The sequence below is a fragment of the Tinamus guttatus genome, unplaced genomic scaffold, assembly GCF_059628265.1.
Source record: "Tinamus guttatus ecotype Peru unplaced genomic scaffold, ASM5962826v1 Tinamus_guttatus_pri_ptg000226l, whole genome shotgun sequence".
Classification (NCBI taxonomy): Eukaryota; Metazoa; Chordata; class Aves; order Tinamiformes; family Tinamidae; genus Tinamus; species Tinamus guttatus.
This window is the reverse complement of record NW_028288760.1, coordinates 3,823,581-3,881,592: the sequence shown is the minus strand read 5'-3', so window position 1 is coordinate 3,881,592 and position 58,012 is coordinate 3,823,581. Positions and strand designations below refer to the sequence as shown.

The following is a 58,012-nucleotide window of genomic DNA, read 5'->3' as shown; positions in this document are numbered from 1 at the left end:
ACAAAACTACACCACAGCAGTGTAGCATTTGCCTGAAGCTGTCTTCATGTCTCTACGGCAGACAGAATGTCTAGGCAAAACGCATACTAAGAAGCTAATTTTTAACAACTCATTTCTTTGCTCAGCTCTGTAATTAAGAGGTACCTTGTCTCTCCTCCCACGAAGAGCAAAAAGCTCTTTGGAAAAAGCTACAAAAGGAGGAGTGACATGTCTGGCTCTTGGGTCACTGTTTTCAACATTATTTTAAATTCTAATTCTGAACACAATTCACCTTCACTCTGTACTTGCTGTTATTACATGAGGCCACAGCACAAGGCCAGGAATCAAACTATCTTTTTTTTTTTTTTTTTAATATTCCTGTTTATCTCTAAAACAATCAAAGAGCAGTACCAGCTTCCCTAACTCTATCAAGTTAACGTTCAAAAGAACAGCACTCACCATGCTAAAATCTCAAAGGATTTTAGGAAGCAAACCCACAAAACTCATGATTAGCTCAACAGCTTTATAATATACATGTATTTTTCCTGCTTACCTGCTCTCAATATTTGGCACCTGACTTACAAACTGTGATGAAGACTTTCCTTGTTAAATATTGCCAAGAATAATTTAAAACAACAGAAAGCAGATTATATATATACACAATATATAACGAAACCTTCCATTTTACACTGATGCCTGAATGCCACCTTGGTACGTGTGCAACTGCTCAGGCAAGGCACCAGAAACTGCAGCTGGTTTCACTCCATTTCCAAGGAGACACCTGGTTTGCCCGACTTGGGACACCCACAGCTCCGCATAAAGCCACAAGGTGAACGGAAAAAAAATCAAAGCATTTCTGCTGTGAATTTCCCTGACCTTTTAAAACAGAAGTTACCTTGAAATCAAGGTTCTTTGACTTTTTCTCTTTTCACAATTTAAATATCATAAATTAATTGTTTTATAAATACACAGTCCTAGCAAAAGCCCGGCGAGTGCTGCAGTACACTGCTGTAGTTACAGGCAGTTACACCAGGTGTTTTAGTGTGAGCAGCATGAGAAATCTGAGAGCAAAAACCCATGCCACATGGACAGGCGTGTGGAGAAGGAGCTGCGGTTTGGCATTTTCTGAGCATATATACAGAGCCTGCATTTTATTGCAACTTTGCGAAAAAAAATGTATGAGGAAGATCGATCCCTAGCAATCTTCTTCTAATATATCACATGATTAGGCTGCCTTATCATATGTTTCATCTGTACATCCTCTCTAAAGGAAACAACTACAGTCTTTCTACTCCATGCAAAATATATTCTCAAAAGGAATAAGAAATATTTTTTACACTTAAAATGAAGCAAGAAAGTCACTGGAATGAATATTGCACAAGAAAATAAAGACTTAGAACAACCAAAAAGAGTAATTAATCTTTTTTTTTAAAGTATCAACAGCATCATTAACTTTTCTGTTTATTTTAAAATATTCCAACAGCCACAAATGTTCCCCCTTAACAGCCAGATAAGAACAAGGTATTTAACTGAAGATAGCACTGCCTCAAACTTCAAACCCTTGCTCTTTCCAGAGCATTCAAGCACAGATCTCGGGAAGTGGCTGGGTTGTTACCCAGGACACACAACCCCGGAGTCACACAAAAGCTGAGCTGGTGCAGTCTGCGCTAACAAACCTTAACAGACTCACAGTTATGATGTGAACATTTAGAATTTTATTTTAAATCATAATTCAAACCACTGACTCGGAGAACAAAAGTCTAGTTTCAGGCTCCTGCATCAAGCAAATTCCCCAACCCCAAAACCACGCCGCAGGCCCTGGGAATCAGAGGTTTATAAAGGAAACGCTGACGCTGCCCTGGCCGGACCATCACAACAATGTCACTGGAACGAGTCCCCGCTCCCAGGGCCCGGCACCCGCAGCACGACACGGCCGCGCGGGACACGGGCTGCTGCAGCCGAAAGCCGAAGCACCCGGGGCTGCGGCTGGAAGCGCTCCCACAGCTCCTACTGCTCTCGCACACTCGAAGGGAAAACGCGCAGTTTTGCTTTGGGGACGATCAGCACTTTGAGGATAAACTGCGAAATCCCGGCGCTGCGGAACGGAGCCAGGGAGCTGCGCTGGACCCCGGCTACCAACCCCTGCCTGCCCGGGGCCCGGGAGGACGCGGCTCCGCCGACCCCTCCGCGCGCTCGCTGGCCGTGCGGGCGAGCACAAGCCCGGCCGCTCCGGACGACAAGCGGAGACTCCCAACACAATTCAGAGCCGCTCAGGCATGGGGAAGCCCGCGGGGTCCGGCAGGTTCTAGCAGAGCAACCCAAACTCCAGGAAAGCGCCCGAAACTCCCGCAGGGCAGCTCTGCCCGCGCCTCCGCGCTCTCCCTCCTCCTCCGCGACGACCCCTCCGCGCGCGCGAGAAATCGCGGCCGCCGCCGCTTGGAGCGTCTTTCCCCGCTGCCCGCCCCCTCGTCCCAGGACCCCGTTGTGGGGAGGGAAGCCCGGGCCTGCCCAGGGAAGAGGCGCGGGGCCGGGAGCGGCGGTGGGCACGGCCCTGCCGAGGCGCCGGGCTCGACCCGGCCCGGCCCAGCGCTCGCGGCCCGCCGTGACGCCCGAGGACCCTCCCGTCCCGCCGGCCGCCCCAGGCCCAGCCCGGTCCGACCTACCCCGGCCGCCTCCTCCCGGTGCCGGTGTCGGCCCGGCCGCCGCTGCCGCCGCCGCCGCCACCACGTGACCGTGCGGCGGAGAGGCGGTGCCGGGAGGCACTTCCGGGGCCGGGCGGAGGGAGCGCTTCCGGAGGCGCAGCGATGCGCTTCCGAGTCGGCGGCCGCCGTAGGTGCCGCGCAGGGGGCGGTGGCGGCGGCGACGGCGACGGCGGCCGGGGGAGCGGCGGCCGGAAGGGGAGCGGTGGGGCGGGCCTTCCGCTTCCGGCGGCCGCCGCCTGCGCCGCGGGCCGGGGGCGGCGGCGGGAGGCGCGGCCGGGGCTGGACCGGGGCTCACGGGGCCTCTGCGCCCTCCCGAGGGCGGCGGCCGGAGCGGCGGGGGACGCGGCCCGGCGCGCCAGGTACCCGCCGCGGAGAGGCCACGGGCGGTTGGGGCTCCTCGGCTGTCGGTTCCCGGGGCAGAGGCTCCACGTGGCAGGAGCGGGTGGACGGGCAGTGCCGCCGCCCCCCGCGCCCCGAATACCGGCGGCAGCGGCGCGAGCAGCGCTGGGAGACCCCGTGCGCACGGGGCGCCCCGGCGGTGCCTCGCCGCGTCCCCGCGCTTCCCCGGGCGCGGGGCGGGGAGCAGCGCCGGGACGGGCGGCTCCGCGGCTGCTCCCGAGCCCCCCGCGCGCCGGGCCGGCGCTTTCCTGAGTGACAGTCAGGTCTCGGTGTTCCGTCCCATCCCCAAGGGGCAGCAACCCCGATGATCCACGGAGAGATCCAAAACACTCTTCTTTCAACCCTTTTTTGAGTGTTTTCATTCACTTATGCTCAGTAGGGCTCCGTTTCTCATTGGGTACACTTAGCTAGGATTTCATGCCCAAGAGAGCAATATTTGCTTTTATCTGTAAACCTCAAAGCTTCCTTTTGAGCTTTATGTGGTGCTTTTTATACTTGCGAGGTGTAAGTTTTGCTTTGTGTTGTTTTGTTTCTTATCTCTCTAAATCTTGCATCTTTTAGTCTGTCTCCTGTGATTTCTTCACTTCCTGCAGTCCCTGTTCTCTGCCGGGATTGCATGAACACTGTTTCATCAAGCATCAGTGAAGTCTTATAAACTCCTGCAAGAACTGTTAAAAAAAGAAAAGATACTTCGTATTCAGACTAAAACAAATTCAGAAAAAGTACTGCCCAGTGAAGAGTAAGCTTGATTACTTCAGTTGAAACTTCCTATGGATTTCAGTATTTTAACTAGGATGAAACAATATATGTTACGTTTCACTTCATATCATACTTTAGACTCTGCTAAATTGCATATAAAAAGCTAAAAACGTTCTCATCTGTTTTTTGTTTCCTTGCTGCTTTTCCTTAGGTGTGCCAAAATGTCAGAAAGATCAGATATTCTTCACTTCAAATTTGACAATTATGGGGATTCGATGTTACAGAAAATGAACAAACTAAGGGAAGAAAACAAATTTTGTGATGTCGTGGTCCACATAGATGACATTGAAGTTTATGGGCATAAAATTGTATTTGCTGCTGGCTCTCCCTTCTTAAGAGATCAATTCTTATTAAACGACTCTAGAGAGGTAAAAATCTCCATCCTGCAGAGTTCGGAAGTGGGGAGGCAGTTGCTTTTGTCCTGTTACAGCGGCATTCTGGAGTTTCCTGAAATGGAGCTGGTAAACTACCTGACTGCTGCAAGCTTCCTGCAGATGAGCCATATTGTGGAGCGCTGCACGCAGGCGCTCTGGAAGTTTATAAAGCCGAAGCAGCCGCTGGAGAGCAAGGAGGAGTGTGAACAGCAAAGCGACTCTTCAGAGTTGAAGGAGCATCAAGATGACGACTCTCTGCAACAAGATTCGCCTTGTATTCAGCCTTCAGAAGACAGTATGGATATGGAGGACAGCGATATTCAGATTATCAAGGTGGAGTCTATTGGGGAGGTAACAGACGTTAGGAATAAGAAGGATCAGAACAGATTTATTTCTTCTGAACAAACTGCAATGCATTCATCAGAGCCTCAACACTTTCTAATCAACTCCACTGTTGAAAACAGAACAAGCGAAATGGAGCAAAACCACCTTCACAACTACGCCCTTTCATATGCTGGGAGTGATAACATCATTCTGGCCTCTAAAGATATGTTTGGGCCTAACAACCGAGGTATAGACAAAGGTCTGCAATGGCACCATCAGTGTCCAAAGTGCACAAGAGTATTTCGGCATTTGGAAAACTATGCTAATCATTTAAAAATGCATAAACTATTTATGTGTCTTCTCTGTGGCAAGACATTCACCCAGAAAGGCAACCTCCACCGGCATATGAGAGTACACGCAGGCATCAAACCTTTCCAATGTAAGATCTGTGGGAAAACATTCTCTCAGAAATGTTCTTTACAGGACCATCTCAACCTGCACAGTGGGGACAAGCCCCATAAATGTAACTACTGTGACATGGTCTTTGCTCATAAACCTGTTCTGAGGAAACATCTTAAACAGCTGCATGGTAAAAATAGCTTTGACAATGCCAATGAAAGAAACGTTCAAGATATAACAGTGGACTTCGATTCATTCACATGTAGCACTGCTACAGACAGTAAGGTCTGTCAGCAAGCTGATGCAAGCCAGGTACTGGATGCAGGGAAACTGCCTCAGGCTGTGCTAAGTTTAAGAAATGATAGTACCTGCGTCAACTAAGCAATTTATAAACGTCCTCTGTAGGGCTCATGAGAGAGAGGAGCAAACAGTTCGTCTGGGCTCTCACCTATGCTAGTGGTGTGCCCTGCAAGGCTACGTTTGGATGGAGGGTTGTATTGCAAATCCTGGCAGGTCTTCAGCCGTCGCTCGTAGTCTTACTTGATACCTTCTGTGAATAACAATCTTCCTTCAGGTTTCTGTCTGTGTCTCTACTGTGGATTACGGGGTTAATTGCTTCATTTCTCTCTGATTAGGAGACTCAAGACTAACACCTTTTGAAAGACTGTTCCTGTGGGCTGCAAGTAAACCATCTGCTGTACAGTTAGAGGCCTCTCTGTGTCTGGGCAGATGGAGGAAAGAGCAAAGAGGACAAGTCTGTGAGATAACCCAGTTTTTTTGTTTTGTTTTTAAGCACTGGATAACTGAAAGCACTCCATATAGTTAAATACTAATTTGTTCTAAACTTACCTGTTAAAAGTTACCTTTCTCAGTCTTACTCCTAGACCCCTACAGGTAAAATGAAGTATTTTTGTGTCAGTTTTTTGCCCTTTCTAAACTATTTCAAGACTCCTGTTATCACTGAACACTATCTTAAAAGCTCTCAGGGTTTTTAACCTATATATGCATTATAGAAAAATAAAGCCCTGAATGCTTTAGCAGGGTTAGTCAATCATTGCATAGAAGTGTTTAAAATGAGAATAAATTGCAGCTCTGGAATGCACGAGGCTGGTTGCCTAGAGTGCAGGTATGACCTCCTTATGCTGTCATACCTAAGATTATCAAAGGGCACTTACCACTGTATGTCCTCAGACAAGTTAAAAATCTCAAAGCTAGAAATTACTGTCTATCTTCCATAAACTTTGCTTCATATAAGCAAACAAGAGTTGTTACTTTCATAATTGGTTTTATGGCAAAGTTGGAGTAGAAAAATACTGCTTTTTAACACTGTGAAAAGAATCTGTTTTAAAAACTGCAAGGTATAACTCCATGTTTTTTTTTTTCTTTCTTTTTTTTCCCTCTCTTTTCTTGTGTATTCATCCTTGATAGCTAATATGGGCCACATATCAGTAAACTTGGAAAACAAAAATGCTTTCCATGAAAACATTACTGTAAAGATGTTTGATTTCCTGGACATTCAAATAATGCTTTTTTTTTTTTTTTCCTCCTCCTTCTCCTCTCAAGTGACCTACAGAGAGATCATGACCATTAGTGTTTTACAAAGCCTAGGATGAGGTATAGGTAGCACAATTTCTATAGGTTAATATATCTGCTATTGACTGTACTCAGCAATACCTCTTATATACGGCCTTAAACATCAAACGTAGCGGGAATGGCATGGTAATTGGGAGTCTGAGATTATACTGTATTACTTCTTAAAAGTGCCGTGGAATTATCCGCATCCCAATCAAGCTAAAAGAAACTAATTTCTCATCTGAAGATCACCATTCCCAGTAAAAGAGCACTCTTACTATATTGAAGTGTAGCATAGACTAATAATCAAATGGCTGATCCTCAGTAGAGAATTGCTGTTCATGTTTGGAATAAGCATCTCTTCCAATGCAGCTCTTTTCTACAAGATTTGCCATGAGGCTGAGATTATGCTTCCTACTAAGTGTAGTACTGTTTGTGTGTGGGGGGAGGGGCGGGGGGAGAGGGAAGGGTTAAGGCTGCTATTGTATTGTTATAATGCTAAACAGGTATGACCAAAGGTGTGTTACAGCAAAAAATGTTTTGTATGTTGCTATCAAAAGTTGGTCTTGATCTTCAGATATGTGTATATAGAAACCACAAGTTCCTTATTGCAGACGTTACACTGATGGACTGTAAAAAGTGTTAATCTTGCGAAACATTTTCAGAAATCCATATACCCTCAAGTAGCAAAAGCAAGGTGATTCTGTGAATCGAGTTTTCGCAATTCAGTTTTATACTACTGTACTTGACTGTTACATGGACTGTTAGATGGATAGCTATGAAGTAAGCAATGGAAATGGAGTCAGGGCATTACACCTTTCAAGTTGTAGCAAATATTCTTAGGTCTAAAAATGTAACTTTTTTTTGTATTATTGTTATTATTCAGGTTCCTGGGGCAGAAAATAGTTTGCATGGGAAGAAAAAATGTTTTTCCTCTTAAGTAATCTGCTTTCAGAATTGTTTTGAGCTAAGTAAGACCGTGGTAGTTACACCTTACACTTGCATTCTGATTTCAGGCAGAATCTTCTGTGTAGTTCAAACATTTTGATAATGTACTATTAAATATATGGAAACACATTATAGCTCTAACATCAAAAAGAAGATAAACATGGAGAATAAGAGCTTGCAGAACCAGGTCAACATGCTGTAAGGGACTAGTGAATGCATTAACGGTATTATAAATATGGACATGATAAAGAAAAAGGTCTTCTGCCAGAGAAATGAATAAAACTATGTAAATGCTAGAAAAAGTGGCAACAAAATGGACAATATTGAGAGCTTTGTCTATCTGGGAAGTTCTTCATGGAATTATGAAACTGCGAAGAGAATACAGGATATTGAAGTAGCTATGGGTGAACTGAAGCTGATGTGAAGAGACAAGGGGTTCTCCTACAAAACAGAGAAATGGTTTGGTTAAAATATATAGGTTTGAAACAACTTGGTGCTGTGGTAATGTCAACTTCTGAGAAGGCTGAGACTGCTGGCCTTTCAGGTGAAAGGTGACTTGTAGTCATTGGTGAGACATGGCAGAAATAAGCAGGAAAAAGGAAACATGCAGAAGACTGCTTCTTCAGTGACAATGGATGTGTCTGTTAGATGAAGAGTGACTTCTTACCGCTGCCTGGGCTTCTGGCCTGGCGAAAGCTTGCAGAGCGCGGGAGATGGCTACGTGACTCGAGAAGCATTGGAGTCTAAGAGGCAGTACATGATGGCACAGTACAAAGTACACTGGTGGTACTGTATGTAAAATCCGTTTCCATTTTTAGGGCAAACGAGTAAAGAATATAGAAGAGGTATTAGGAGAAAAAAAAACATCTGGCTAATACCTCTTGCCTGAATTATGGATTAAAATGGAGTGAGGATTATTATAAATCGAATATCCAGAGGCAGCTTGATTATAGAATAAGATGAACTTAATTGTCCATGTATGTAAAATTCTGTCTTTGTTGCAATGTTCTGATTAGTGAAAGACTAGATCCAGTGGTTGTTGCTACTGATGCTACATACTCAGATGAGGACTAAGGCAGTTTCATAATCTGTGTGTCAATGTGTAGAATACTATTTGCTGGTAAGTGGATAGTCTCACCGTTTAATGTGCTGTAAAACTTCCTGCATATCCTTAAAATAGCTGAAGTCTATTACAAAAATACTTTTAAGTCCTTGAATATATTTTAGGGTTTTTTTTTAATTATTATTTTGGCATTCTATTTATTTATTTGATATAGGAGAATTCTTAGAACACTTAGATTTGCCAGAGGTTTTGGTTTACTGCCTTTCTGGGTGGTTGGTAGCTCCTGTAGCATATATTCCCAGAGAAAAAAATGCAGCTACACAGCCTCCTATATAGATCAGGGAAGAGTCTTTCCTTAATTTATTTTTCTTTTAGAAGAAATGTTTTTGCAATTATAGTAACTGATGTAATGGAAATGTCAGTCTTTCTCCCTTAGTTTTTCAGCAAAACTTAGATAGCTGCCACTGTAATAATGTAAAAATGGACCTGCGTGGGGTTGGTTTTGGTTCTGAGGTCATGGGGAGAAGGACAGGTGAGGCGGGAGAATTAAAATGCGAGGCAAGCGGAGGGTTAAAATCTAAACTCGTGTTAAATCTTGACTTAAGAAAAAAAAAATGGAGGGGGGGGTAAGAAACAGTTGGCTCTTGGTGAAGGTGGAAGAAGGTTTGTTTTATTTTTCCCCGCCGTGGGGACTGTGCGAGTGCAGACGAGCATTAGCTACCTCTTGGGTGCCGAGGCCGGAGTCCTTCCGCGGGCACCTTCACCAAAGCAGGCGGGCGGCGCCGCCCCGCTGTAGCAGTGCCAAGTGCTCAATAAACTGCTGCTAACTCTGCTCCCGGCTCTCATTTCCCGCTCGGGGGGGGGACGGTGCCCCGGAAGGCGGCCGCGGCGCTTCCGGGGCGGTGGCGGGGAGCGCTGCCGGGGCGCTGCGGAGCGGAGCGGGCGCTGCGGAGCGGAGCAGGCCCCGGGGCGGGAGCGCGCGGCCGCCGCCATGGCCTGCGACTCGGAGGTGCTGCGCTTCCAGTTCGCGCAGCAGGGCGACGCGGTGCTGCAGCGCATGAACCTGCTGCGCCAGCAGAACCTCTTCTGCGACGTCTCCGTCTACATCAACGACACCGAGTTCCCCGGGCACAAGGTGATCTTCGCCGCCTGCTCCGCCTTCATGCGCGATCAGTTCCTGCTGAACCAGTCGCGCCAGGTGCGCATCAGCATCCTGCAGAGCGCCGAGGTGGGCAGGAAGCTGCTGCTCTCCTGCTACACGGGCGCGCTGGAGGTCAAGAGGAAGGAGCTGCTCAAGTACCTGACGGCCGCCAGCTACCTGCAGATGGTGCACATCGTGGAGAAGTGCACCGAGGCGCTCTCCAAGTACCTGGAAATCGACGCGTCCATGGAGAGCAGCGAGCGGGACACCGAGCGGTGCCATTCTTCAGACGCCGAGCTGAGGAGCGGGGATGATGCTCTAGACAAGGACTGCGAAATTATTGAGATCGCCGAAGACAGCCCAGTTAACATAGAGTACGCCGTGAAACAGGAGAAGGGGGATGTCTCACGGCCTGTGGTGCAGAGCGTAATGTCAGAAAGAAAGGAGGCCAAATCCCCAGAAATAGCAACGGTTGAAATAGGTTATAAGGATGATGAAATCTGTATCTTCAGAATGGATTCTGTGAGTGCAGCTAATGCAGAAAATGACCATTTTTCTCAGCCCTGCACTTCCTCAAAAAGCAGTTTATATTTTCCAGAAACCCAGCACTCTTTAATAAATTCTACAGTTGAAAGCAGAAATACAGAAATGGCGGGAAATCACCTTCAGGCTTTTGTCAATGATAACGCGGAAGGAAATTCAAGCGGGATGAACGGCTTTCAGAGTCTGGATGATCCTGGTAATTCATGGCGGCACCAATGCCCAAAGTGTCCAAGGGGGTTTCTGCATCTTGAGAACTATCTCAGACATCTGAAAATGCACAAACTCTTCCTGTGTTTGCAGTGTGGCAAAACATTTACTCAAAAAAAGAATCTCAACAGACACATCCGGGGGCACATGGGAATCCGCCCCTTCCAGTGCATGGTTTGCTTGAAGACATTTACTGCCAAAAGCACCCTCCAGGACCACCTGAACATACACAGCGGTGACCGGCCCTACAAGTGTCATTGCTGTGACATGGACTTCAAACACAAGTCTGCTCTTAAAAAGCACCTGACTTCTGTTCATGGAAGGAGTAGCAGCGAAAAAACAAACCTCAACAGTATTACAAAGGTGAAAATAGACTATGATTAACGGATTGGACAGACATGGAGCTAGGCTCTGCCAGACACTCCTGTCTTGTGATATTCCAGATGCTCAACAGATCCACACCTTGCCGGAGAGAAGCACAAATATGTGATGGGTGATCAGAGACAGGCCTTGCTAGTAGTAAACTTGCCTGTTGTATTAAGGCTGCTGGTGATGTAAGTGTTCAGAAGCTGTTTAGTAGTTCAAAGTAAATGACAAAATGTGAGAAATGATTTTATGCTTCTCTTCTAATATCCCTGATGTGGTATCTGTTCCATTTTTTGTTTTGTTTTGTTTTTTCCCCAATCAGGTTTTGCACTCCACTGTTTTGAGGGCAGGTGCTGCCAATTTTCAATGTATTGTTGATATTGCAATAAGCTGAAGCCTGAGCCACGATGTTCCTGATCCATAATGGCTAAGGAAGGGGGATGTTTATATTTATTCAATCACCTGTACCCATTTCATGTATCATGTCATGGTGAAATCAGCTCTGTACTGACCAAATTTTGCTGATTCTTTAAAAAAAAAAAAGAAAGCATGTTGTCTTATTCAAGTCTGTGACATTGAAGAAGCAAACAAACTACAGTAAAGGAAGCTTTGAAATGGCCTTGTACAACCATAGAATTGGTAAAAGACAAAAGCAAATGTTATTGCTTTGCAATTCCTTTTTAACTGCATAGTCTCATTAGAAGGACTTGCATTCAGTTTTATGAATGAGTTGTGAATTTTTCTAAACTTCTTTCTTCTGATCACATTTCTCCTGCCATGCTGATGTTTAACACCCTCATTTGACTAATTCTGTTAGCCCTATTTACTGAGTTGTATTGTTACATTTGTCTTTTTTAAATATATAAATTTTAGATATCCACACTAACACGAAAACTTGAACTGTGCACTGTTAAGTAATAGCATTTTCTCTATTCATTTTGAAAGTCATCCTTTATATCTTAAAAGGAAGAACTTAGACATAGTGGTTTTCTCATACTCTAATTCTCTGTGTGATGCAGTAAAACAGTACTGTGTGTGCTTGGGTAGGTATGTTTGTACTTTGTCAAGAGTCTTTTCAGTCTCATCACAAGCATCAAAAGCCCTGTAACTCCCAATTTTTATCTTGTACCTGTTTTTGACTGGTATATGTTATTTTGCTTAATACAAATGAATTGTCAGATCAGTTACTGTATGAGTAATGCTACTTACATTAGACTCTGTCCAACCAGCAGATGCAGTAGCTCTTCATCTTGTCTGTATCACGTACCTTGCCTCAATTTTCAGAAGTGCTCTTGTGAAGTTCTAGCTCTGAGCACTTGAGCTGCCGACGTCTGGGACTTGTGCTTCATATCTTTGCTGTTTTTAAAATATAAACCAACGGTTTTAATGTCAGTTAATGAGTTTAACTTCTTTACCATACATGTATCTGTGAGTGCATCAGGCATTATTGTTTTATTAATCAGCTCCTTGAAGGTTTGCATAGGTACATAATATACTGTACTGTTCCCTATCATTAGCTGTAATGGGAATGATCAGTTCTGCTAGCGTTACTACTGTTTTATCTATTAGAAGCATCAATTGAAGAGTTTTAAGGATTGATTTTTAAGCTCTTCACTTGATATCATTCAGTATTTTATTAAAAAATATGTATTATTTGGATTGAGGCAATATTTTTAGGTCCCAGTTCAGACTAGGGTTGGTTGTGTATGTAGTTAGTCCAGATAGACAAGTGGTACACTAGTGTTGTATTTCTTCAAAAATTTGCCAAAAAAAATGCTTGACTTTACAGGTACAATTGACTTCTGAAAGATTCTTTCATGGTGCTGATTCATCGGAAAGGTGTGCGTGCAGAGTCTGCATACCAGTGTGCCCCTACGAGCAGTGACAAAAATGACACACCCAGGCTAGTAGGTAGTGTAACTATGGATTAAAATTACCTATTGAACCTAGAGCTTTAAGCATATAGCTCAACCTTTCACAGTCTCTGCTCTTACATTGTATTAAAAGTTGATGATTTCCTTTATTTTGGTGATTTCAGCTATGGTAACTATCATGGTAATGTCTGTGAATCATCTCATTTACAGTGCAGCTGCTTTACATTTCGGAACAATTGCATTTTATAGTGTTCTCTTTTGTTTGCGATCATCAGTCAATGTTTACAGCCTTTTTGACCTTGTGATTAGCACTGTTTGCTTTTATTTTGCAAAATACCATTAATTTTGTGTTCTTAATTGCAACAAAAATAAGAACCAGATTTCAAAAATCATACTAGTATCACACAGCTGCAATTCCTGTATTTACAGATGTTAATGTGGGTATATGTACACCTGTATTTGTAGTTTTTCATTTCATCACTTATTTAAAATAAAGTCCTTCATCTCTGAAAGAAGGAAAAGTTCATTCCCCTCCTCCTATTCTTTCTAAACTGGGCTGCTGTTCCTGTAGTTCAATAAATAAGCGTACTGTTATGGGACAGATTTAGTTTAGCCATGCTTGGATTTGTTCAGCTAATATGCATTTCTGGCAATGTATGGCTCACACTGACAGCACTTCAAGTGATCATTCCTTGCATTTTGTTGGCCTGATTCAGGTGTATGCATGGAAGTTTCCCTGTGGGACACAGGGAAGATGGAGGCTGATCTCTTGAAGTGCAGCTTCGGTGGGAGCAGGACTGCTGGTTTTCCACTGTGCTGTTGTACTGCATGTAAACGTGCAAGGAGTGAGGCTGCGCTAGGGGCCACCCGCATGTTCTGGTCTATGGCTCAAGTGTCTTATTAAGGTGTGTTATCAAAATCGTTTTTTTTTTTTTTTTTTTTTGCATATGTTCACATAAAAGGTGTTTCTTTTTCCCTTTCCTTGCGTGTAACTGCTTGTCTAGTCATAACACAATAAATGCAAGTAGGACGTTTTAGAATTACCTATGCTTTCTTCTAACCTCCCCAGAACAATTTTGTGCTTACTTTAATAGTTTTGACTGGAGAGGGTGAGCAAACAAAATGCAAACACAAGATCGTGTTCAAATGGCACTCGTTGGCAATGTGTATTTTCGTCCCCAAAATCATTCTGTGAGCAGCCATCAGATAGCCCCGTGCCTTATTCGAAGAGATCGCATTTCCAGCCAGTCTCAGCCTTGATTTAAACCTGTTTTTAGGCCTTGTCGTGACAGAGGGGGCAGAGAAATGAGGCGATGCCGGCCCCAGGCCCTTCTCCACGGCCCCCCAGGGCAGAGCGGCAGCCCAGGAAGGGCCGGGTCGCTCCTGCGTCCTGCGCCAGCCCCGAGCCTCCGTCCTCACCTCAGCGAGCGCCGCGCGGGGGCCGTGAGGCGCCTTCGCCTTCCACCGGCCCGGCCGCCTTACGGGCACTGTCAGCAAGAGCGATGGGGTCTGAGGCGGCCTCTGCTCCCTCATCGCTTGCAGCCCTGAAAATACTAACGTTATTCATTAAAACAACAAATAAACACAATTTGGAAGTGCACAAATAAGGCGAGGGGTACACGGCGGGGGAGGGCGTGAGGCCGCCGCGGCGGGGTGGAGCGCGGGCCTGTCTGTCCCGCCGCCTCTATGGTGCCTCCTCCCCGCGCGCCGCGTCTGCGCACGCGCCGCGCCTGCGGCGGCCTCCGCGCGCCCACAATGCCTCGCGGCGGCCGTTGGCGGCGGGGGGCGGGCGCAGGGCGCGGCGGCGGCGCGCGGCTCTCGCGAGAGCGCCGCGCGGGGCGGGGCTCCCGGCTGTCAGCGCGATGAGGAGGCGCCGCCGAGGCCCCCGCCGCTGCCTGCGCCGGGCCGCGCCGGGCTGCCCGCTCCATGGCGTCTGAGAGGCTGCCGCCCGCCGCCGGCCCCGCCGCCCGCCACGCGCAGGTAGGAGCGGGTCGGGCCCGGGCGCGGCGACCTGCCGCGCTCCGCCCACCCCTTCCCCCCCCTCCCCCCGCCATCTCTCGCCTCAACCGCGGGGTCCCGGCGCTGCGGAGCGGGGGGGCTGGGCCTGGGCCCCGCCCGGGCGCGGCCATTTGGCGGCGGCTCCGGGGCAGGTGCGCGGCGCCGCCCGCTGACAGCGGCCTGGTGCGCGGAGGCGAAGCTGTCGGGGCCTGCCCTGGCGCTGCGCCTGCCGCACCGGCCGGCCCGGGGGCCGCGGTGACCCCAGAGCCCGCGGAGCGGCGGCGGCCTCCTCTCTGGGTGTCCTCCCCTCTGGGTGTCCTCCCCGGAGAGCTGCGGCCCTGCCCGGTTGCTCCCGGTGGAGCTGCACTGCGAGGGATCGTGAAGGCGAGTGGAAAATAGGCCCTAAACCTGCACCCGTGCTGGCACAACGTCAGAGGAAGGCAAAAAAAAGGCTAATAATCGCCCCAGCCCCGAGCAGGAAGAGCTGGCCTTGCTTCTGCTGATGCTTGCGAGCAGCGAGCGGGTTGAGCAGAGCGGGGGAGTCAGCACAAAGCGCTGCGAAGGGCAGCGGGGCTGGCGCCAAGGGGCAAGTGCGGGGTTGCAGTCAAGGGGCAATGGCTAGTGAGATAAAAAACCAACAGAGTCTGGTTGACAACGGGGGAAATCTGTGACATGGGTTTGCTTATCTCTTGTGCCCTGCTGTGTCTTTCAACATGAGATTTCTCTCGGAAAAGATGTGTTGAATCATAATTCTTCTAATGTGTTTGCTCTTGCGATCATCCTTTAATGCCTTTATCACGATGTTGAAACGAAAATTAAAACCAGCCCTTCAAATTGCCACGGTGTAAACGTGCTTTTCTGATGCAAAAAAAGATCTTGGCATTTTAAGTTTCAAATGCAATTGTGAATCTTCTGAATTAAAATGCCATTATTCAACCTTTAGTCTGTGCTAAATTCAAGTGGAATTTCTAGAACTTGAAATTTCTATTGCTAGGATAAGTATTATTCCACGAGGCACTGAATTCTTAATTATTGTGATTAATCACATTCCCAAGTCCTGTGTGCTTTTTAATGACCTTTTTTTTTTTGACATTTCTACAATGTGAGCAAAGCTTTCAGCAAGAAAAGATTCCTTACTAACATATGCACTTCTCTTGTATAAAGTCACACTCATTTCTGTCTGAAAAATCAAATTCCAACAGATTTAGTGGAGGTCCTTGAGATCCCTCAAACTTCAGTCCTAATCTTGAGCATTGATCCTTTCTATTACAGATTTGTGGATTTATAGTAAATATAGTATTTATAATACATGGAAAGTAATATCTCGCAGTGAGATGAGTAGAAACAGTCACTCCTTCCTGACTGGAAAGAAATATTGAAAGGAATAAAATCTATTTTCATGGGTATACTGAGCTATTCTCCATTAACTTTAAAAAACTTAATTTATCTTGCAAAAAACCTTCTGTTTCCATGTTGATATTTAAGAGTAGGCTTAATATTTCCTTACAATTATTTGAAAAATGTTAGAATATAGGATTCCACTTGTGTAAAACAAATGGTTTAAGCGTTGCAAGGCAATTGGTGATATAAAAAGATTTGAAATACATGGGGAACTATGCCACATGTAAGAGTTCTCATTCTCTGATAAATATTCATGAAGTGTATGGAATTCTTTAGCATATCTCTTCTAGAAGTACTTGTGTCAAAATGGACCTGTTTGGAGATAGATGTTCTTTTCTGCGTTTAGCGTAAGTTCGACTGATTTGAGGGGCAAAGAAATTATTTTCCTGGCACTTGCCCTTCAGTTATTCCTGAAAAGTCAATACTGTTACAGGATCTGAATTCGTGTCAGGCTTGTGGCAAGGACAAACTCCCCTATCAGTGACACCTCTGAAACACACACCAAAAAAGCAAAACAAATAATATAAAACCAATAATGGTGTTATGTAAGTCTATAGGAAGCTTTTAAAGTCTAGTAATGTGATTTTTTTTTTTTTTTTTTTCTCCCCCACCCCCCCTCCCTTCTCGCTAGCAATCCCCAAGCAGGTGGTACCTCCGGGGCTGCGTTTATGCCAGTGCTGACTGGGGTAGGTTTCACTCTGAATGGAGTGAAATTTGGCAGTTACTGAGCACCCACGAACTCAAATTTGTACTGATGAATTTTAGTGCTCTTCATAATAAATTTTTCTTCAACCACGTTTTAGGGAGGGAGGAGATCTAAAGCTGTAGTTTCTTAAGAAGATAGCAAGAGAAGCATTCTGTAGTTGTGCTAGCCCAACCTCCTCTGCAGAGATACATGTGTTTTAGTATGTTGCCAAGTTTTCTCTTGATGGTGACTTTTCTGGAATTTAAATTGGCCTGCAGATAGTGACAATAGCACTAATTTTGTCTTAAAGAAAAATCTGAATTAAAATAATGTATGGGTCATTAAAGAATCCACTTCCTTATCTAGAATTCATCCCGAGATTTACATTTGACAGCTATAATATGGAATGTAGTAATAACTAAGTCTACTGTGTGTAAAGCGGGTTTATTTTAACTTCAGGTCGTCATAGGTGAATGATGGAAAGCTTTTCTAAACCTTTAATGAACTTTTTTTTTTTTAAGGATCTGCTGGCTCTTGAAGAGATATGAATACAGGAGCAGCCATTTCAGAAAATAAGTTAGTCAAAGTATCAGTTTTAAATTGTTGATCTAGGCAATCTGCTTGCAGTACTGCATAACTTGAAAGGAGGACTTAAAAACATGCCTCCTTGTAGTGCAAGCAAATTATTAATCTGCATAAACAATATAATGGAAGTCATTTTAAAAGAATAAGAAAATCTCATGATCACTGTAGTCAACTTGAAGTAAATATCAAGGGCTTTCTAATTTAGTAGCTAAAAAACTTTGAATTTTAAGGGATTTAGGTGTAATCGGTGAGATTGTAATTGGGCTACCTTAATTTTTGAAAACTCCAGGTGATTCTATACATTTGTCAAGATTTTGCTTAGTCTGTGGAAAAGACTTTTTTGTTGAGCACTGAACAAATGATTCTGTGTCTCACACTCATAAAAGCTGTGCTTCCCGGAGCTTCCTTCGCCTGCATCCCAAGGGGTGCTGGTGGAGTAGGCATGAGCAGAGCGGAGCTGCTGCGGAGCCGCAGTGCTGCCGGCGACGCTGCCGCTTCTCACCTTCTCCCAGGTGTTTGCCTGGGCCCCTAGTGCAGCCATCATTCAAAGGGCTGGAACCTGCATATGTGAATCTGGTAAATGCCCAAAGCCTTGGGCACTGTGCAGCTTTGATGGGGAGCCCTGGCTCTGCCTCCTGTTTAACCTGTTTCTCTTTGAAGAAAATAACCTTATCTTGGTTTGAGACCCATGCTCACCATGTTATCTAGTAATTGGGGTACGTAACTGGAAAGGAGATGTTGAATTTTGCTCTAAAACCTATTTCTAGATTTACTCCGAAGACTGCTGAGTAAAAATGAACAAATGATTTGGATTCTGCTTCATTTTCAAAGAAGTTACTTGTTCAGGCAGCAAGCAATAGGCTGCGGTTGTCTCTAGTTAATCTTCCGCCGTTTTTATGTAAGGCTTAGCTTCAATGTCATTGAAAGTGTCTCAGCTTTAACGCAGCCCATCATGTGGTGTGTTTGGATGCTTTTTTTTGTGAGATACAAACATGGATTAAAGCCATTTAAAAGGAGTTGAATTTGTTGAATCTCTCGGCTTGCTAGTTACTGAATTAAGATGTAAGGAAATACCACTATCCCTAACAAAAGAATATAGTTTTCTCTATTCTTGTGTACTCCTGGGGTTGTTAACTTCTGTTGTGAAGAAGTTAGCATCTGTTTTCTGGTGTTAGCCCCCAAGCCTCGGCTAGGGCAGATTTTAAGATAGTGCTGTCGTCTGAGTTTCTAGCCAGCTAGCCCAGGCTCCATGTCTGCTCCGTGTGCTGGCTCCGAACTGTTGCGGGGCTCCAAAACCTCTCCTTGTGTCACTTGAGTGCTAGGACCAAACTCTGGGGGTCTCGTGCCAAATGGGCAATATTGCCCATCTGGGACTAAGCCCTTTTGCCTTTAGAGGAGAACTAGCTGCTTGTTCTGTCCCAGGAAGAACAAGTGAAGTTGAAATTTCTGCAGGTTTGTGCCAGGTCTGTGCCCTCTAGATGGCCTTCATTAGATCTGAACAAGATGTATTTTGTGATTGGGTTGTGGTTGGCTGGTACATATGTGCTGGTTGACCAGAAAAGTAGACAGAGCTGCCGAGGGGGCAGATGTCATGGGCTTTCTTGAGAACCATCCCAAACTTTTTCTGTGGGTACTGACTTTCATGAAATTAATGTTTATTTCGTGTTGGAAGCATCTCTGTCAGGTTTGCTTGAAGTACATCTGAAGGTTCTGAAGCTGCTTTTGGAGAGGAACAGGCTATCAGAACAGCATGATCTGCGGCACTTGGGTTCCCTAGAAAAACAGGCTTTACGTGACATTTGTGGTCCCTGTCCAAAGCTTGTTGAAACAATACAATGACTTGGATTAGTTGTGAAGAATGTCATGAGATTAAGTAGTTAAAAGTTAATTTAAAGTAAGAACATAGAAATCTTGCAACTTCCTTTATTGGTAAATTATACAGCTCTGATAAAGGTTTCAAGGCTCCCACCCCCCAGTTCCATCAAATAGGCTGTTCTAAAATTATCATGAGAAAATCAATGATTTATTGTTGTTACTAGGCTCCCTTGCAAACATTAATACAATAATGTTTTGCCTCTGCAGTGGAAATAGAAAGTGGGATTCACCGTAACTATTTATTTATTTAACATTTGAACTTAGACATGAGCTTTTTTTTTTCAATTTGTCATCTGAAGTGCTGCTTTTAATAGCTAATGCTATACAATTTCTTCCAGCAATGGTACATAAGCCTATTTAAGTAAAAACTACCATCTCTTTTCAAACTGTTTGCCTTGTATGTTTGACCAGTTTCTTTATTGCCATTCCTTGGAATATTTTTTAAGGTGCTTGTACTTTGACAGGGGAGAGAAGTCTTGTACATGTATAGACATAGTGTGAGTACCAGAATGAACAGGAATTGTACTAACTGAGCATGCTGTCTGTTGCAAAACAAGATGATTTTTAGTTGACATTCTTTAGTCTGCTTGCTTCCTTGTGTTTGTTCAGTTTAGAACTGTGGAGTCCTTCAGGAGGATATCTCTAAAATATGTTGTTTTTGACAAGGAGAAGGAGTCTATTACATAGCTGGCTCATGCTTTTTGTAGAAGTTGATGTGGGTCCAGGGATGTTAATCTTTTTTTCTTAACACACTGGAGTGCAAGAATGGAGAATAGCTGGCACACTTAGGAGACTTCCTCTGTGTATGTCTGCTTGAAGTTTTAGGAGTTGAGAGCTTTTCCCAGCTGTTTGTTGATTTAATTAGATATCTTCCTGTCAAGAAATCTGAAGGTCAACACATGTTCAGTAGAGCCTGTCATTCATAGTGATTAACTGTTCAAAGATAGATCTTTAAAAATGGGTGGTGCAGTCTCTAAGGAGTCTGTTTTGTTTTATTTCTATGTTGATCAGGAAAATAGAAGACATAACTATTTTAAAAGCTTGTAAAGAGAGAGGTGGTTATTTTTGCAAGTATTTTTTGCAAGTCTATCTGTGGAAACTAAATGTGGGTGCTGTCACCACATAGAGATTCTGCATTGGACTTGGCTCATAAGAAGTGTGGAATGGAAGACTGCGTGTTAGGAGATTTTCAGTGACCAGCAGTGTATTAGCAATTGAGCTGTCTGTGAATTAGCCTTTTCTTAAATTCTGCTGCTGTGAGACACGATAGCTCCCTTGCAGAGAGGTTTGGTTGTGCAGGTACCTGCGGGGTGCAGTCAGGCAGGTGGGAAACCACCGGTATCTTTACTAGGTCAGCAGTAACATGGGTGTTAATGGTTTGACAGTTCTGGTAAAAGCTTTACGGAAAATGTTCACTGGAAAGCTCTGCACTGCACTTCTGTTTCTTGTGCTACTGTTTTGGTAGGGAAGCTGAAGCAGGTATGTTGAAGTGGTGGAATGCTTTTATAGAGGAATTAAGAATCTTCTAGATATTTTGACTCATTTATTTTTCAGTTACTTGTTTTGCTTTTGTGTTTCCTTGGTTAAAGAATACATGCAGCAATATCAAACTAAGAAAATTGTAATTCTTCCTTGCAAAAGTTTTGATTCGCTTTTCCCAAGAAATTAGATGAAAATCCATTTTGTCTAATGCATGTGAATGTTCTGGTTTATGTTGAAAGTTTCGTATCAGTGGTTTGGTTTTGAAGGGGCAGGTTCAACTTTCAGTTTGTTTTGTTCTACACTTACTATCAGAATTCATTTTTTGGGGGGGAAAAAATCTCTCCATAATATTAAAAAGTTCCCCAAGAAGGACATCTTGTACATGTATCCTGTTGCTTAAAGGACACTGAATGTTCATAGTGCTCAATAGAATCTCTCAACAGATGGTCATAATTAAAATACATGTACACATCGACTCTATTTGGTGTTTCAGTAATTATTTCGATGGCCCTATACTTTAGCATTAATTAAACTGCAGAGTAGCCAACAGTGGAATCACAGCTGAGAGTTATTGAATTCAGATATAGAGGAGGGATCTTGACTTTCTCAAAATATTTACCCTTTTTTCATCACTGGAAAAAATACAATATTAAAAGCTATTAAAACTCTTGTATTTGCATTTCTAAGAAGCTGCTAGGATGGGCATGTCCATAGCTTCGAAGTAAGCTAACTGGTCTGCAGGTTGCATAGAAAGTCATTATTGCTGCACATTGCAGCACAGGGTGGGGCTGTTTAGCCACTAGACGAAGGTGTCAGCGAGGAAAGTTTAAATGTAAATATTTCATAGCTGTTATCTTTTTTTTGGAGAACTTAGTTATGTAAGATGGGATGTCTTTCAGAACAGTTTCCAGGAATTCCTCTCATGTTTTTTTTTTTTGTTTGTTTGTTTTGGAGGGAGAAAAATAAATTATTTACATGGTATTTCTGCACAGAATTGGAGTTTCAAGTAGAAGAGGACTGTTAATAACAAGGCAACTGAAGTTATGTTTGCTTTATCTTGAACAAGTTTTGACCTAAATACCTGCATTTCCAGTATATCAGAGACTTTCTTGTTCTGAGTTTTTTGAAGTAGATGGCATTGTTGTGTGAAGTAGGAAAGATGTAAAAAGCAAAAACTGAATGCAGCAAACAGCCCCTCTTGAGTGCTCTAAGGGGTCCTTGAGGAAGAAGGGAAAGGAATGCAAACAAGAAGCCAATCTTTCGTTCCTTCACTATTTTCTCATGATTCTAAACAACAACAACAAAGATGCTTGGATTGATGTCTGAATAAGTCTGCATATAATCTGCCAAAGGAAAGCCAACAATCTAGTTCTGCTTGCTTCACATAAAAATAAGTAGTTTTTTGTTTGCTTTTATTCTCCCCCCCATCTTCCCACATCCCACTTGAGTTCTACAACCAGGGAATGCTTTTAAGGTTTTAAAAAATTGAATTTAGATGAGATTGTGATATGCAGTTATTGTGATTCATATCTTCAAGTTTTCTATGCCAAAAAGTGACCCCCTCTTCTTTTTTATGACAAAGGTATATTTAATCCTGTGAGAAGAATTCTAACAGTGTTTATTGTAAATAACTGTAACATTTATTTACGACAGTCTGCATTAATTCAGTTTATGAACCTTTTGTGTTTAGTTAATAATAGTATCCAAAAGCCGGTTTTGTGATTGTTTTTTGTTTTTGTTTTTTTGAGCACTTCAGCTTTTGGGTTTGATTCTTATTCTGTAAAATATCAAATTGTTGAGATTTAAAAAGCTTTTTAAATAATCCTTAATGACTAGAAAGCATATTTTAAATACTCTTGTTATCACTTACAGCTGCCAAAACACAATACAGTGAAATAATGGTCTGCTAGCCTGCTAAACAAGTGTCCAGCTTCCACAATGCCTGTGCAGGCAGCTCAGTGGACAGAATTTCTGTCCTGCCCAATCTGCTACAATGAGTTTGATGAAAATGTGCATAAACCCATCAGCTTAGGATGCTCCCACACTGTCTGCAAGACCTGCCTGAACAAGCTTCATCGCAAGGCATGTCCTTTCGACCAGACTGCCATCAATACCGACATCGATGTGCTTCCTGTAAACTTTGCACTCCTCCAGTTAGTTGGAGCCCAGGTATGGTATAAGGAGGTCTATGTTTTGTTGCTTCATGTTTTTACTATTTATATTCTGGCTACAGAGCATGTGTTGATGTTTTACATTTGTTTTAGTCTAAAAATTACAAGATATTCTCTTTTTAGTATTTTACAATCCTCATGTGGTGTAAAAGAAACCACACCATTTTCAGACTGTACCTTTCTTATAAAATGAAAAGATGTTCTAGCTTTTTGTGTTAACCAAATTCTGCTTTTAAACTGCTCTTGGTATCTAGATTTTTCTGCATGTAAGTGCTTAGTGTGTGCTTTTGGGAGAGGATTCCATTATGGTAAGGTGAGTAGCACTGTGACTGGCAAAAAGTACAGATTAAGAATGAAACAATTATGTGTCACTGTTGTTTTTAGAAAAAGTGAATCTGCAGATTGCATTTACTCCTTTTACTGTCATGGGCAATCTCATTTATACATGTTGTGTGTCCAGAAGCAGCTGGCTGTTTAACCAAGGTTAAGATAGTGTGTGTAGTGTGGGATTTGTGTGTGTGTGTGTGTGTGTGTGTTATTTTCTTCTTGTTTTGATACATGAAGATGGCTTTTCAGTTGCACATTCAGACGCAGGTTCATCCGGCCAGGAATGTTCGCTGTTCCATCTCATAACAGTGGCAAAACAATGATTATATAATCAGTATTGCACTTCATGAAAACTAAATTAAAACTGTTCTCCTTACGCATGCTAGGGTGTTTTTGCCTCTGAAGTTTACTTGTTCTTCCATTCTGTTTTTAAACTTCTCATAGTCATTGCCTTAAACTTACAGCTTTTTTTTTTCTGACCTCCTAACTTCTTCCCTTAAATATTCTAATATATTGTGACTAATATTCTTTTTATTTGTCTTGTCTAACCTTGTTAGTCCACTGTGTTTTTCACCAGCTTAAGTTTGTTGTTCTTGAAGGTTTTGGAACTGTTTGCAAACCTAATTTTTTTTAAGTTTCTGTTTTTTTTTGTATTATACGCTTATCAATTGCTTTTATCTTGCACTTTCCCTTGTCTCTCTGTAGTAAATCATGCTCTTTTTGTACAGTGATCATCCTCTTAACAGACCTGTGAAGAACACAAAGTCTTAAGTACATTCTCATTAGTGCTTGGCTATTGTTTCTTCCATCCTTAGTCCTTTGTGTTATGTCTTACTATATTCCACATACCTTGGGTGGGTCCTGTTTCACTTCTCTAAAAAGCTGTGTACATCTGCAGTGTTACATAATCAACAGTGGAGATGTTCATTCCATCACAGGCTATCGGGCAGGTCATCCAGGTATATATAATCATCTTCTCTTCCCCCCTCTTCTTTGCCTTTTCACAGGTACCTGATCATCAGACAGTAAAATTGAGTAATGTAGGAGAGAACAAACATTACGAAGTAGCAAAGAAATGTGTTGAGGATTTGGCACTCTACTTAAAGCCACTAAGTGGAGGAAAGGGTGAGTCTTTACTGAACAGTGGAATTTTGATGTAGCATGTCATTTAATGTTTAACAGCATTTGTTTTCAGCACTGGGTGATCTTTAGGTATCAATAGCAAAAATCATCTCACTGTTGTGATTAAAATTTCTCTTATGGCTTTAAAGATTCATTCACACTTGTGACTCTTCCATTTTTGGTTTTTAGGTTTACAAACTACTCAACTTTCTCTTAGGATTTCTTTGCACCAACACTATGCTAAAGTTGAACTTTAGTTCAGCTGTAGTATACAAGTCCTGGAGTAATATGCATATACACATAATTGAACATTTTTGTTTGTCTTAGCTTATTCAGGTACATTGGTCATATTAAACCTAATAGTTTGTTACTTGTCCCTTTCTTTGAAGGTGTTGCTAGCTTGAATCAGAGTGCACTGAGCCGTCCGATGCAGAGGAAGCTTGTGACACTGGTCAATTGTCAGCTGGTGGAGGAAGAAGGTCGAGTTAGAGCCATGAGAGCAGCTCGATCTCTGGGAGAAAGGACTGTTACAGAACTGATCTTACAGCACCAAAATCCTCAGCAGCTTTCTGCCAATCTTTGGGCTGCTGTCAGGGCACGAGGTTGCCAGTTTCTAGGACCAGGTAAGGTACTTTCAGGGTCTTTTGGCTGCAGCCTTTCTTAATACAGAAGCATTCCTTGGAGACTAAATTGTTAGTAAAATCTGCTGACTTAGTTCTTTCCTTATTGATACTATTCTTAGAAATTACGAGGAAGAATTCCACATTCTGGCCAAGAATAAACAAACATGCTTTCTGCAGTGTTTGTAGGACAGTGTAACTAATGCTGGCTGGTGGCACTGATCTCTGGCTGGAAGTGATAGGAAACTGCGCGTGTTCTTTTGTTCATACTTTATAAATACAATCAGCCTAAATTTAAAAAAAAATAGTATGCTGCAACTAGAATTATAATGATTGTTTTTAGATTTTAGTAAGAACAAATTCCTTGTTAAGAATACTGTTCAAGTAAGCGTAGAAATAAGCAGCAAATGCTGTTTAAATTGGAAATAGTCTGTTCCTGATTCCCCCAGCTGATGATAGCACTGCTGTACTGCTCCTATATTTATTTTAGACAGTTTTGTGGTATGGCAGTGATAAGATGTGCAGAATTACAAATGCCGCAAGACTGCACAGCACAAAAACTACATTATTGAAGACTTTATTACTTAAAATCAATGTTCACCCTTAATTTTGCTGTGTTTTGAGTGCTTCTAAATACTTACTTACTCCTAAACTAGAGTCTTTCTTAAAGTAAGCAGTGAAAACATTATCTTCTTGTGATTAATGATAACAAGGGTTTGTGTTCAAGACAATTCAGATGTTCTGCTTATGATTCCTTATATGACAACCTTGCTGTTTCCTGATATTTTGTGCCTGCCTTTGTGTTTCTGTGTGTTAAAGCTATGCAAGAGGAGGCACTGAAACTTGTGTTATTGGCACTAGAAGATGGCTCTGCGCTCTCAAGAAAAGTTCTGGTACTTTTTGTTGTGCAAAGGTTAGAACCAAGATTTCCTCAGGCCTCCAAAACAAGCATTGGTCATGTTGTGCAGCTACTGTATAGAGCATCATGTTTTAAGGTAAAATACAAATATTTAAACTTTACGGGTATGCAAATTAATGTAATTGCAAAGAATTCTTCCTAATCATCGTTTCACCTGTGACATGTTATGTAAATTCAGATTCTACCTGTTCAAATGGTTAGCTGGTTTTAGATAAATTCTTGATGGTCTACACTACATTGCTTAATAGCAATTAAAATAGCAATTAATAGCAATTAATTGCTTAATAGTCTTTGTAGAGATTGAAATTTCTGTAAGGTAAATCCCACCATATATATTAAGATCACAGAACGGTCGAGGTTGGAGGGGACCTAGAGATCATCTAGTTCAACCTCCCTGCTCCAGCAGGGATACCTGGAGCACGTGGCCCAGGATGAAGTAGTGGTCTGATATTTAAAGCTCCCTATGAAGGGAGCAGATGTGTAGCTAGTGGGGGAAAAAAAAAATCTTCCTTTTTATGTTTAATTCTGTTCTACAGACTTTCCTATTTCTTTGAGTCATCTTTTAATATTAGGCAGTAAAACAAAAATAGTAGTCTTTAACGGAGTGTCAGCTAACTGCTTGTCTTCTGTGACTTAAATAAAATTAATACTTTCTAACGTGGAAGCAGTAGAGTTGATACCATAGTTTTGCAATAGGGATCATATAAAAATTTGGAAAGCTCACCGCTCTGCGTGTAGGTATCTAAGGGGATGAGTTTTTGGAGGAGAAAAAATATATATTCTAAATATACAAAATCAGTATAATTTTACAGTTTGTGGCGTGCAGCTATCTTTCTGCTGAACTTGGACAGCTTTAAAGAAAGAGTGCTAAGCATTACTATTTTTTTAGGTTACTAAAAGGGATGAAGATTCTTCTCTGATGCAACTTAAAGAAGAGTTTCGGAGTTACGAGGCTTTGCGAAGAGAGCATGATGCCCAGATTGTTCACATTGCCATGGAAGCAGGACTTCGAATATCACCAGAGCAATGGTCTTCCCTTCTTTATGGTGACTTGGCACATAAGTCACACATGCAATCTATTATTGACAAGGTTCGTCAAAGAGATGGTTTAGTGTCATGGTAGCATTAGATAAAGCTATTAAAGGATATGATAGAAATCCCAGAGCCATTTCAGCTATCTTTCTGTCTTTAATTCTATCAAATATTCATTAAAACTAGAGTGAAGGACTTTTTTTTTTTTTTTTTTTTTTTTCCCAACACTGTAGTGGAATCTTTATATGTGGACGTTTTTTTCCCATCTGTGTCTTATGATGAAGCTTCATAGGGCAGATTCTGAGCTGAGAAATGAAATCTCTCCACTGATATTTACTGTATGCCATCTGAAGACACAGTTTATTACACTGATTCCTAAATGCAATCAAAAACATCTTAAATAGGTTCCCAGTTACAGGATCCAACAAACTAATGCTCGCTTTATTCTCAGCTTCAATCTCCAGAATCTTTTGCGAAGAGTGTGCAAGAGTTGACAATTGTCTTGCAGCGCACAGGGGATCCTGCAAACTTAAACAGGCTAAGGCCTCATTTAGAACTTCTAGCAAACATAGATCCAAATCCAGGTATGCAAATGAAGCTTTCTAAAAAGATTAATAATCTTTACATGTTTTTCATATCCAGGCAAGTAAATTATTAATATAACTACCACTGTTCCTGGCTTCAAAATTCCTTATAATCAACATGGCATTTTATAAACTATTCTTCAAGATTCTGTCCTTATACTTGGTGTTTTGATGAGCTAGAAAAGTTGTTTCATGTTTATGATATTCCTGGGATTACTGACAGATTGAGAAACTTGTTCTTAATAATTTTAGATGCAGCATCTCCAACATGGGAGCAGCTGGAAAATGCAATGGTGGCTGTAAAGACTGTGGTACATGGGCTTGTGGATTTCATTCAGAATTATAGTAGAAAAGGCCATGAAACTCCACAGGTAACTATATTTGATTGTTGCGTGGTATATATTGATGTGTGCTTAGTAAAAGACCTAGCCTGGAAAAAAATAGCTGTCGATTTGAAGTATTTATGGCCTTGATTGATGATGCTGTTGTCTGCAGGGTTCATGTTTTGAGAACTTAACACTTTTGAATACTGAGCACAGGAGAGCTTACTGCAGCAAGCTCACTACCATGGCACAACTTCCACAAGCAACTTTCATAGTTTGTCAAATGTGAAATATGCAAAATGTCAACATATCTTGGATGTGTTTTGAGTGTGTATGCACATGTATTTTAAGTTTCTCTTTATGTAAAGTTATTAAAACGTAAGTGAAATATTTATTATTTCTGTGTTCTAAGCCACAACCGAATAGCAAATACAAAACAAGTATGTGCCGAGACCTCCGACAACAAGGGGGATGCCCAAGAGGAACCAATTGTACGTTTGCTCATTCTCAGGAAGAGCTTGAAAAGTGAGTATGGGAGGTATTGTTTTACAACACAAATCCAAACCGTTGAAAATAGGTTCTTCAACACACAGATCTTTTCCGAAGGATCTTTTTTTCATTAAAGTTTGAACACTTTATGTAAAGTTGAAGGTACAGTAAAGCATGGTCTGTAAATTAATTTCAGTATTACTTTTCATATAATATGAAGCAAAAATTCCTTTTCTAAAAAGAAGTTTAGGCTCAGTGCCCATCATTGATCTGTTATGCCACCCCCAAGAGAAAGAATGATGATTAAAGTTAGTTATTTGACTGCTATGTAATTTATGCATCATTAAAGCTCTTTTAACACAAAGAACTTCCAAGGAATTGCTCAAGTGGCTCTCCTAAAAGGAGATGATCCTTGGTTAGGGGAAGGAGCCTGTTATTCTACTTGCAGATTAAACTAAATTGTTGAAAATAAGAACCACTTTAAAATCCTATAACTTCTTATTGTTGTGTTCCTTTCAGTCTCTTCTATTTGATCACTTTTACAAATACATGAAATTGCAGTAATTTGTCTTTCCTGTGTTTACACGTGTGTTTCTATATAGGTATCGTTTGAGGAACAAAAAAATCAGTGCAACAGTGAGAACCTTCCCCCTTCTAAATAAAGTTGGCGTAAATAGCACTGTCTCAACCACAACAGGAAACGTAATTTCTGTCATAGGAAGCCCTGAAGCAACAGGGAAGATGGTGCCAAGTACTAATGGAATAGCTAATCTAGAAAGTGGTGTTCCCCAGTTGATTCCTCGCTGTGCAGACACATCCCTGAGAGCTTTGGAAAATGTCAAGAAGGGAGGGAAGGCTGGAGCCAATGGCCAGAATGTGTCTGGATCCCCTACTGAATCACTACCTGAAAAGTAGGTAAAGCTTTTGTATTAAAATGACTAAATATAACGTTTTACTTTTAGATTATCATGACAAACAAATTTGTGGATGGCAAACAGTAGATAATGAATTCTGGTCCTTGTTTGCATTTGTCATTAATGGTTACTGGGCCCAGAGTCATACAAGATCTCATTCCATAGTGCAGATAGTGTTTGTCAGCACATGCTGATTTAAGTGGTTAGGGCTGTTTGCAGTTGTTTGAGCTTTTAAATAGTAACGTGTGCCATAGACAAAGCAATAAACTTTCTCCTGTTTTTAGCTAACTTAGTTTTGGGTTATTTTAAAAAATTGCACTTCATATTTCTTAACTGCAATGACAGTGTATGTGGTGATTTTTATAGGAAAAAAAATCTCCTTATAATCCTAGAAGGTTTGGGTCTCCCTTAGAACTGTTTAGATTCTTCTTTAGAGAGCACTGATCCTCAAAATGGTGTTTTTAAACATCATTTTTTAAATGGTGTTTTAAAAACCTTTATTTCTTTACCAGAATACACTTACAAGTGGTATGTAAGCTTCTGGGTATATATCAATATATTTTCTTGAGCTTTTGAGGTCTCTTAAGATGAAGTCTGTTCTGAGGTTTTAATAATGGCATCAGTTTGGGGCATGAAAAATAAAATTCCAGAGGAAATGACATGACCCAATTTTTCCACATTACATGGGAGTGTACATTTAGAGATGACTAACTGAAATAAGCAAAGATCTTTTTAATGATTTGTTGGTAATCCTTTTCAGTAAAATTGGTTCTCCACCCAAGACTCCTGTAAGCCAGGCAGCAGCTACCTCAGCTGTTCCTCCTAATATTGGGACAGAAGTGAATTCTGTGCCTCCAAAATCAAGCCCGTTTGTTCCCAGAGTACCTGTCTACCCTCCACATTCTGATAACGTTCAGTATTTCCAAGACCCCAGGACTCAACTGTCCTACGAAGTTCCACAGTACCCACAGACAGGTAAGATGAGCACTGAGTAGTTCACAATAAGCTCTGAACTTTCATCTGGATAAGCTATTTCTCAGCACAGGTTTATATTTCACATTTGTGGCTTTTATTTAAGCACTTAATATAATGCTAATTTCTATCACTGAGTATAGGATTATGCAAGCAAACTTAAGAGCTTGTTATAGCAATAGGTAGTTTCCAACTCTCAAAACAAAAAGTAGAGATGTTCAGACAACTGCCACTGGGGGGAAGAAAAAGTAAGCCAAGTGTTAATTATTTATGGATCTTTGGAATTGCTGAAATCCAATTTTTAGGATTTTTTAGCAATATGGCTTTTTATTTGACAGCTATTTGACCTCATGTGTAAAGAGGAAGTACTTATAAATTATCTTTTCAGTAAAATTTACAGTTATAGCTTAAGACAGTGGAAATTTTTTTTCTGCCATTGCTTTCAAATGGGGTCAGGTTGGTAAAAAGGATTTGTAGGAATGTGCCACTTTATTGATAAATACCTTGAGCAGTATTTACAGTTTTAGAAGGTGTAAAATTCTGGGTCATTTGTGACCACATTAAATATTCCTTTTTCCAATTTTCAAGGATATTATCCACCACCTCCAACAGTACCAGCTGGTGTGGCTCCCTGTGTTCCTCGCTTTGTGAGGTCCAATAACGTTCCAGAATCCTCCCTCCCACCTGCTTCCGTGCCATATGCCGATCATTACAGTACATTTCCCCCTCGAGATCGACTGAATTCTCCTTACCAACCTCCTCCTCCGCAGCCGTATGGACCAGTTCCTCCTGTCCCTTCTGGAATGTATGCTCCAGTTTACGACAGCAGGCGCATCTGGCGCCCACAGATGTACCCACGAGATGATATTATTAGGAGCAATTCTTTACCTCCTATGGATGTGATGCACTCATCTGTCTATCAGACATCATTACGTGAGAGATACAACTCTTTGGATGGGTATTACTCTGTGGCTTGCCAACCTCCAAATGAGCAGAGGACTGTGCCTTTACCGAGAGTAAGTGAGAGTGGGAGGGAAGGGAAGATTGCAGACTTGATTCTAGATGTCATGACTGAAAGCTTGATAAATAATTAGCAAAGTTCTGTTTAGGTGGGGTTAGAGGAGTCAAGAAATGTGTCCTGGGCTTGTGTTGTGTTTCTAACCTGAACAAAATAGACTTGTAGAATAGATTGCTAGCTGTCTGAATTAGGGCGAGAGCCCTACTGTCTCCAATTCCAGTGTGTATTGCTTGATTTAATTACATATTAAAGCATTGAGTAATCCTGCAAATGACGGGATTCTTCCCCAAATCCTTATGGGATTCTTCCAGTGATATCAGTGGAAGGTCTCAGACCTAAGGGAATATGAGGACCAAGTATATATCCTGGCCCAGACGCTGAATCTCTTCTCCTGTCCTTCTGCTTCTTTTTTCTCTGTCAAATTTTTGCTAGTTAGAATATGGTAGAATATACAGTCCTAATACTTATTATTTGCTAGGAGCCTTGTGGTCACTTGAAGACTGGTTATGATGAGCAGCTAAGACGGAAGCCAGAGCAATGGGCACAGTACCACACCCAGAAAACTCCTCTTGTATCCTCAACGCTGCCTATGGCAACACCATCTCCAACACCACCGTCTCCTCTCTTCAGCGTAGATTTCAGCACAGAGGTGGGAAGCCAAAGAACTTTTTTTTCCCTTCCTGGTTCAAAGAATGTATTCAGCTTGACATTAACGTGATGGCTAAGCATGATTGTTGGCAGAAGGTCAAGAAGGGAAGAAGTGATTTAACTCTCTTCACTAAAGGAAATGTCATTATTGAACTACATTGTGAACCTCTAGATTTTTATGTAGGGAACAGCTGTTTTCCATTAAGAATCACTTTCCGTTTTATGCTCCTAATAGCATTATAACATGATGAATAGACTGAATCAATCTGCAAATGCTCCTCAAGTCTAAGAGAATCTATGTTCCTCAAAAGTGACAAAAAGGCATTGGCAAAATACTGTGCGCCTGCATGTCACAGTTCAGTAAACAAGAAAGAGACTTAACATTGGAAATTGGATCTATGCTTTTGAAGCAGAAAAATAAGACTCAATATTGAAATATTTATTTTATATCCATGTAAGCTAAATGCATCCTAGAAAATGCCTGCAAATGCCTTTGCTTTGGTTTTTCAGCTTTGTTTATAAAAGCAACAGTGCTAACATTTGAGGTATTACACAGGTCCGTCGGAAGAGTAGGTCTTGCACAGCAGGGGTACCTGAAGTCCCTCGTAGCAGCTCAGGGTATGTCAGGGTTAGGTCTTCATCCGCATTGAAGGCTTTTTTTTAAGCCTTACTCTGTCTGCCCCTGGCTTCTACATCAAAGAAAAATTCATGGCTCCCTGTCCATTTAGTTGGATCAAATATTTGACTCGAAGCTCACCACTAATGCAGTAGCAGTGATTTCAGCCTCGTTGGCAGGGCAGGTGGTGATTTCTAGTGGCAAACCTTGCCATTCTTTAGCAGCTGTCAGCTGTGATGGTTTAGAATTTGGCTGTGAATGGGTTGTGCAGTTCCCAAGTCAGGTTTTGAATATGGATAGAATTTCATGACTTGACTTTTGACGTGAATTCATTAAATAGCAGCCAGTGTCCTTTTTTATTTTAAGACTGAATGTTTTTCATATTTACTACTTACTTATTTCATTTTTCATAGTTCTCGGAGAGTGTCAGTGAATTGAGTGGAACTAAATTTGAGGAAGATCATCTCTCCCACTATTCCCCATGGTCTTGTGGCACTATTGGCTCTTGTATAAATGCTATTGACTCGGAGCCCAAGGATGTGATTGCCAACTCAAATGCTGTTCTGATGGTAGGGCTTTTCTGCCTGTTATCTACTTAGTTTAATGATACTTACATGCTGAAGTGTCTTCCGTTTGATAAACAAGCTCTCCTCCCCAACACATTCCATTCTTGGCATTTTCATTTAAAGTAATTCTGCCCTTTTGAAATTATTTGGAATATCTTTTTCCACTTTTACAAACTATGTGTTTATTTCAGTGACAGACTTTAGTCTTATAATAATCTTAAACATTTAAAATAACTGTGTGAAATAAGTTCTGTGTAAATCGAACTTGTAGACAACATTGAGTATGTGGGCTGTAAAATAATAAGAATTCTACCTTTAAAAGCATTTTCTGATCTATTTGTTATTTATTTACATATATGCATATTATGCATTACAAAACACTTTTACTATTTAGCTTAAATAAAATCATCCATCTTGTACAAGTAAATTACTGGGCTTTTCAGTGCTCTCAGATTTGTTATGTTGTCATTGTTTCAGGGTGACTTTAAAGGTAGTCCCAGGAGCAATGTACGCTTTATAGAAAGGACATGAAAAAAAACTAAAATATTGTGGTCCCAGGATAATCAGCATGAACTGGGCTTCTGTGTACCTACCAAGCATCTGTATGAGCGGGTTCCCTAGCATATAGTCTAGGGAAGTGCATTTCCTACGATAAGCAACTCAATGCCATGGAAGAAGAAAAAAAAAATGATTACCCATATTCCTTGAAAGAAAAGACTAATTTAAATACTGTAGAGATTAAAAAAAAAATCATTGAATACAGTTTTGTTTGTCTGGGAGCAGGGATTGTTTTGTTTTGTATAAGTGAGTCTTCATGATTTTTGGAGGCTTTCCATGATGTAGCGTAGCAGATCTACCTTTGAAGTCTATATAGCAAGTTTAAACAAATGTATTTTGTGTCTGCTTCATACTGCCCCCTTCAAATATAGGGAAGGATACTGAAGGACATAAAACTCTCTTGAAGCACACTGGACCTTTTTGCAAACAAACACTAGCTTGAAAAAGCAAAACTGCTTATTGTAGCACTGCTTCTGGTTTAGTTTTTCTGGTGTTTCTTTTAGTTTACCATTAAAGAGCAATTATTGTGTTGCAATAATTCGTTTCAGTAATGTGGTGCAGATTAGCATCTTATTTAGTAATGGTAATGATAAAGTCATTTGCCATCTGAATAATTCAGAAACCTCAAATCAGTCCCTGTATCTTTTTCTGTCTCAAATGTGTAGGATTTGGACAGTGGAGATGTCAAACGGAGAGTACATTTATTTGAAACTCAGAGAAGGGCAAAGGAGGAAGATCCTATAATCCCATTTAGTGATGGACCGATCATCTCCAAGTGGGGTGCCATCTCCAGATCATCCCGCACTGGCTACCACACAACAGATCCTATTCAGGCCACTGCTTCCCAAGGAAGTGCTACTAAACCCATCAGTGTGTCAGGTACAAGTACAGGCTGCCTATTGTCAGTACAGCGTATTTTACAACACCGTTTGAGCCTTCTCATGGGTGCTTGATGCAGTGATGATGATGATGGCTGTGTGCCTGAAAAATCTGTATATCCCACTGTGAGAACAGAGGAGAAAATGAATTGTATCTTAATTTGTTACAGATTACGTCCCTTATGTCAATGCTGTTGATTCAAGATGGAGTTCCTATGGCACAGATTCCACTTCATCAGCACATTATGCAGAACGGTATGGACTTTATTTCTGTGTGTATTTTTATTTAATATTGTGTATTTAATACCTAGTGCAGCTATTAACACTCACTTATTAGCAATATTATGCTTGAGAGGCCTAATCAAAGAACTGAGTTGGATTACCTCCAAGCTGCAATCTCAAGATCTGTTATCTTGAGTCAGCTCTTTCAAGCTTTCCTGCTTTTTACAGACATTCCATGTATGTAAAAATAAGGCTGGCTGTGATACAAGTGCCTTGGAGTGTGCCTTGGAGTATTTGGCTGAACTTCTTATGCATTTGAACACAAACTATGTGGAAAAATAACATGAGAGACTAGTGAAGTCTGAGAGCCTGTGATTTGGAGGGTTTGTTTTTAATTCCTAATTTCACCTGCATGATGTAACACCTACTTTCTCTTAAAGGGACAGGTTCATAGTTACAGATTTGTCTGGTCACAGAAAGCATTCCAGCACTGGAGATCTCTTGAGTATTGAATTACAGCAGGTAAGATCAGTTATCCCATGTGTAAAACTACATAGAATGAAGTGATTTTTAAATAAATTGTTTCTCTGTATAACTGAAAAAAACTAATGCAATTGACAAAATCATCAGTAAAAGTTATCTAGACATTAGCACTGTGAACGCCTAGTTTGGTGCACAAGGACTGTTAATGTGGCTTGTTCCATTGACTTCAGTAAGACTGTTCTGGGGAAAGAGCAATAGGCCTGACAAATTTCAGCAAAACCAGAACAAAATAAATGCTGTCCGTTTAAAGGAATACGTAGTTGTACATCTAGAGAGAGGACTGTTCTTTTTGTGAGCTGATTTATTTTGCCATTTGACAATATATAGTTACATGTAGTTGTAGGTAACTGGTATGTTTCTTTCCATAGGCCAAAAGTAATTCATTGTTACTTCAGAGAGAGGCGAATGCACTAGCCATGCAACAGAAGTGGAATTCTCTAGATGAAGGCAGTCGCCTTACCTTAAATCTTTTAAGCAAGGAAATTGATTTGAGGAATGGTGAGGTAAAGAAAGGGGTGACTGGGATGAAAGAGATCTTTGAGGTATTGGTGATTTATGTATGCACACTGACACATGCACTCTTAGTTTTAACATTCCTAGGTATTTATAATATATTCTGTGCAAGTTATGTTGTTGTTGCGCTTAGTTACTTCCCTGGGATCAAGTACATGCGCCTGCTATGGTGCTGCTTTAATCCTCCATTTACAAAATGGCAAGAATGTGACCACTCAACTTGCACACTGTCCTTGCTTTTTTCTCTAGTTGTAGATGTTTAAAATCCTCTGCCAACAGACTCTACAGAAAATGCCATTCAAGTACTAATTCTTCTATTTCAGTACTTTTTAATGAAGTCGGTTTTTGTTGTGTATCCTATTTTGTCTATGCCCAAAATTCTGTTTATAGCTAACTAGCTATTTTGTGTCCAGAAATGCACTTTCTATTTTTGTTTTTAGTAGTTGTGTTATATACAGCTGGTGAAAAGCCTACTTCATATTTAATGTTTTTTTTTTTTTTTTTTTTTTTTTTTGCAGACTGATTATACTGAAGACTGTGCAGATGCAAAGCCAGATCGAGACATTGAATTGGAGCTGTCAGCCCTTGATACAGATGAACCTGATGGACAGGGTGAACAAATAGAAGTAAGTACAAAAGCTGTGCGTCTGAAGAAGTCATTGGGTCCTCTTGCTGGTTACTCAACAACTTCTAGAATTTGTAAATTAAGTTTGTTTATAATGATAGCAAAGGTGTTTAAGTTTTATACTGGCACTAACATTTTTTGGCACTTGTACTGTTTTAGTACTAGGAGGTCGCATACCTCTACAATTCAGATAATTGACTGTCAGTACTAACATATTATTGCTTTTAATCTGCTGTTTTCCTTGTGATAGCTTTCAGCTATTAATCTCTTGATAGCATTGAATAATGTGTGTGTGATGGGGGGAAACTCACTCCTGCCACCCCAAGAGAAACTATACTTTAAAAATGTTGCAGAACACTTCTGAAATGCCTGATGAGAGTGGTCTATATGAAGCTAGGTTGCTTCTTGAAAAAGTTCTAGTTGAATTTCAGTCCTGTTAATTTTTAAAGTAATCTGATAAATTTATGAATTCTTAAGTTAGATATCTGTGATAATGATAGGCAAATGTGTAAAACGTGATATATTCTGGTGGTGTGAAATTAAACATAACTGAGGAGCCTTATGAGTAAGGGAACTCCTGTTTCTATCGGTTGTATTCTGTGAAACATAATGGGAAAATCCAAAGCCGATAGTGACACTATTGATGGACTTTTCTCCCTTTCTGTAGGAGATTCTGGATATACAGCTAGGTATTAGTTCTCAAGATGATCAGCTGCTCAATGGAACAACTGTAGAGAATGGCCATCCGTTAAAGCAGCACCAGAAGGAATCTATGGAACAGAAGAGACAAAGTTTAGGTGAAGACCTTGTGATTCTGTGAGTGTTAGACAAAACAGCAGTGTCTGCCAGTATTAGACAAAAAAAGCAGGATCAGGATAGTTGAGGCATGACTGTTTAAGAATGAGCTACATATCTGCTCAGATTTGAATTAGACATCTGCATTAGGTATACATGATGAAATAGGAAGAAACTGTTAAGAAATAGAATTAGTTCATAAACATGGAAGTTGTAGGATCATATATTTTTTCATATGCATCGTTGTAATCTAATATATAACGAAACCTGTCATAGTTGTTAATTTTATGCAACTATAAAAATGGTTGTGTAGAAGATTTAAGGGAAGTTTAAGGAGGTTAAAGGCCAGTCCATTGCACAGATCTCCGTAGAGATAACTTTGAAAAATACATATATAATAACATATAATGCAGCCTTTGAAAATTGGGCAGACTGCATTTAATGTCTTGAACATAGCTTTTCATAGTGAGATGTTTTGCCTTTGCTAGTAATTAATTTGTCATGCTTCTTTAATGCACACGATTCAGTTCTAGATACTTGTGCATGTACTCGTTTAATACTTGTAACTTATTTTTCTCCTCAGGGAGGAGCAGAAAACAATCCTGCCCGTAACTTCTTGCTTCAGTCAGCCGATCACAACACCTGTTAGCAATGCAAGCTGCCTGCCCATCAGCACGTCAGTCAGTGTTGGCAGCCTCATTTTGAAAACTGCTCACATTATGTCTGAGGATAAAAATGACTTTTTAAAGCCTGTTGCAAATGGCAGGATGGTTAACAGCTGAAAGGCATTCATCTTTCCAGCTCGTGACCACACCATGGAAGCATTTACACTAGCTTTTTATATATATAATATATATTATATAATGTATATTTTTTTTAAAATAATATTGGGGTCATGCATTTCCTGTGGACTCTTTGATACTTCAAGCCCCTCTCGCATTAGCATTCTGAAGAAAAAAAAAAAAACCTAGGGTAAGGCGTTCACTTTCCACAAACAAATGGAATTTGGACATTGTTTTACTTAAGCTTAAAGCAGCTTTTTATGAGTTTGTAGCAATCCAGTGCGGTATCTGAGCCATTCTTGTTTAAAATGGCTTCTGTAGAAAACTAACAACTCAGTTATTTAAACTAGCAGGATCCTACAATGATACATCTAGTGAAAGGAAAACTAACTTATTCGTCTCTATTTTGTTTCATGAGAGAGGAACTTGTGTCTTGTTGCAGCTGCTTTTTCTTTAGTTGTGGAACTTTGCATGGAGTATTGTTTCCTGTTTGAAGACTGAGAGGTGGGGGTTTGGACTTGAGAATTTTACAGGGTTAACACACCATTAGCTTTGCACTGCTGCATTATTTGCAGGTCTGTGGTGCAGTGCTTTGCTGCAGCTTTATTTCCATATTTTCCCCCAATTTCTGCTTTAATACTGTTGATAATACACACACAGGCTACTTGTCAAAGTTATTAAAAGTAAACCAAGTGCCTAAGTCCTCCAGCTAATGTACTAGGTATTGATTTCCCCAAGTTAAACATGAAAACTTTCAACCATTTTGAGAGGTTATGCACTAATGTAACAGCATTTTTTTTTCCTATTAACAGTTCTCAATTTGCAGATTACAGAATCCAGATGACTTGGCAAAAAGTATCAGGTGCTCTTGGCTTTCCTTTGAAAACCCTGTATGTAGTGTTTGCACTGACTAACAAGATGGTATTGCTGTTTTTTGTACTGTTTTCTTTTTAATTTAAACTAAATATGGAAATCTAAGGCAGTTGTATTACCTTTGTTAAATGTTGTTAAAAATAATTTTGTATTCAGGTTTAATTTTGCTTGTTCAATGGCAACTTATTTTCAAAGACCTTGAAAATACAATAATATAGCATTATCTGACCTTCAGAGTATTGAAAAGTGTATGAATTTATGCCCTGTTAAGATGTGTCTGAAAATCATATAGGAGATGTAAATGAAAAAGAGGTTTTCATAAGTATACTCAAACTAGAGCCTTGGGCATATCGTTAGGAACCTTAAAAATCCACTTTTCTTTTTTTTTAAAAGAAAGCAGGATTCTCCCTCCTGATGATTACTATCTTCCTCTTTTTTTTTTTTTTTAATCCTATTCCTTTTCTTTGTGACAAGTTTTACTTTTTTTTTTTTTTATGTTTTTATTAACTTCTGTGAAGTTGTTTACTCTGAAAATTGTACTGGAATATTTTAAGCCAAGCTGATCTTTCACCAGGTGTACTGCATGTAAGGGCTTTTCCTGCTAGCAAAATGCTTAAAGAGGATCATGTTACTGGTCGTCTGAGTTGTTATTTTACAAAATCATAGCTATGTGGTCGGGTAAGATTTTGATAACTGTTTTGTGCACGTTTCTGGGGGGTGGGGGTTGGCATTTCCCTGAGGGTTACTGATTAGACTAAGTAAATATTGGTGTTTGATATCTCTCCTAATGAAACCTGTCCATGAAATAATTATGTTGTAAATATACCTGAAAATCCAAGGGTTAGTTTTGATATTCTGGTGTCAGTATGGAAGATCTTACACATCTATTTAATACTCAAATGTAAAGGAATGTATGTAGAAGAACAGTCAAGTAGTCTTTTCTTAGTTTCCTTTGGCTGTTGCTGTACCTTCCTATATAGCCAGTGCCACCTCATAGCTAGGATTAGACTGGTATGTTGTTTCACTTGCAACTCAAAGTGAATGGATACACGAACCAGACCACCTTTATCACCTTAACTTATTTCCTGTTGATGTTAACTTTAACTTACAATGTTAGGCATAAATATGATTGTTGTATATTTTATACCTAGACCATTCTGTAAATATGAATTTATATTACTTTTGAAATGCTTCTGAGATAATATTATTTGCTGTACAATGTAATTCCAAAACAGATATGCAAACAAGTATGTCTCTTTCATGGATATTTAAAACAGTGAGATCTTCCATGTTGAAGGTGATGTAATTTTTTTAAAAAGATTTTTAAATTTTAAATTGCTATTTTGTTACAAAAATAGAGAAAATATAAAGGTTTGAGAAGTCCTTATTTGCCCTCAGGGAAAGAGCCCTCTGTGCACCAGAACTCCACAGAACATCTTCAGCATGATCTGAGGGTGAATATATACTACATAAATTGATTGTGTATTTACCTTAACTTTTTAATTTTAAAATTGCAATTTTAAAAACTTGGTTGTGCTCTGCTGGAGGGAGATTGGGATAAACTGCTTACACACATTTGCCTGTTTGTCCAGTGAAATTACATAAGCCTAACATATTCCTGCCAACCTTATTGGCATATTTAAGAACAAATGTATTTATATACTCTTGTCTGCAGCAGGAGGTCCCATGATGTAACAGTTCTCTAGGATGACCATATACTTCATATGGAAAGTTGGCTCTTAGATGAGACTATTTTTTGTTGTTGTTGTTGGAATTTTAATATGTAGAATGACAGGCAAAAGAATTATTTGGGGGTTTTAATAGCATGCCAGCTTTGTCTTACAGTTTTAACACTGATTGTGTGATTTTTTTGCCATAAAACTATGCCCTCCAGTGCCCTGATGAGTAGAAGCTCCAGGTGGGAACCTAGTTCTGGCTCTCTTTGAAGTTTCATCCCTTGACCCTAAACAAAAAAAGTATGTATTCATTTGTCTAGTTGAAAATCAGGTGCCTTTGGGCTATGGAAGGGCTTATCTTCTGACACTGACATAGTGACTAATCTTCATAAATAATAGCAGTAATTCCCAGTGATTTTTGGCCTAACTTACCTTGCTTTCAGAAAAAGGCCCATAGCAGATTGGGGAGAAGAGATTGGCTCTTTCGCTTTGCTCGGACAAGCATTTTGGATTGTTTGTTTTTATTTTTATTTTTCCCCCTATTAGGGGTACAGCAGGGATTTCACATGCAAGAGATGCAGGAATTATTAGTATCTAAGTTAATCGTGTTGCCTCACTACCTTGATTCATTCCTTGTTTTGCCTCATTTCCCACATAGGTCTTAATAGAGACTAATGCTTATACTGGGAGAATGCTTGTGTGAGAAAGAAACTATCTGTACGTTCTTAACATATAAGTTATAGCAGAGTGATTGCCCTGCTACTGATATTTCGTTCCTGTAAGCAGGTGACAAGAAATGAATCTTAGTGTTTATGCAGATTTTGCATTGTAGAATGTATACTAGATCCTTCAAAGGAAAGGTTAGACTCTTTGCAAAGCAAACTGGCGTTGGTTCTTGGTAGTCTAGTACAGGGACACTAAAGTTTGACACTTAATGAGAAAGGCAGTTGTATGCAGCAGATGGGGTTAAATAAGCTCTTTCTTGCTCTTTGCTGAAGTCTAATTTGAAAGGTTTTAGTTCTTTAACACAATTGAAATTTTAATTTATCCTGTACTCAAGAGCTGAAGGCTGTTCTTGTATAATAGTGTACTAGGCTGATTGAGGTACAAATAATGTACAGTGGTCAGAAAGAGATGAGGAAGGAATACTTAAAAATAACTTTTACCTAAGCTCAAAATAGTTCCAAATATTGTTTCTGTTTGCTTTTTTTAAAGCACAAGTTGTCAAGTTCTACCTGTTGCTGTACATAAACACTATATGCCAGCAGCTCCTTGATCATATTTGTGAACAGATTTTTCATTATTATTAGACTGTTACTAAAGGAAGTTGTTGAATTTGAGAGTAGCAAAATGAGAATTTATCTATAGTATGTAAAAATCCATTCTTTGTTGTAGTTTAATCCCTTTTGTTAGAAATTCCCTCTTATTGAGGGACCTCTTCTGCAAGCAGAACACAATAAATGTGCTTTTTAAATGACCCAATTTTACCAGTATAAATGAACAGCTGACTTTGGCAGTACTTGTCACCGTCTCTTAGCTGGCAAGGGAGCAGAACAGAGAAAAAGGAAAAAAACAGAGTGTCAATTAGATCAAATGGATCTGAAGGATCAAAATTCCCCGTACCCAAACATAAAATTATGCCTCATTACTTGAGGGTGGGGGGAAGAAACATTTATGGAAGCTTTTGATTAAAAGTCAGCTGTAAAAGTAAAGCAGAGCCTGGCTGCAATTTTTACTGCCAAAAGCCAAGGTCATTTGCACATAGCCCATCTGTTTCTCCAGAGTAGATCTCCGTTACCCAAGGCATGGGAATGCATGCGTTTTCTTAGCTGGGCAAACAAGTACATTTTACGGTAGTTGTGATACAACACACGTGGCTTTTATTTGTACTGCACATACCCACTGTACAGCCACTCAGAAGTATTGTGGTTAGCTTGCAGCATCTGCTGTCCGCATTTATACTGTTTACTGCGTATTCTTTTCCCTGGAAGTTTTAAAGGATTTTTTTTCTTGTTGCATTGATTACATTTTATATATATAAAACAAATTGCTTAGCTGGAAAGTTTGGGAAAAGAGGCCTGTTTGTCAATTGTACAACCGATTGTGAAGCTCTAGTGTGAATATTTTTACGTCTGTATTAGACATTTTCTTTGCAAATCTATTGTTCGATTGAAATGTAAATGAAATAAAAGATGGTGTACACCCATCATGTATAAAGCAGGCACCATCGCTACGATGGATTTAATGCTCATTTTTATGGCGCATTCTCAGCTTCTATTTAAAACTATAATTTAAAAAATAAAAATCTTGTAAAATGAGAGGGGGGGTGGAGGAAAATAGGTGGGGGAATGAGTTCTCTGCTGTTTGTTTCGGTTCTGGAGGCCCCAGTCGTGCTGTTTCCCTTGTGCTAGGCGTAGGCGGCGGCCGGGCGGCGGCGGCGCCGCGCGGGTGATGCTGTGTGTGTGTTTGCTGTCGCACTGACGTGAAGAGGTATTTAGCTTTGGGGGGGGGGCGCTGCTCACAGACTTAGAGCATCTTTTTTTATTATTATTTTTTCTCAGTGTTTGAGAGAATTGATGGAAGAAGTTTGCAGTATTTGACATGTATTTGCATGCACGAATAAAATTATTTGTCCACCTCACGCTGCCTCTGGTGCGTTCGACGGCGCCGCCGGGGGCTGCCGCGGCCGCCGGGGGGAACCATTCGCGGGGCTGGGCGGGGGGGGCGGGCGGTGGCGGGGCGGTGGGGGCGGCTCTGCGGGGAGGGGGTTGTGAGGCGCCCCCCCCCCCCCCGCGCCTCCCGCCGTGGTCGCGCCCGCAGCGCCGCGCGGGGGCGCCCGCGGCCGCCGCCATTTCGTGACGGTGCTGGGCGGGGGGGAGCGCCCGCCCCTTCCCGCGCTGCCCCGCGCGGCTCCGCGGAAGGCGGCGGCGAACGGCGGGGTCCGGAGCGGCCCTGCCCGGGGCGCGGGGCGGGCCCGGCCGCGCGGGGGGCCTCGGCCCTCACGGCCGCTCCTTGCGGGAGACCGTCGCGTTAACCCCGGTCGCTGCCTTCAGCCCGAGCCGTCTGGCGGCCGGAGCGCTCCTCCCGGTAATCTGCTTTGCGCTACGCTAAGCGCAGCGGGGAGGCGAAGAGCCCCGCTGGGCCTCGGGCTCCGGCGGGGTCTAGGGGCCAGCCCAAAGCGGCTGGCAGTCATCTTGCCTTTTATTTTTTTTACTAATAGCTTCTTGGACCCTCTAGGTTGTGGGTTGCGGGTCAGGGGCTGCCCTCGCGCCCGGGCAAGGGGCAGAGCCTCTCCCGCACGCGCGGGATCCGGCCCGGTCGGCGGCTCTCCCGGCGGAGGCCGTGTGGAGCCGGCGAAGGGGCGTCCCCAGGCGCTGCACTTTCCATCCCCGGGAAAGCTCGGACGGCTCCGCGCTTGTGAGGTGAGATGCTTTCCAAGACTGTAAGTGCCGGTACTGTAAAATAATGCAAATAATTCAGAAATTGGAAATCTGCACACTGGTGAAGTCAGCCTGGCAGAGCTGCGTGGGGGAGACTGCTGAGACTTCTCAACCGGTGTTTGGAAAAGTCATTCCTAGTGGAAAAAAATGTATATTGAAGTTATTTTAATGAAGAAACAGCTTTTATGATGCTTTTTTAGTAATGAGTCTAAAAGCGGGATTTTACTCATAAAACTTCTAAATATGTTTGAAAGTACAACTAATATAATTCTCAAATAACTTGACTGTCTGTACTGTGGTAACTGCACTGATAATGGGTTATAAACTACTGTTCTGTGACTAAAAAAAAATTCTTTTAGGAAGTAAAGGACTATCATTACACATCTGAATTGGTGTTTCCGGTTGCATATGCGAAGAGGAGATACATTGTCTGTTTGGTTAATTTATTTTTAGAACACAATGACTGCTTTGGATGATAAGCTACTTGGCGAGAAGCTCCAGTATTATTACAGCAGTAGTGAGGGTGAGGATGAAGACAGTGAGAAAGAAGACAAAGATGGGGAGAGCACCCTTCCCGAAAGCATCGGGGAAGTTGAGCTTAGCGGTGATGGCAGTGCTGTCAACACAGGTAGTGTTCACTGGAATACTTATGTTGTTTTCTGTAGTCATTTTCCTTGTAACAAGCATCCTATTTTCATGTGTATCTGACCTGGGTAATCCTTTCTTGGCTGTAGTCAAGCCTTATTTTTAAAAATCTGTTCTTTAATGTTTCTCTTCTGAGAGACTTCAGCTCTACATCTGGAGCAGTTGGGCTCTGCTGCAGAACAGACCGAGTGGAACTAGAACATGTTGGCTGATAAATTATAAAAATCTTTCCTGTAAGCCAGACACTCCTAGTGTGACAACTGTAGGTGCTGAAAGAGTAGGAACTGAGGGAAAGTGGCAAGTCTTGGAGGCTCAGCAAGGTAATAGGAAGTGAAATCTGTAAGAACTACACTTTTGTACAGAAATAGATTCTATGATGAACATAGCATTTAATGAGCATAGGCAAACTTAACTCACAGATGGTTTTCCAGCGTATTATTTTGTTCTTATGAAAAGTCATACTAACAAAGGAGAATTCTTGATTGTTGTTGGTTCTATTTGTAGAGCGCATACATTCATCTTTAGAATAGCCTTGGGGACAGTTATTAGAGTAGCCTAGTTAGATAAGCTTCAGTTTTACACAGACAAGAGAACAGATAATAGTTCAAGGACATATAAATGCCAACTTATTCCTATTGTTTTGTTTTGTTACAACATTTTGAACAATATAAAAAGTTTGTGATGAGTCAGTGTTTTACTGATGCCTTACAAATTACTATTTAAAGAGCAGCTCTGATTTTGTTATTCTTTTGCACTAAGTGTCTGCGTATTTAATTTCAGGTCCAAAAGGAGTCATCAATGATTGGCGAAGATTTAAACAATTGGAGACAGAACAGCGACAGGAGCAGCGTAGAGAAATGGAGCGACTGATAAAAAAGTTATCTATGACATGTAGATCTCACTTGGATGAAGAGACTGATAAGCAGAAGCAGAAGGAGCTTCAGGAAAAAATCAATGGAAAGGTAACGTGGCACAAAGATGCTGCTTGGATGTTGAACACTTTGTTTTGTGAGTTATCTATGTGGTAAATGGGAATCCTTGTATCTATCAGGAGGTATGTGTTATTTCTTGCTAGTGAATGGGAACACAAAATAAGAGGTACGTTATTCGCCAGGTGTTGTCAAGATTAATTATTACACATTTGAGTAATATTTTAGGGACTCCATGTTTATCCATGTTAAGAGATACATAATTTAGCCAATATACTGAAGAAGTCCAAATCCTTTTCAGAGATACCTTTTTATATCTCTATCACATAAGTGAAACTTTTGGAAGTGAAATAGTAACGCAGCAAACCTTCCAGACCGAGGGTTGCATAAAATGTGGAATCAGGAGTCCTTATTGATTTTGGAATGTAGTAAGTGGTGCTGAGAATTTAGCTTTGTTCTCAGAATTACTTTACACTCCAGAGACTGAAAGTGTTGGAAAGAGTGAAAGGTTTTAATCACCTGGCCTATATAACCAGCCCTTGCAGTCCTAGTCAGAATCTGTGAATTTGCACACAATGTACCTTATTTGCAATTGGCAAAAATTAGCAACACTGTCCTGTACCTTGAATAATGCAGATATAGCTAATGAAGTAGGTGAAAGATACGAAATGCATAAAACCGACTAACTTCAGTTCTTCAGACAATATTATATGTTTTTTTGCCAAAAAAATGTTAATTGATAAGCAATAAAATGGAACAGATGATGCAAAAACAATCTAGCAATTTGACAGCATGGGCTTACATCAGGCACAGCACTCGAATCAGTGCTGGTAGCTTAGTAAAAGCCACCATTAACCCGAATTAAAGCGAGAGTGCTTGCATTATTAGTGCAGCCTGTGGAAAACAGAGTATCCAAACCTGAACTTGCTGTTCCCACTGGATGTGTTTTGTGATTGGATCAAAAAGGAGTATAATATATAGAGGGTGCTCCAGCCTTCATGGGCTGCACTTTGCTGTTGTTAGAGATGGGTGACCCACATTCATCCTCCCGATTTAAATTCTAGTTACGTAAGTGACCTATAAAGTGATGTAGATCTTTTCTTTTTCTCTTTATCATGTATCTTTGTATGCATTTTAGATGACATTGCAAGAATATAATATGATTCACAATGATGAAGATGATGAGGAGTTTTTACAGCGATACAGAAAGCAGCGTATGGAGGAGATGAGGCAGCAGTTACACAGTGGGCAGCAATTTAAACAGGTTTTTGAGATTACTAGTGGGGAAGCATTTTTGGACACAGTTGATAAAGAACATAAGACCACACTGATCATGATCCATATTTATGAAGATGATATCCCTGGTACTGAGTCTCTGAACGGCTGTATGATCTGCCTGGCAGCTGAGTACCCAACAGTTAAATTTTGCCGAGTAAAGAGTTCGCTCATTGGCGCCAGCGCTCGCTTTACTAACAACGCTCTGCCAGCTTTGCTCATCTATAAGGCAGGTGAACTCATCGGTAATTTCGTGCGAATCACTGACCAGCTTGGAGAAGATTTTTTTGCTGTAGACCTGGAGGCTTTTTTGCAGGAATGCGGTCTGCTTCCAGAGAAAGACCTAGTGCTGCTGACTTCTATACATAATCCGTCTGCGTGTTACAGTGAAGACAGTGATCTGGAAATAGACTGAACCAGTTATACCAAGGGACCAGGAGGTTTAGCTGTACTGTGGGTTATTCTTGTGCTAGAAGTTGTTTTCTTTATTTCTTTGTGTTGATATGTTATATTTTCCCTCCATGCACTTTGACTTTCGCTTGTTAAAACTTGGTTAAGGATAACATAAGGAGGTCCTAATGTTTTCTTAAATTACTTTAATAAAATGTGCACTAAAAATGTCTAGCTCTTACGTAATCCAAATGTATTATAAAGTTATAATTCAGTAAATGTAGTGAATTGTGTATTATATTGTCATCTCTGTTCTCCAAATCCCTTAGATTTTCCAAACCTTTTTTCTGTCAGATCACCTCTGTGTAGTCAGTCTCCTTAAAGGTTTGCTGAAGCAGCATATCTGCCCACCAGTTGAGATCAGGATGTGGTACCTACCTACTCATGAAGACAAGGATTGAGACCACAGATTAAGAAATTCTTAAGCATTCAGGACTTCTGTTAATCTGGAGCTGACCTGCTGCCAGTGAGTTAAGAGTTCAAGATCCCATCTTCCCTTCCCTGATTTATGGGCTCCTCCTTGGCAGCAATTTTGCTGTAATTATCATTATTGTTTTTCCTTTCTCACTTAAAATAACCAGAGCTTCTGACTTCATCCGAAAAATTACTTTATTATTTTCAGATGGAGAGGGTTCTGCTTTCCTTTATCTTATCTGAAACTTAAATGAGGAAAATGTTTTTTCAATTACAGTTCTTAATACTGGGCTTTTAAAATAACTCTCCCCTGGAGTCCATAGTGCTTACTCAAGCAGAAAGTGATTTCTGCCTCTTAAGAGGGAGACCAGCTCTAAAAGCAGCCTAGGAAGAGCTCTGATGTGATGCTCTGAAAAGTATCCCAGAGTACTTTTTGGCAAAATGTTGAATTAGGACTTGGTAGCATCAGAATTTCACCTACTATCTGTAATGTTCCTGAGAACTATTAAATCAGTGCTAAAATTCATTTTTGTCTGCTTTCCTATGACCTGCTTTGCCTGAGGTGGGAGATGCGTTTTGCCTGTGCGTGACGCCAAGCCGGGAGCTGTGGCTGAAAGCTTGATGGGAGAGGAGCCTTGAGCCCCTCGAGGCCGGATTGCTGGTGCCGGTGTTCAGGAGCGGGCCCCTTTCCCACAGCCCATTCCCTGTTTGAAGCTCAGTATCTAGCTTCTGCACAGAATGTTCAGCTGGATCAAGAATGTCACTATCCTGTTTTCCCTCTGACGCTAGCTCCTTGGGAGTCTATTTTTGTACAGTACATCAGTGGAGTTCACTTAGCACAGGGAAAAAAGTCCCGTGGGGGGTCGGGGGGCGTGGGTGAAACCTCTGGGGAGATCCTGCGGAGTTTTCCTCTGCCTTTTGTTGCAAACAACAAAGACCTTTTTAAAAGCATCCCTATTGCTGTTGCAGTTGCCCAGCAACCTGGATCCAAAAGTTCTCCTCCCAAAACACAGGGTCCCCCCTGCCCCGTCAGAAACAGAACAGGGCTTGGAGCATTGGCTGAGCCCCTTTGGTTCCTCATTATTGCTGCTGAGTGCTGCAGCTGTGTGTTACACTTCCCTCCCGCAGCATCTGTCATAATCATTTGTCACTGATCACACTTTATTAAAGTGTTTGTTTCACTCCATAAACTACAGCATAGTATAAGGGAGTAAGTTTCAGGGTTTCTAATACATGAACAGTTCCCCCTGCCTCCACCAGCCCTGTGCTTTGCTGGTGTAAGGCAGCCTGGGCAGCTTAGAAACCATTAGCGATTTACAGTGGGAGTCCTGCCCGGACGGGGCCCAGGGCTTGGGCTGCTTCCCTGCCCCTCCATGCGGCGCAGCGGAGACCCAAGCACCTGCACAGCCACGGGCTGCTCGGCCTCTCCTATCTCACCCCTACAAAACATCTCACCAGGAAGAAGGTTTAATGTACGCATAGATTTTATGTGATAGAAATACACCGTGTTGGGTTTAAGCGCTGTGTTTGCAGCATCTGCAGCACTGAGACACAAACTGGTGGCTGGGGGTGAGGCAGCAGAGCGGGTGGCAGGAGATCGGGGCTTGCGGATTGCCCTTCCAAAGCGCTCCATGCAGAGGGTCATTCCCTTTATTTCTTTGGCTATGGACAGCCCTGCATTGGGCTATATCTTGCTTGGGGCTGCCAGCTTTCACCAATGACTTGTTCTCCAGCAGATTCTGCTTCCTCCTGCCCGCTGTGCAGCGGCCTCTGCTAAGTGAAAGCTTCAAAACTTGCTGGAAGAACTTAGAGGGGTTTAAAAAAAATGTTGGAAGTGTCCATTTTCCCGCAGGTGAGCTGTGGTCTTCCTAGGACCGAAGCAGGGGTGCTGGCTGCCAGCAATCGCATCGTGTTAGCGAGGGATCGAGGCACCGCCGCGCCAGAACCAGCCTCTGCCGCTTGCTGCCCGTCTCACCGCGCACGCCAGCGTGTGCTCGGGCCCCTGCGCGGGCTGCCTTGGCCTGCTGCAGGACACGAGGACGCTGACGAGCTCAGAGCGCTCCACGTGCCCCCTGCTCCTCTGCGTCCTGCGGTTTGGGTGCGTAGGAAGCGTGCTCCTGGTCTGCGCTGCAAAGCGGCGGCGGTCGGAGGGCGAGAGAGCAGGGCGGCCAGATACAGGGAGCCCCCTGAACAACCCCAGAACTGCCTTAGTGCAGGGTATTTGTTAGCAAAATAAGGTGGTCTACTGAGGCCTGTTCATGGGAGCTATAATTTTTAAGGCACTTCAGCTTTTCTTGGAGCATGAACCAGCTTTCTCCCCACTGCCCAGGGCTCCAGCAATGTCATGGAGAAAGCCTGGAGCTGTGCGACCTCCTGTCCCGCTGGGTTTGGCAGAGGGGGTTTGCAGGTCTCCTCTCCTTCCCACCGTTCTCTGCAAGAGTGAACAGCACATTCAGGGCCAGGCTGAGTGCCTAGCCCAGCCCAGGACCGGGGGAGGACGGTCTCTACCTGTGCAGGGCCGTCGAGGTGCTAGAGCTCGGTAGATGATCCACGACGCTGCTGTGTCCCGCTTGCTCCTGGTTCCACAATGTCCGGCACACGAAAAGACACGTATGGGCACTTCTTCACGTTGAGGCACACGAGTTTCTTCAGCGACGCTGTCTTAACTATCTCAAAGCCAGTTGCTCCACCAAATGTGCTGGGTTTCCAGTACTCGGGGGAGCAGATGGGGTTTCCTAGGAGCCCCTTCAAGGAAAATGGAGATCCAATCTCCACCATGCTTTCCCCAAACATTGAATTGGGAAGGGGTTTCTCGAGCAGCAAGCCCACGTAAAACTCCAGGGCATCAATGTCTCCATAGAGCTCCTCCAGCTCTGCCGCCTTCTCTTCCTCTCCTGCATGGAGGGAAGAGCAGAGCACATTAGAGGAGCAGCCTACAGCAGGACCCGGCCTGGCTCTTGGGATGGGGCCGCTGCCCTCCTACCTGTCAGTTCCTGGAAGGACGTGTAGGGCTTCATGCCAAACCTCTTCCGATACTCGTTGAAGGGCTGGAGCCGCAGCTGCCGGGACTCCTTGATAACCCCCACGGCCACTTTCAGGACGTTGGCATTGATGGTTTGGCCTCCACCGATCTGCAAGGTGAGAACGCGCGGAGCAACGCGCGTGGTCACCACCAAGCACTGGCATCATCCCCACAAAGGCACCTGCCCACCCGGCCCAATGTCCCTCACACGGCTGCCGTGGCAGCGAGAGGAGGGGGATCCATGGGACAGCGCTAGAAACGGGAGCTGCAGAGGAGCAGCCAGAGTACGTGGGGCCAAGGCCTGTCCTGCCTGCAGCGAGGGGCAGAGGAAGGTGCCCGAGAGGCCGGTGGGATGGCTGCACACCTGCCAGGAGGGGGTTGTTGTTTCTGGGGATCACAGGGAGAACGCGAGCGGCCCGCGGGCAGCGGCTGTGCTCAGCCTCGCTGCTCTGCACCAGGCAGGCGGCCACGGGGACCTCACTGAGGTGCATGGAAGGAAGTCTCCATGCGATGGCAGCAAAGAACGGCTCCATGAGCCGCGCTTCGCCGCGTTCCGCTGCCCGTGACTCCACCAGAGCTTTTCCTCTCGCGTCTCACGGTCAAGCAGATGAGGCTGATCATGGAGGCCTTGGGGACAGGCTGGATGTGCCACACGCAGCCCAGGGCTGAGCACTGACTCTACTTGCTGCTGCGCTCAAGGTGGGTCTCAGGATCCTGGGGCCAGAGCTTTACTCGGGGGAAGAGGAGCCAGAGCTCGTCACCACCGTTCTGCACGGAGGGGAGAGCAGGAGCTTACCCTGCCTGCAATCTGCCTGGAAAAGGACTCCACCAAGGCCTCCACGCCGTAGTCCGTGAGCATGGAGGTGTTGTAGAGGAACTGCTCGTAGCTGTACTCCTCCCCCTGGACGATGAAGGAGTCCGGCATCAGCCCGTGCCAGTGGTAGAGCTGGTTGAACTCCACAGCAATGCGATTGCGGTACTGGAACTGCTCCCCGAAGAGCAGCTCGGGGTCGAACTTGAGGCTCAGGAAGTACCCGCTGAGGTGCTGAACGTAGTCCTCAATGACTATCTTGATGGTCTCCCCTGGGCAGGAGGAAGAGAGGCAGGTGTCACGGGAAAGCTGACCTTGATATACATAGAGATCAAAAATGGGTGATTCCCAGTGTGGTGACATGGACCACTTCAGGATTTTGGTTGAAAATTACATTTCATGAGATTACAGTAAATTTACAATAGGACATTAAAATGAGATGACTCAGAATTACAGTAGTTAAACTTTTTTGATGGGCCAAAGGAAATATTTTTGTTCAAAAAAATTGCTCATGTTCTGACAAATTACCTCTATTAACAGAAGATGAGATCTGCTGCGAGCTCCTCGCAGCCTTGGAGGGTGGCTTTGCGCTGCCCCCCTAGCACAGCCACAGCAACCCAAGGGCAGCTCCTCCAAGGAGCTAATGTCACCCCCCTAGTGCCTAATCCTGTAGGTGATGGCTTTTGGGGACACATAACTGCTGCCACCAATGCTAAATGGCACAAACATCACAACAAAAGAGCCACAAGATCAAAAGGATGCAGATAAGCCTTCTTCCCACGGTGAAGTCCTGGGAAATGGGCTGAAATTCAAACAAGCACCATGCAGAATAGCAGGACGTGGTGCCAGGGTGAGATACAATCTCCAGAAAGTTCCGGAGAAACTCTGCAAGCAGAGCCAGGGCAGCCACCACCCTCCGAACACAGAGCTCCAAGAGACCGTCCTGGGGCGCTGCCCCTCACCAATGAGGATGAGGCGGGCGGTCTGGAAGAGCTGCTCGTCGCCCCACGTGGGATGCTCCCGTTTGAGGATGTCGCAGACGCGGTTGTGCTCACGGAGCCAGAGCGTGGCGTAGAGGCAGAGCCCTGGCAGCAGCCCAAACACCTCCTGGCCCATGGCCATCTGCTGCTCCTTGGGCATGGCGGGCGGGTAGACCATGTGCACGGGCGCGTGGGCGAGCGTCGGCGGGTACATCTCGCCATCCACCACCTTGGAGAGACAAGAGCGGGCAGGAGGAGGGGACAGGCTGGGACTGCACCATGAAACCCTGCTCACTGGGTGCCTGCAGAACCCATGGTCCTTCCCCAAGGGGCTGGAGGGCGGTGGCAGGACGTGCCTATGGACCTGCCCAAAGAGGTGGCTCCAACCAGCCGCCACCAAAGTGCCTGGTAGCACCAGGAACATGGTCCTGAGCGCTAGTGTCTCCCAAAGCTCCCGGGGTCTCAAACCCAGCAGCCACCAGAGAGATACCGGCTTCAAACACCCACCATGGGAGCAGGGCAGCCTTGCTGCACGTGCTGCTGGTACCTGGAATTTGAGCTTCCCATCCTTGAAGAGTCGCAGTTGGTGCTGCCGCTGCAAGTTGTCCCCGTACAGGTGCCCAAGGTCCACCTGGAGAAAATCCAGGACCTGTCACCAACGTGGGTCCATGTCCCACCTGGTGCCCAGCACTGCTGTGGGGCAGCGGCTTCTCCGCAGGGTTGGCAGAGACTGGAGGTGCTGGCGAGGGGCCAGAGCAGCCGCCAGGCCCGGGAAGGCACCGGGCGCCTCGCGGGCGAGCGTGACACTCTCACCCCGTGGCCCAGCGCCTTGGTGAAGCCGCGTCCCATCTTCCCAGAGGTCTTGAAGAACTGGTGGGTGAAATGCTGGGCGAAGAAGGCAAACATCAGGTTGGTGCCCTGGGGGTCGGCTTCGAACTTGCGCCGCAGCAGGAACCTCTCCGCCAGGAGCTGGGCATCCGGCAGCTGCTTCCTCCCTGCGGGGACAGGGAGGTTTGGGCACCTTACACTGCTTGCACACAGGCCACAACGTGACCTGGCGGGGAGACACCCGGGGGCTTTTAACCAGCCCCGCACTCTGTTCCCACATGTGTTTCGAGTGCTGCCCGGCCTCAACCCCCGGCTCCCAGGCAGAGAAGGGCCCTGGCAAAGCTCTGCGGATGCATCCACTGTCGGGAAAGCCGGGACACGGCCCCGTGGCCAGCACCTACCTTTGGTGCCCATGGGCGTGGGGCAGCCATCGGGCACGGGCGGCAGCACCCGCGTGTAGTAGCTGACATTGGCGTAGGCCTCCCAGCTGATGTAGCCATAGGCAGAGTTGAAGGTGGGCGGGCTGGGGATGAGGTTGGCGCGGGCTGCGGGAGGGCAGAGCCGCGTGTCACCCGCGGGGCGGCCGGCGCCGAGCCGCACCGGCCAACGGAGCCGTGCGAGCCGGGCCCGGCGCACCCAAGGATGCAGCCTAAATATTTACGCCATGTGATAAATGTCAGGACGGGGGTGAGTAATAGGGGCCTCATGGATGTTTCCATCCGCTGCTCCTGGAAAGCCGAGCTGCTGGCAGCTGCCCGTGGTTTCCTGGTGTGCCGCGGTGCCCAGCTCTCCCCCAGCTCAGCTGCTGCCGCGCTGCATCCCAGTGCCTGTACTGCATCCCAGCGCCTGTACTGCATCCTGGCACCCACCACCGCATCCTGGTACCACCACCGCTGCCCCTGGCATCTGCCACCTCCCCAGTGCCCAGCCCTGCACCCTGGTATCCACCACCACTGCCCATGGCACTTGCCACTACTGCATCCCAGTGCCTGGCACTGTATCCCAGTGCCCAGTATTGCATCCAGGTGCTGCACCCTGCCCGCCATGTGCCCCAGGCCTCCGAGCACCGCCTCACCTGTGAGCACCAGCCGCATGAGCATGTCCCGCACGAAGGTGGCATTGATGATGTCCCAGAACCACTGGAAGTGGGTGAGGATGAAGTGGAAGAAGGCCGGGCTGGGCTTGAGCAGCGAGCGAAGCCAGGTCCAGAGCTCGGCTGTGGGGAGACAGCGCGGCCGGCATCACTCCCGGCCGGGGGGCCGGTCCCGCACGGCGCCGGCCGGGACGGCAGGACGGGGACGCTCCCGCGGGACTCACGCGTGGTGCAGTTGGGCCCGGAGTAGCCGGTGCGCGTGCAGTCGCACTCGTAGCCGTCGAGGCCAACGCTCACGCAGACGCCCTGGTGCTGGCAGGGGTAGGCGCAGCAGGGGTTGGCTGAGGGCACAAGCGCGGCTGTCAGTAGGAGCTCGCCAAGCTCCTTCCCACGGCCCCGCTGCAGCCCGATCTGCCCCGGAGTCACTGCCGGAAGCCTTTCCTGCACCCCGTCCCTGCAGGCTGCCCCGGCACTGCAAGCCGGCAGCTCCCAGGGATCCCAGCCCTGGAGCTCCACTGCTCCCGGCCTTGCTGCTCCCGCTGCTCCTGCTGCTCCCGCTGCTCCTGCTGCTCCTGCTGCTCCTATCGCCACTGCTCCTGCTGCTCCCAACCCTGCTGCTTCCACTGCTCTTGGAGCAGCACGGCCTGGAGCAGTGGCCCCGCTCCCCAGCCAACACCAGCATTCAGCTTCCCCCAGCTCCCCAGAGGGATATTTTCCCCAGTAGCATCGCTTGGACCTGCAGGGCTCCAGGGTGGGGATAAATCACTATAAATGCGATACCAACACTAAGAGCAGCAGTCGCGCCCAAGCAAGCGTTTGCTTTGGCAGGCGGCCGGGTTGCACGGAGGGAAGTGGCAGGCGCGGGGCTGGGGCTCCGTCGCCATCCCGGGGCCGGGTGCTTCCCCTGCGGCAGCGCCACCGTCTGCATCTGCACACGCCAGATAAGGCGCACGGGCCGGCGCACGGTGCCACGGAGCCATCGGCCTCTGGGCTCGCCCTGTGTGGGACACGGGCTCCCGAGGAGCCCCGTCCCCGAGGAGGCCTGTGGCAGAGCTCCAGATCTCCGTAAAGCATCTCCCTGGAGCTGTGCCGCCGCCGGAGCTCTCGCCAGCACAAACACGGGCTTTTCCAGGGGCGGCAGGTTGCAGCCTGCAGCTAGAGCTGTGCCAAGGACACGAGGAGGGGCGGCAGCACTGCAGACGGCAGCCCCGGCACCTCCATCCTGGTCCTCAGGGACAAAGGGAGAATCCCCAACTCCTGCAGTTGGGACTCGCGGCTCAAACATTTTCTGTGACCTGGGAAAACACAGGGCTGAGGCATCCTCAGCGCTGGAAGAGCCCAGGCGTCACCACCACAGACCTAGACATCCCATCGCACTGCAGGAGGGGGCCTGTCCTCGGTCCTTGCGCAACCACCGAGCTCTCCCGCCCAACACCAAATCAGCTCCAGATTTTCCTGGAATTTGGGAACAGGTTCTGAGGCAGCTGGGAGCAAAGGGCAGCGCCTGGAGCATATTTCCCTGTCGGAAAAGGCGACCTACAAATTAATTTCTTCAAAACATAGGCCTAATTTTGCAAAAATCCCTCAGTTCTGGAGCCAGCTGCTGTCTCTGGCAGCGATGCCAGGGCTGCCAGTGCCTCCGTGGGGCCACACGACCTGCAGCTCCTGCCGCGGGCCCCACGCACTTGGGCTGCAGGGTTAGCTCAGCTCCCTGCGCGGCCTCCAGCCGTCCTGGCCTCCGCTCGAAGCTTTCCAAGCATCCTGACTCCAACGCGCACCCACAGCGAGACAATAAGCAGATTGCTGGTTATTGCAGATGCTTTGACCTCAGGCTGCTGGTTTCTTTTTTTCCTTTTTTCTTTTTTTTTTTTTTTTTTTTTTTGCAAGAGAGGAATGTTTGCGAGCTGAGCCTAGTCCTGCCTGAGCTGGAGCTGGAGCGGGAGCAGGAGCAGCCCCTGGTGCTGCAGCTCTCAGCCCTGTGCCAGCTGGGGGACACGGGGCAGCTCGGGGTCTTGGTCCCCAGTGTGAGCGCGGATACCGCGTGCAAGGCGAGGGCAGCACGTTCCAGCAGCGGGCGGGAGCAGCGGGACCCGCAGGGGCCGCAGGGCTGGGATGGTCCCGCCGCCTCTTCCCGCCCCGTGCAGGAATCCAGCCCGGAGGCCGTCGGCGCCTGGGGCATCCCGAGGAGCTGGACGGGAGCCCCGTGCGTGACTGCGTGCTCAGCGCGCTCGCTGACAAACCCCAGGCGCGGGGATGATGACATGTGCTCGGCCGAAGCCGCACGCTGCGCGTCGGGCGCGCACTGCTGCTCGCTCCGAGCAGCCGCCGGCTCCGCGGGCAGCGCGGGGCACTGGCACTTGCTCTCCTGTCCTGCGTGGGTCCCTTTGGGCACATGTGGCCTCGTCGGGCTGCCAGGGCCACGGCTGAGGCGGTGCAGGGCCGGGGGCTCCTGCACAGGCACAATGAGCTCCATGCGGGCGCAATGAGCTCCACGTGGATGCAGTGAGCTCTGTGCAGGCCCTGGTGTCCCCTCCTTACTCCCTGCATGCAGCCCAGCCTGGGGTCTGGAGGCGCCTTTGCAGGGGGCAGAGGAGTCCCAAATGTGCAGCCCCAGGCACCGCAGACCTGAGTCACGGCAAGGGCAGCGTTTGCAGGGAAAACCAGCAATGCTGGGAGCAGCTCGGAGCTGGGGAAGCTGCCCCAGGGAGAGCAAATGCCGCACGTGGGAGCCAGGCACAGCTTGGCCACATCCGCTGGTCCCCAGGAGCGGCTCTCCAGGCCTCTCCCCAACCATCAGCTCTGCTGCTACTCTTGGGATTCCTCCATCAGATGCTTCCCATGCATAGAAGAGACTCATACATGGACACCTATCCCAGCTGGAGCATCCTCTCGTTCTCCATGGTTGCATTACACCCTGTGGCAGCACGTTCCCCAGCTCCACGGGGACGTGCGGGGATGCTCAGAGCCTGGTGGCCCTGGGGCCACAAGGGGCTAAGCAGGTCCCCACTTTCCCAGCCAGGCACCAGCTCCTGCTCCACCAAGATCCCGACTACTCGCTGCATTGTTGAGCTCATTGGCAGTCCCTTTGCTCTGCAGCAGCCCCAGGGCCATTCCTGCTCCTACACAAACCCAGGGCCATTCCTGCTCCTCCACGGACACGGGGCCACATCCTGGGAAGTGGCCACGCTGCCCTTCACCCACACAAGCGCAGCCAACAGCCCTACCAAGGGCAAGTGATGGAGCCAAGGTCCCGAAAAGGCTGCGGAGGCAGCGGTGCTGCGTGCAGGACGGCCGCTCCGGTCACCGCACCGCGGGCCTGGCAGGCGCCCAGCTCCAGCTGCCGGGAACGGGGACATGCGGCTCAGCCGCCCTGCGGGTGGTCCCGGGGAGGCCGTGCGGGAGCCACACAAGGAAGTTTATTTTTTGCCTTTTTTTTTTTTTAAGGGTTCTCATGTGGCCAAGCGTGACAGGCTGGAACCTGCTGCTCCTTGTGCAGGAGCCTCCCCGTCCCGGACTGGGTCGCTGAGCGCCCAGAGCCCAACTCCTTCTCCTGCTCTGGCTCCCGCTCCTGCTCCTGCAGGTTTCACCCTGCTGCCTGCCTTCTGGGGAGCCCATCGGGTCGGATGGGTCCGGCCCGGAGTGCAGACAGGTTGGGGAGCTGCC

At 44.6% G+C, this 58,012-nt stretch overlaps 4 protein-coding genes and 1 non-coding gene across 8 annotated transcripts; 4 read left to right on the top strand and 1 right to left on the bottom strand.

The window, feature by feature from the left end:
* The first annotated feature begins 3,017 nt into the window (after positions 1–3,017).
* ZBTB26 (zinc finger and BTB domain containing 26) lies at positions 3,018–6,402 on the top strand. Its single transcript, XM_088525378.1, has 2 exons — positions 3,018–3,040; positions 3,991–6,402. The coding sequence occupies exon 2, from the start codon at positions 4,001–4,003 to the stop codon at positions 5,315–5,317; it is 1,317 nt and encodes a 438-aa protein (XP_088381504.1). The 5' UTR covers positions 3,018–3,040; positions 3,991–4,000; the 3' UTR covers positions 5,318–6,402.
* A 3,077-nt stretch (positions 6,403–9,479) lies between these two features.
* ZBTB6 (zinc finger and BTB domain containing 6) lies at positions 9,480–11,028 on the top strand. Its single transcript, XM_010223019.2, has one exon. It carries the CDS (start codon positions 9,511–9,513, stop codon positions 10,792–10,794), a length of 1,284 nt encoding a protein of 427 aa, XP_010221321.2. The 5' UTR covers positions 9,480–9,510; the 3' UTR covers positions 10,795–11,028.
* A 3,506-nt stretch (positions 11,029–14,534) lies between these two features.
* Positions 14,535–48,139, top strand: RC3H2 (ring finger and CCCH-type domains 2). Of its 4 annotated transcripts, XM_088525393.1 has the most exons (22): positions 14,556–14,630; positions 22,549–22,845; positions 24,182–24,299; positions 24,686–24,919; positions 25,736–25,911; positions 26,725–26,925; positions 27,319–27,451; positions 27,704–27,822; positions 28,187–28,299; positions 28,866–29,174; positions 29,938–30,152; positions 30,738–31,165; positions 31,646–31,816; positions 32,845–33,000; positions 34,221–34,434; positions 34,604–34,688; positions 35,096–35,177; positions 35,567–35,701; positions 36,230–36,337; positions 44,356–44,530; positions 45,328–45,509; positions 46,615–48,139. In XM_088525393.1, the coding sequence occupies exons 2-22, from the start codon at positions 22,615–22,617 to the stop codon at positions 47,164–47,166; spliced, it is 4,137 nt and encodes a 1,378-aa protein (XP_088381519.1). In that variant the 5' UTR covers positions 14,556–14,630; positions 22,549–22,614; the 3' UTR covers positions 47,167–48,139. The 4 variants fall into 4 exon arrangements, with proteins under 4 accessions (XP_088381516.1, XP_088381518.1, XP_088381517.1 ...); XM_088525390.1 differs by lacking the exons at positions 44,356–44,530; positions 45,328–45,509; positions 46,615–48,139 and adding exons at positions 37,004–37,152; positions 37,715–38,390 and having other exon boundaries at positions 14,535–14,630; XM_088525392.1 differs by lacking the exons at positions 44,356–44,530; positions 45,328–45,509; positions 46,615–48,139 and adding exons at positions 37,004–37,133; positions 37,715–37,889 and having other exon boundaries at positions 14,535–14,630.
* On the top strand, positions 27,121–27,234 carry LOC148594601 (small nucleolar RNA SNORD90). The gene has a single exon (XR_015913409.1). It is a non-coding gene; the product is annotated as a small nucleolar RNA SNORD90 (small nucleolar RNA).
* Positions 48,140–50,028: 1,889 nt separating the features above from the next.
* PTGS1 (prostaglandin-endoperoxide synthase 1) lies at positions 50,029–54,703 on the bottom strand. The gene is made up of 10 exons (XM_088525377.1): positions 54,574–54,703; positions 54,332–54,472; positions 53,658–53,801; positions 53,242–53,423; positions 52,976–53,059; positions 52,411–52,657; positions 51,434–51,720; positions 50,599–50,746; positions 50,124–50,509; positions 50,029–50,046 (listed from the first exon to the last, which is right to left on the bottom strand). The coding sequence occupies exons 2-9, from the start codon at positions 54,354–54,356 to the stop codon at positions 50,145–50,147; spliced, it is 1,482 nt and encodes a 493-aa protein (XP_088381503.1). The 5' UTR covers positions 54,357–54,472; positions 54,574–54,703; the 3' UTR covers positions 50,029–50,046; positions 50,124–50,144.
* Between the last annotated feature and the right edge of the window lie 3,309 nt (positions 54,704–58,012).

Bases quoted from the DNA above. Each gene is read 5' to 3' on its own strand.
- RC3H2 (XM_088525393.1), top strand. From the start codon at position 22,615: ATGCCTGTGCAGGCAGCTCAGTGGACAGAATTTCTGTCCTGCCCAATC. The intron at 27,823-28,186 runs GTAACTATATTT...CTGTGTTCTAAG, and splicing joins AAGGCCATGAAACTCCACAG to CCACAACCGAATAGCAAATA. The intron at 34,435-34,603 runs GTACAAGTACAG...AATTTGTTACAG, and splicing joins TAAACCCATCAGTGTGTCAG to ATTACGTCCCTTATGTCAAT.
- PTGS1 (XM_088525377.1), bottom strand. From the start codon at position 54,356: ATGCTCATGCGGCTGGTGCTCACAG. The intron at 53,424-53,657 runs GTAGGTGCTGGC...CTGTCCCCGCAG, and splicing joins CACGCCCATGGGCACCAAAG to GGAGGAAGCAGCTGCCGGAT. The intron at 50,510-50,598 runs GTAGGAGGGCAG...CCCTCCATGCAG, and splicing joins GTCCTTCCAGGAACTGACAG to GAGAGGAAGAGAAGGCGGCA.
- ZBTB26 (XM_088525378.1), top strand. From the start codon at position 4,001: ATGTCAGAAAGATCAGATATTCTTCACTTCAAATTTGACAATTATGGG.
- ZBTB6 (XM_010223019.2), top strand. From the start codon at position 9,511: ATGGCCTGCGACTCGGAGGTGCTGCGCTTCCAGTTCGCGCAGCAGGGC.